This window comes from Capricornis sumatraensis, chromosome 16 (genome assembly GCF_032405125.1).
Source record: "Capricornis sumatraensis isolate serow.1 chromosome 16, serow.2, whole genome shotgun sequence".
NCBI classification, from domain to species: Eukaryota; Metazoa; Chordata; class Mammalia; order Artiodactyla; family Bovidae; genus Capricornis; species Capricornis sumatraensis.
Window position 1 is genome coordinate 81,444,257 of NC_091084.1, and position 72,089 is coordinate 81,516,345.

The 72,089-nt window shown below is 42.0% G+C and overlaps 2 protein-coding genes across 2 annotated transcripts; both read right to left on the reverse strand.

The window, feature by feature from the left end:
* Window positions 1-4,161: 4,161 nt before the first annotated feature.
* Window positions 4,162-29,165, reverse strand: LOC138092297 (olfactory receptor 10Q1-like). Its single transcript, XM_068988085.1, is given in 4 exon segments — window positions 4,162-4,395; window positions 4,398-4,820; window positions 28,855-28,931; window positions 28,934-29,165. Coding segments are annotated over 4 exon segments (966 nt in total).
* A 15,763-nt stretch (window positions 29,166-44,928) lies between these two features.
* LOC138092299 (olfactory receptor 10W1-like) lies at window positions 44,929-51,469 on the reverse strand. The gene is given in 3 exon segments (XM_068988086.1): window positions 44,929-44,936; window positions 50,535-51,426; window positions 51,428-51,469. Coding segments are annotated over 3 exon segments (921 nt in total). The 5' UTR covers window positions 51,449-51,469.
* Between the last annotated feature and the right edge of the window lie 20,620 nt (window positions 51,470-72,089).

Genomic DNA, 72,089 nt, shown 5'->3' on the forward strand with positions numbered 1-72,089 from the left:
TCATGTCAAAGTGGCCAGTTTAAGGACTTGTTTGTTTCTGTAATGTATTATTTCCTGGAACATCTCTCACAGGATTTGTATAAAGTATCTTATGCACATGAACTAACGACTACTTCCTTTACTTGCAAGAATAACTCCCTGTTAACAGCAAATGGGCCGTAAACACACATATGGGAACAGCTACCATCAAGACTGACTGATCCGATTGTGACAGTTTCTCCCAGTGCTTCTAGTTCTGGTCTCAGAAATGCAGACTCAACCTCTGACGCTGCACGTCACATTTCCTGGTTGGTCCCCACTTTCTTCCTGACATGAGTGGATCCCTCTGAACCAGTAACTGCTCTACATTGATGGTTATGCTTTGTTTATTTACTTTTAAATTAAATTATATTTTATTTATTTAAAAAATTAATCTGTAATTTATCTGCAGCATTATATTTGTTTTAGGCATACAACATAATGATTCAGTTATTGTAGATTGTATTCCATTTAAACTTATAGCATTTTGGCTATTTTCCCTATGCTGTACAATAGATCCTCATATCTGATTTATTTTATACATAAAAGTACATATTTTATACCTCTTACTCCTCTTTCCCTGTCTTGCCTTTCCTCTCTTCCCTCTCCCTACTGCTAACCACTAGTCTCTTCTCTGTAGAATTTTTGTCGACTTTTTGATGATAGCCATTCTGACAGTTGTAAGGTGCTATCTCATTGTAGGTTTTCATTTGCATTTCCCTGATAATTAGTGATGTTGAGTGATTATTATGCTTTAATTCCTGCAGCACAATTATAATAACTTCCTCAATTTTCCTGATTTTGCAATTACTTTTTTTCAAACTTTGGATTTAAAAATAAATACTTTGTTGGGGGGTGGGGGTGGGGCGGGTGGGGAGAAACGCCGGGAAGGATTTCCCACACAGAAGCAGCACTCCTGCTGCCATAACTAACCCTTTTTCTCACCCACCAGTAAAACTGCATGAAAAGAGCTGGAGGAACCCGTTGTATCAACACACTATTGATATTTTTGTCGTGTGTTCTGGCCACAGTGTGCTTATTGATTCACAGTGGAATCACATGGTTACTCGATTATATTCTGTGATAAACTGCATTTTAATAAAGTTCTAATGAGACAGGCATAGTTAGAGAGTGCCAGCAGAAGGGGAGTGTACCTCCTGGGCAAGTGCTTCTCTGTAAGTCATTTGATACCAAGAACAGACTCACAAACCCAAAAGGATGAACGTGAAAAGGATGAGCAGGGCTTTGAAAGAAGTAGAAATTTGAAAGGAGCAGTGAAGATGCAGGAGATGCGAAGTGGAGGAAACCTAAAATAATTTTGTAAGTTCTGCCTTCCGCTTATGCTACCATGAGTCTACCTTGTTACCAGGGGCTGGGGGATGGGGGCGGGGTGTGTGGGGGAGGGGCACCATCATTTTCTCAAAGAAACATCATTGATTGACATGTCAGTCCCATGATATGACTCATGATGCACTGATATTCCACTCAGTGTTCTAATTCCAGAATCTGGTATCTTCATGCAAAGACTCTTATTTTAAGGAAATAAATTATTAATGAGAAGAAGGAGCTCATTACATTCAGCTAAAATATACTCAGGAAGGCAACTGGGGGCTCTGTAATTCAGTGGAAAGGACTGATCAGCACTTCAGAGCCTTCTTCCCAACAGGGTAACGCTTCAACACTCTTCCCTTTGCGCAGCGCTCAGTCGTGTCTGACTCTTTCACAACCCCATGGACTGCAGCCCACCAGGCTCCTCTGTTCATGGGATTCTCCAGGCAAGGATACTGGAGTGGGTTGCCATTTCCTCCTCCAGGGGATCTTCCTGGCTCAGGGATCAAACCCTCGTCTCTTGTGTCCCCTGCCTTGACATGCGGATTCTTTACCACTGAGCCACCAGGGTAGCCCCTTCCTTTGGAATTCCAGGTTAGTCTTCTCTATAATTTGTGACAATGAGTACAAATGAAAGGAAGCAAGAAAATGCAGCTGCAAACTTTTGTTCGCATTCTCAGCAATGCCAAGTTCAGTATATACATTTAATTGATACATTATGTTCTGATGTGACTTGACCTGGGTTTGTTCATAAGCAACCTGCCCACCAGAGAGCTTTCTTTGTCTTCTTCAATGTTTAGTTGAAAGCAAAGGCATTTTTAATATTGTTAAATCTATAGCTGTTCCTGGAATAAGTAACACGTGTTTAGTTCTCCTTATTACCGTGTGAAATTATATAAAACATTTTAAAGTATTAAATCTAGTTTTGAAGAGAGGACGTAACCAAAGCAAAAAGTGTTAATCTAGGAAAAACATTAAAAATTTAGGAAAAACACGAAAACATCATCACTGTGATGATGGAAAGTTTACTTGTCAAATAAATTTATAAGAGCCTCAGATTCCTCTTATAAATGACTATTTTCCCAATTATAAAAGTAGCAGAATCTTATATTAAAAATCATGAAAAATGCCTAAATGGGTATAGAAGAAAAACATTATCCATAATTCTACAAATCACATATAACAACTGTTAACTGTTTGGTGTATTTCTATTCATCATTATGCATATGCATTTTAAAAAAATTGGGTTCCTATTGTAAATAAAGATTTGTACCTTGCTTTTTATCACTTATATGTGCCTTTATTATGAAATATTAAATGTAATTCAAAGTACACTCTATTTTTGTATCCAATATTTGAAATTACATTTTAATAGCTTTTTAAAAATAAATTAAGAAACAGTTTTGTATTTTCATTTTTGTTTGACTCAGTTATCTGAGGTTGTACTTTCAGAATAAGAATTATTGAATCAAAGAATAGAAAGTTTTCTAGGCCTTTGGTGTACTTGGTCACACAGCATTCAGAAGGTGTAGCTGACTACAGAGTTAAAAATCTAATAACTAACCTTCTCTCTTAACTCATGTGTTAAATCTAATAATGTACACATGCTGCTTTTTCTGCTAACTATGCTGATAACTTCTTTCCTGTTTTTCTAGTTGTTCTTATCTTGAGTCACAGGTGCTTAGGACAAAGTGGTTGGCAGAAAAACTGTTGGAACGTCTTGATCAAAGGCAGACGACCACAATGGCCATGAATCGTGGGAAAGTGAAAACCAGTGGCACCTGCTCAGTGAAGCCTTGGCCACATAGTCCTACCATCCCGACCGACCCTCATCATCCTCTTTAAATTGACCTACCCTCTTTCAGAGAGCAGGAGGGCCGTTTTCAAGATGCTAGTCTGCCACCCTCCTCGTTTTCCAGCAAATTAATAAAATTTCTCTTTCTTTGTCCTCACAACCTTGACCTCATTACTCTTTCTTTGTTATTTTTTAAATTACGAAAGTATTGATAGTACATTTACAGGAGACTTGGAAAATACAGAACAAACTTACATTTAGTTCCACTATATGTTACAATTATCTTTTTAAGAAGATAAATTAAGATTTTTTAGTTGGAGTTTCAATATCAAACAATCAAAAATTAATAGAATGGACACACAGAAAAGTAGAAGGGTATTGTTGATGTTTAGTTGGTCAGTTGCGTCTGACTCTTTGTGACCCCTTGGACTGTAGCCTGCCAGGCCTCTCTGTCCAAGGAATTCTCCAGGGAAGTGTACTGGAGTGGGTTGCCATTTCAGTAGAAGGATATAGTAGACATAAAAAGTGCTGTGAACCAATTCAACATAATAAAGATTTATAAGATGTTCACACACAGTAGGATACAAATTCTATTTAAGTTCCCATAGACCATAAACTAGGAGACACTGGAACATAGCCAGGTTGCCCTCATTACTCACTCAGCACTTGGGGCAGGGACCTAATTTTCAGTTACAAAAGGTTATACCAATTTATTTTTTAAAATTAATTTTTAATTGGAGGGTGATGTCACATGTGCAATCTCATTATCAGACCAGCCCCCCACTGCCACTTTTGAAGAGCCACGAGCAAGCATTGCACTGCAAGCAAGGGCCCCATGCCTCATTATCAGGCAGGAAGAGGAAGCCTTCCATCTTGGACTCTGCTTTTATGAGTACAGGTTGTGGACCTGGGCCAAATAGGGCAAAACGTCAAATCAATGGCACAGGGTGGGAAAGCATGAAAGTGCTCTCTTTGTCATGATGGCAAGTGACAAACACCCACCCCAGCCCCCTAAGCCTTCAACTGTTGTCTGAGGCTGCTTTACTGACGAAGGCATTCTTCAGAGCGCCTTTGACATCCTTGTTGCGCAGAGTGTAAATCAGGGGGTTGAGTAAGGGGGTGACGAAGGTGTAGATCAGGGCGATTTGGCGGTCCTCGTCCTCCGAGGTGCGGGACCGCGGGCGCAGGTAGACCAGGCTGCAGCAGCCGTACTGCAGCAGGACCACGGCGAGGTGGGAGGAGCAGGTGGAGGAGGTCCGGCGGCGGCCCGCCGGCGGCCCGCCGCAGAGCGGATGCGCAGGATGGCCGAGCCGATGAGCACGCAGGAGACGGAGATGAGCAGGAAGGGCACAGTCAGCGCGAGGCTGCCCACGGCATAGAGCACGGCCTGGTGCACGCGGATGTCCGCGCAGGCCAGCCGCAGGACCGGGGGCACGCCACACAGGAGGCGGTTGATTTCGCGGCGGTGCCCGCAGAAGGGCAGGGTGAGGGTTAGGATGGTGAGCTGCAGGGAGAGGAGGGAGCCCAGGCCCGCGGCACAGCCCACCATCTGGACGCAGAGCCTCTGGCTCACGAGGAGCGTGTAGTGCAGCGGGTGGCGGATGGCCACGTAGCGGTCATAGGCCATGACCACCAAGAGGAAGCAGTCAGTGCTGCCCAGGGTGACGAAGAAGAACATCTGGGCCCCACAGCCAGCCAGTGGGATGGGCGTCTGGGCCCCCAAAATGTGGGAGAGCATCAAGAGTGCCACCACGGTGGTGTGGCAGATTTCCAAGCAGGGCAGAGTGCTGAGGAAGAAGTACATGGGGGTGTGGAGTGAGCTGTGTGTGCACACCGCCCAGATGATGGCCGTGTTGCCGCAAAGGATCGCCAAGTAGAGGACGAGGAAGAGGACGAAGAGGAGGACCTGGAGTTCCGGGACGGTGGTGAAGACCCGAAACACAAACTCCGTGGGGCCAGACTGGTTGAGGACAGGGCTCCTCGCACACATGTCTCCTGCGGAAGAGGACCAAAGATGCTGAGACTGCCTTTCCTGAATTACTCAATTGTGTGAGTAGAATCAAGGACTTAAAATTTTGCTTTTGATTTGGAATTGCCTATTTAGTATCCAGTTTCCAATCTCAGTGTTTGGAAATGAATTCACAATAGAGGGCACGGCACATTCTCCCTTGGGAGTCTTCATGGATGGGATAGATTCTAATCTGCAGAAGTTTCTGATGACAGAGATGTCTTTTTTCTGTTACTTAAAATCCAATTGACAAGGGCTAATTCTTTGCTTGTATTTAGTTCGAGTTGCGTACAGTTGTACTTTGTTATCTGTGGGAGATTGATGCCAAAGTCCAGGAAGGCTTAAGTCCCTTTCATAAAACAGGATAGTGTTTGCCTATAACCTACACACATCCTCCCATATCCTTTATATCCTCTCTGCTGCTGCTAAGTCACTTCAGTCATGTCTGACTCTGTGCGACCCCAGAGACAGCAGCCTACCAGGCTCCTCTGTCCCTGGGATTCTCCAGGCAAGAACACTAGAGTGGGTTGCCATTTCCTTCTGATTGCTTATAATACCTAATACAATGCAAATGCTTTGTAAATAGTTGCTGGTGCCCTGCAAATTCAGGTTTTGCTTTGGGTAATTTTCTGGAAATCAAAAAAATTCTCTATTGCTGATTGGTCAAACCCATGGGTGCAGATCCAGCATCCGCTGGATCATTGTAAAAGCAAGGGGGTACCACAAAGACGCCTACTTCTGCTTCTCTGAGTGTGCCAGAGCCTTCAACTGTGTGCATTGCAGCAAACTGCAGAAAATCCTTAACGAAATGGGACTACCGGACCACCTGACCTGCCTCCTGAGAAATTTGTTTGCAGGTCAAGAAGCAACAGTTAGAACTGGACATGAAACAACAGACTGATTGCAAATCAGGAAAGAAGTACGTTAAGGCTTTATACTATCACCCTGCTTATTTAACTTATATGCAGAGTTTAGTTCAGTTCAGTTGCTCAGTTGTGTCCGACTCTTTGCAACCCCATGAATCGCAGCACGCCCGGCCTCCCTGTCCATCACCAACTCCCAGAGTTCACTCAGACTCATGTCCATCGAGTCAGTGATGCCATCCAGCCATCTCATCCTCTGTCGTCCCCTTCTCCTCCTGCCCCCAATCCCTCCCATCATCAAAGTCTTTTCCAATGAGTCAACTCTTTGCATGAGGTGGCCAAAGTACTGGAGTTTCAGCTTTAGCATCATTCCTTCCAAAGAAATCCCAGGGCTGATCTCCTTCAGAATGGCCTGGTTGGATCTCCTTGCAGTCCAAGGGACTCTCAAGAGTCTTCTCCAACACCACAGTTCAAAAGCATCAATTCTTCATCATGAAAAATGCTGGGCTGGATGAAGCACAAACTGGAATCAAGATTGCCGGGAGAAATATCAATAACCTCAGATATGGAGATGACACCATCTTTATGGCAGAAAGCGAAGAAGAACTAAAGAGGCTCCTGATGAAAGTGAAAAAAGGAGAATGAAAAAGTTGGCTTAAAACTCAGCATTCAGAAAACTAAGATCATGGCATCTGGTCCCATCACTTCATGGCAAATAGAAGGGGAAACAGTGGAAACTGTGACAGACTTTATTATTTTGGGCTCCAAAATCACTGGAGATGGTGATTGCAGCCATGAAATTAAAAGATGCTTGCTCCCTGGAAGAAAAGTTATGACCAACTTAAGACAGCATATTTAAAAGCAGAGACATCACTTTGCTGACAAATATCTGTCTGGTCAAGGCTATGGTTTTTCCAGTAGTCATGTATGAATGTGAGAGTTAGATTATAAAGAAAGCTGAGCGCCGAAGAATTGATGCTTTTGAACTGTGGTGTTGGAGAAGACTCTTGAGAGTCCCTTGGACTGCAAGGAGATCCAACCAGTCCATTCTAAAGGAGATCAGTCCTGAATATTCATTGGAAGGACTGATGCTGAAGCTGAAACTCCAATACTTTGTCCACCTGATGCAAAGAACTGACTCATTTGAAAAGACCCTGTTGCTGGGAAAGATTGAAAACAGGAGGAGAAGGGAATGACAGAGGATGAGATGGTTGGATGGCATCACTGACTCGATGGACATCGAGTAGGCTCTGAGAGTGAGTTGGTGATGAACAGGGAAGCCTGGTGAGCTGCGGTCCATGGGATCACAGAGAGTCGGACATGACTGAGTGACGGAACTGAACTGAACTGATGGGTACAGACCATGTGGATAGGGAGGACTGACTCTATTAATAATTGTAGACATTTTCAAAATCAGGTAAATCAATGCATTGTTTACATTTTTGGTAAACATTCTTTTTGAAATATAGCATACACAAGAAAGAACTTCACACATTCTAAATGTATAGTTTGATCTGTTTTTTACACAGTAAATGTACCAGCATAAACTCTATCCAGATTAATATATAGAAAAATTCTAGTAACCTACAAACATTCTTTATATCTTCTCTCAGTCTTTATGCTTCACAAATATAACCACTCTTTTGGCCTTATCACTGAAGATTAGTTAAACTGTGCTTCAATTTACATATGTAATAATAAAGTGTGTACTTTATTGTACCTGGCTTCAACATTATGTCTGCAAAGTTAGTCTTGCTGTTTTGTATAGCAAGACTTGGTTCTTTCCACTGTGTTATAGTATCCCATTTTTTTATGGCTACGCTATAATTTATTCATGAGTTTTTCACTTTTCATCCAATTTTGACTCTATATGAAACTAGGCAAACATCTTTTATTACAACCCTTTCTGATATATACTCTTTGTGTATTTCCTTTCATTTGAATATTTAAAAAAAATTTTCGACCATGAACCTAAACTTTTAAGACTTGGACAAATTCAGATGAAAGGAACATGTAAAGGGAATCAGGTAATAAGGAAGTGGAGCTGCCTGAGGTAAGAAAAGAAAATAAGAAAACTAAAGATGCAATAGCAGAATTCAAATAGGCATTAAAACCATCAGGTGAATAAGTTTTATGAGGGAAGGGGAAAATACCTGTCAACTAAGCACTTTTATATTAGAGTGGGCTACACTTTTATTTTCAATATAAAACCCCAAGAGACAATAGAGCAATGTCTACAGAGTTTAAAGAAAAACAATTTTTGTGAAAGAATGCTATACCCAGGCTTTAGAGCTTTATGTTCAAAAGCAACAGAAAGACTTTCTCAAATTTACCAGGGCTTAGGAAACATGGGCATACCTCGGGGGTACTGTGAGTTCAGTTCAAGACCATAGAAATAAAGCAATTATCACGATAAAGCAAGTCACAATTTTTTTTGGTTTCCCATTTCCCAGTGCATTTAAAAGTTTTGTTTACACCATACTATAGTCTATTAAATGTGCAATAATAGCATTATGTCTAAAAATATCAAAGTGAAACTGAAAGTCTTAGTCACTCAGTTGTGTCTGACTCTTGGTGACCCCATTGACTATAAAAATATAGAGACCTTAATTAAAAAGTGGTTTATTGCTAAAAAATGCTAATGATCATTTGAGCTTCTGCCAGTCATCTTTTTGCAAGAATAATACAAAGATCACAGAAAACAAATCACCATAAAAAGTAGAACAATAATGACAATGTTTGAAATATTGCAAGAAATTACCAAAATGTGACACAGAAAGAACAAGTGAGCCGATCTATTGGAAAATGGCATCAATAGACTGGCTCGATGCAGGGCAAACCTTCAACTTGTCAAACAATGAAATATCTGTGAGGCACAGTAAAGTGAAGCGCGATAAAATGAGGTATGCTTGTGAGAAATGGAATATTTCCTGTGTTACCAGTAAATAAGGATGTCACAGTCATCAGCGTTTCCAGCCCTCCAGTGTGAGCTGGTGAGCCCTGAAGGTCACAGGAAGGAGACTATCTGCCTTCTAGCAGCCAGCAGACCTATGGTTACTCCCTAAGGTGAGCCTCGAGGAAAGGAAGCTCAGGATGTGAAAACACAGGAAACTGGTCCCAGATAGCTGAGGTGCATGTCAAAGGAATGATTTCAGTGAACCCAGACTCTTGCATTTCCCCCTACATAGACAGGAGCTAAATTCCTTAGCTTGGATTACCTGGTTTTCTTTAATTAATAATAACCTTTAATTTTTGACATTCAGACTACCTGCCCTTTGCTGTAAAACTCCTATATGGCCTGGCTCCTCCCCTTGCCTCCTCGGAGTAGTTCTCAGGGTCACTTGAGATGCTGTCTTGAAGTCCTAAATATTCCCACCAAATAAAACATAACTCTCAACTTTTATGTTGTGAATATTTTTTAAGTTGACTCTTGCATGCCATTCAATTTAAATACAATTAAAATAATTCCTCAACAAAAAATCTGGGTTGCTGTGTGATTAATATTACTCCAAGATAGCGGAGTAGAAGGACGTGTGCTCATCGTCTCTTGCCAGAACTCCAAAATTAGAACTCACTGCTGAACAACCATCAACAGGAGAATGTTGGATCCTGCCAAAAAACAATACTCCACATCCAAAGGAGAAGCTCCAGCAGGACAGTAGGAGGGGTGAAAGTGCATTTAAAACCAAACCCCATACTGGCCAGAGACAAACATTGTGTGCACCAGGACCGAGAGATGCCACAGAGACTGAGCCAGACCTGTGTTTCTGTGTCTCCAGTGGAGGGCCGGGTCAGCAGTGGCCTGCCGCAGGGGCAGGGGCTCTGGGTGCAGCAGACCTGGGTGTAGCACAAGCCCTCTTGGAGGAGGTCACCAGTAACCCCACTGTAGAGCTGCCAGAACTTACAGACTGCCAAAAATAGACTCTGGGAGGGCACACACAGAACCTTGTGTGCACCAGGATCCAGGAGAAAGGAGCAGTGACCCCACAAGAGACTGACCCAGACTGGCCTGTGAGTGTCCAGGAGTCTCTGGCGGAGGCAGCAGTGGGTCGGCGGTGGCCTGCTGCAGGGTTGGGGGCATTGAGCGTAGCAGTGCGTGCATAGGCCCTTTTGAAGGAGGTGCCATTATCTTCATTACCTCCACCGAAATTTGGCCTCAGGTCAAATAATAGGGAGGGAACACAGCCCCGCCCATCAACAGAAATTGGATTAAAGATTTACTGAGCATGGCCCCACCCATCAGAACAAGACCTAGTCTCTCCCTCAATCAGTCTCTCCCATCATGAAGCTTCCATCAGCCTCTTATCCTTCTTTATCAGAGGGAAGACAGAATGGAAACCACAATCACAGAAAACTAACCAAACTGATCACATGGACCACAGCCTTGTCTAACTTAATGAAACTATGAGCCATGCCGTGTAGGGCCACCCAAGACAGATAGGTCATGGTGGAGAGTTCTGACAAAATGTGGTCCACTGGAGAAGGGAATGGCAAACCATTTAAGTATTCTTGCCTGGAGAACCCCATGAACTGTATGAAAAGGCAAAAAGATAGGACACTGAAAGATAAACTCCTCAGGTTGGTAGGTGCCCAATATGCTACTGGAGATCAGTGGAGAAATACCTCCAGAAAGAGTGAAGAGATGGAGTCAAAGCAAAAACAACACCCAGTTGTGGATGTGAGTGGTGACGGAAGTAAAATTTGATGCTGTAAAAAGCAATATTGCATAGGAACCTGGAATGTTAGGTCCATTAATCAAGGCAAATTGGAAGTGATCCAGGAAGAGGAACCAGAGATCAAATTGCTAACATCCATTGGATCATTGAAAAAGCAAGAGAGTTCCATAAAAATATCTATTTTTGTTTTGTTGACTATACCAAAGCCTTTGAGTGTATGGATCACAATAAACTGTGGAAAATTCTTAAAGAGATGGGAATAACCAGACCACCTGACCTGCCTCCTGAGAAACCTGTTTGCAGGTCAGGAAGCAACAGTTAGAACTGGACATGGAACAACAGACTGGTTCCAAATAGGAAAAAGAGTACATCAAGGCTATATATCCTCACCTGCTTATTTAACTTCTATGCAGAGTACATCATGAGAAACGCTGGCCTGGAAGAAGCACAAGCTGAAATCAAGATTGCCGGGGGAAATATCAATAACCTCAGATATGCAGATCACACTACCCTTATGGGAGAAAGTGAAGAAGAACTAAAAAGCTTCTTGATGAAAATGAAAGAAGAGAGTGAAAAAGTTGGCTTAAAGCTTAACATTCAGAAATCTAAGATTATGGCATCTGGTCCCATCACTTCATGGCAAAATAAGTGGGGAAACATTGGAAACAGTGATAACCTTTATTTTCTTGGGCTCCAAAATCACTGCAGATGGTGACTGCAGTGATGAAATTAAAAGACGCTTGCTCCTTGGAAGGAAAGTTATGACCAAACTAGACAGTATATCGAAAAGTAGAGACATTATTTTGTTAACAAAGGTCCGTCTAGTCAAGGCTATGGTTTTTCCACTGGTCATGTATGGATGTGAGAGCTGGACTATAAAGAAAGCTGAATGCCGAAGAATTGATGCTTTTGAACTGTGGTGTTGGAGAAAACTCTTGAGGGTCGCTTTGACTGCAAGGAGATCCAACCAGTCCATCCTAAAGGAGATCAGTCCTGGGTGTTCATTGGAAGGACTGATGTTGATGCTGAAACTCCAATACTTTGGCCACTGGATGTGAAGAGCTGACTCATTGGAAAGGACCCTGTTGCTGGGAAAGATTGAAGGTAGGAGGAGAAGGGGATGACAGAGGATGAGGTTGTTGGATGGCATTGACAACTCAATGGATGTGAGTTTGGGTAAACTCCAGCAGTTGGTGATGGACAGGAGTGTTGGTGATGGATGGTGTTCTGTGGTTCATGGGGTTGCAAAGAGTCGGACATGACTGAGCGACTGAATTGAACTGAAACAGGAGATGGCAAGAGTGAACGTCAACATTTTAGGAATCAGTCAACTAAAATGGACTGGAATGAATGAATTTAACTCAGATGAACATTGTATCTACTACTGTGGGCAGGAATCCCTTAAAAGAAAGGAAGTACCCATCATAGTCAGCAAAAGAGTCCAAAATGCAGTACTTGGATGCAATCTCAAAAACGACAGAATGATCTCTGTTCGTTTCCAAGGCAAATCATTCACTATCATGGTAATACAAGTCTATGCCCCAACCAGTAATGCTGAAGAAGCTGAAGTTGAATGGTTCTATGAAGACCTACAAGACCTTCTAGAACTAATACCCCAAAAGATATCCTTTTCATTATAGGGGACAGGAATGCTAAGTAGGAAGTCAAGAGATCCCTGGAGTAACAGGCAGATTGGCCTTGGAGTACAAAATGAAGCAGTTCAAAGGCTAACAGAGTTTTGCCAAGAGAATGCACTGGTCATCACAAACACCCTCTTCCAACAACACAAGAGAAGACTCTACACATGAACATCACCAGATAGTCAACAATGAAACCAGGTTGATTATATTCTTTGCAGCTATAGATGGATAAACTCTATGCAGTCAGCAAAAACAAGACAGGAGGCTGACTGTGGCTCAGATCATGAACTCCTTGTTGCCAAATTCAGAGTTAAATTGGAGAAACTAGTCCATGCAAGACAATGGGGTTGCAAAGAGTCGGACATGAATGAGAGACTGAGCTGATTGAACTGGGTAATTAACCAAATTCAAGATTGAGGGAGTTGCAATGTAAAAACTTGGTTTGAAAAATCAAAGAATAAGATATGTAGTTAACACTAAATGGTTAATGCAAATACTGTTAAGAGCAAAAAAATCTAAAGATAATTATTGAAAGAATGCATAATATAAAATGCAAAAAGTTAGAATAGCTCTGCATATTTAAAACCACAAAGTGCACAATTGGGAAATTGGTAGTGAAGGATGGGAGAAATGTAAGTATACTAATTTTTTCAATCAATGGAAGCAAGAATTCAAGAGCTATTTCATGTAGTTATGACTAATTAGAGGAATACCTATTCAAACATAACTTTTTGAATAATAATCTTCAGTAGAATAAACACACAGCATATCCACTCCAAACAATCTGATTTTAAAAGTAAATAAAGTGCAGAGAGGCAAAGGAAACAAAGGGAAATGTGAGCAAGCATATAAGATAAAAATAGCTTAATGTAAGCTGAGAAAATTATTTTGCTTCTGGAAATAAGTTTAAGAGAGGTTTATGTCTTATTAAAGAGTATCTCACACTTACATGAGGAAAAAATTCAACCAAGTTTACATATAGTGACATTAAAAGGCTAGCATCACTTTTATTTAGCATTGTGTTTTAGGATGTAGCCTGTGAAAGAAGACAGAAAAAGGATGTAGAATATTTGATTGTTTAATTTAAGACACAACAGAACAAATTGAAAAACTGAGATGAATAAGACATTCATCACGGTGGCTGGTTCCAAATGAAATATAATAAGGAATCTGCTAACTAAGCTTAACTGACGTGTCAGATTAACCAATGTGCCTTCTTCCCTCTGTACAGGTACTATATGAAGCCCGTGATACACTGAACACAAGAGACCTGCGGCTTATTCTCCGACATGTTTGAGCATTCCTACAACCACACTGAACTGTACATTTAAAACTCAGCTGGGTTTCACCCAAACCTACTTCGGCCATTTGGATTCATTTTTGTAATGATGTAATTTTATTAAATTAAGATTCAAATTTTTAAAAAGTGGAAGAAAGCTAGAAGATAGTGTAGATAAATATTTTTCAGATCTCAGAGTACAACCAAGTGACTCACAACCAAATAAGCAGAGTACATAAAAATATTGACACTTGGACAGAATAAACATTTAAAAGTTGTGTGTCAAAAATACAATCAGCAAACTGAATAGAAAATCAAAATTTACCTCCCAGAAAAAAGTTCATCAGAACAACAAGCAATTCAAAAAAGAAAACTTCAAAGACATATAAACATTCAATTTCATTATCATTCAAATAAATATAAATGTAAATAAAATTGGATATTATTTTCTGCTTAGAAACTGATTGTTTTGGAAAAAATAATAATATCTAGTGTTGTGAAAGTTGCAAAGAGGGATATATTCCCAAACATTGCTGAAAGTGATAGTCCCTTAATTATGTCTGACTCTTTGTGACTCCATGGACTATACAATCCATGGAATTCTCCAGGCCAGAATACTGCAGTGGGTAGCCCTTCCCTTCTCCAGGGGATCTTCCTGATCCAGGGACTGAACCTGGGTCTCCTGCATTGCAGGCAGATTCTTTACCATCCGAGCTATTTGGGAATCTCTAGTTACTGGGAGTATAACAGTGCTATAAAGCTGTGTGGAGTGCAATCTGGTAATATGTCATAAAAGACTTGAAGAAATGCATTCACTTTGATTCAGCAATAATGTATTAAGGAATTTATTCTTATAAATTAACCATGTGTATGTGCACAAAATTGTTGACAGGAATATTCATCACAGTTTCTGATATAACAGTGAAAATTGTACCAACCTAAATATCATTAATGAGAAAATGCTTAAATTTATTGGGGTCTAGCCATGCTATGGAAAAATGCAATCATTGGAAAATGATGTTGCAGAAAAATGCTTTATGAGATCAGGAGACCCATGAAAAAACAGATCATAAAAAAGTGTTAAATCAGGATTCCATTTAAGAGATAGTGATTTCTATTCATAAAAAAAGAATATATCTTAAAATATTAACAATGAGTACTGCCAGGTTGGTGGGATTTTAGTTTATGCTTTCTATATTTACACATTTGACAGTAAATGTACCCAGTTTTGCAATCATTTAATAAATTTTAAAAATTTCCTTTATCTTTTGGTATTTTAACATAATGTTGAGAAGGAAGAATGTTAGAGTGTTGATCATATGAATTTTTGTAGTCAGATCTGAGTACAGGGACTTGTCTGGTGGTCCAGTAGCTAAGACTCCAAGCTCCCGATGCAAGGGGCTTGAGTTCAATCCCTGCTCAAAGAACTAGATCCCATATGCTGCAACTAAGACTCAGCACAGCCAAACAAATAAATATTTAAAAAATTAGATCTGACTGTGAAAACTGCCCTGATTTACTAATTGAATTTTCACATTGATCACATTACTTGATGAGCCTTGACTCTCTAATGCGTGATTGGAGATGTGAACGTGTGAAATTCATGAAGACTGAATGTTTCAGATATATAATGTGGCTGGGACATGACGAGTGTCGAGCGAACGTCACTGATGCCTTTCTCTTTTCTCATGATGGTGAGTTTCCCTTGACTAGTTACCCTTCAGTTCTTATCTTTTCCCCAGTGGACAGTGAGGTTCCTCTAGAGCTGTGTTTTCCCAGGTCTTGAGTTCCTCTACTGAGCACGGAAAATAAAAAGAAGAGTAGAAGAGAAAAGGAAGAAGAATAAAATGGAAGAGAGACTTCAGTAAAATAATGTGATTACATATGGCCAAAGGCAAATAAGGTAGATCTTAACTCAGGAAAACATTTAAAAACAAATCTATCTTATTGAGACTTGTGTGTGTGTGTGTGTGTGTGTGTGTGTGTGTGTGTGTGTGTGTGTGTGTGTGTGTTTTCAGTTGCTCAGTCATATTCAACTCTTTGCAACCCCATGGACTGTAGTTCAACAGGCTCTTCTGTCCAGGGAATTTTCCATGGCAAGAATAGTGATGTGGGCTGCCATTTCCTACTCCAGGGGATCTTCCCAAACCAGGGATCAAACCCATGTCTCTCATGTCTCTGGCATTGGCAGGTGGGTTCTTTACCACCAGCACCTCCTGAAAGTGAACGTTGCTCAGTCCTGTCCGACTCTTTGTGACCCCATGGACTGTATAATCTCCAGGCCAGAATGCTGGAGTGGGTAGCCTTTCCCTTCTGCAGATCTTCCCAACCCAGGGATCAAATCCAGGTCTCCCGCACTGGAGGCAGATTCTTTACCAGCTAAGCCACCAGGGAAGCCCAAGAATACTGGAGTGGGTAGCCTATCCCTTCTCCAGCAGATCTTCCCAACCCAGGAGATCAAACCCAGGTCTCCCACATTGCAGGTGGATTCTTTACCAGCTGAAGCACCAGGGAAGCCCCTATTAAGACATGAAAATCAAATAAGCAGCTTTTAACTTGGATGGGAACTGTCAAGATTTGGTGCAAAACATACTTAATGTATGGATAAAGCAAGACATATAGTGTTGGAGCTTGATGTCTGCTAGGACAAGTTATGTCAGGGCAATTTCAAGGAAAAAACTACCACATATATCCACAGTGAGTCTATAAAATATTAAAAAATATCAAACTTTGTACTTATGAATCAAGCATTTTCCCTTTCAATGGCTGCTTTCAAAGGATTTGTGCTTACTTTAATGGTGTTTCTTTCAAACCGTTTTTGGAGTGTCACTGAGGGTTATTTTAAAAGAATGCACATTTTCTCTTATCTCATCAGTTGTGACATATGTTCACACTTGGAGCATACATTTGCTCATTTTCTTAATAGCAAGTCATTTGAGGTACAGCGAAATAAAATAGAGTAAGTTAGGTGACCCCAATTTGCTATATAGAGTTTGAGCAACACAGGAGTTGGTGAAGCTGATATTGTTGTATAGTAGAAACATACATTTTTCTTCAATTATTTAAGAAATGTAAGAATAAATATTATAATTGCTATTAAGTGTACCATCTGAGATGTGTGGCACAATCTTTGTGAACATTTTCCTCACGTTTTCAACTCAAGTTTTCAACTCTGAGCAATGGATTTTGTCATTCAACTTCATCTCTTTTGGCCACTGACCATGAAGTCATCTCTCCACTGACACAAATGAAAACTCTGACCACATCAACGTTTTCATCTGGCTAATGCAGGAGAGCTGGTGATGATGGCAAAGAACCTGCTGCCCAGTGCAGGAGATGTAAGAGACACGGGTTCATTCCTGCGGTCAAGAAGATCCCCTGGAGGAGGGCACTGCAATCCACTCCAGTATTCTTGCCTGGAGAATCCCACAGACAGAGGAGCCTGGCAGATTAGAGTCCATAGCATCACAAAGAGGTGGACACGACTGAAGCAATTTAGCATGCACGCACACAGTGTATGAGAGGCTGACTGTATCTAAAAAAGTTCTTAACAGACATTCTCCTTGTGCTAGCTCTCTATTTTTTCATGTCCAAAAGAGTGCTGTGCAAATAGCAACTCAGTTCTGTGTTCTAAGTCTTTATCATCCTATCGTATTTCATGAGGCATTTCAGGAGGCGTTCAAAACTTCATCTCTTGATTACATGACAGTCCATGCCAATCCATAAGGCGGCATTTATTATTCTGTCTTCTACTACGCTTTCAAAAACCATTCAGAGTATCTCCCAGGCCTGTTACCATTGCTGCTCGCAGAATTCACTCTCTTTCCAGATGCCCACATTCCTTCCTGGGGAACACTCCACTCCTGGCAATGCCATTTTGGTAAACATTTCAATCAGGGCTATATTTAAGCTCCACAAAGACAAGAATGTCTGTCTTGTTCATCAGAGTATCTCATCACAATAAATTTGATTTGAACTAGATTGAATTATTTTGTATTGTAAAATAGTTTATAGTTAAATTATAGTTAAATCTCATGTCCTTTAAACTTCTTTCAAAGCCCCTATCCAATGGCACCTCTATAGCCCACATGTCGCAACTTCTTTAGCCCCACGTAGACGGGCCTTTCCTAGGCCAAAGGTCATTTTGTGTATATTTGTCTGCTGCATGCAAAAAGGAAGGTTTGGGTGGGATGGATTCACTTGATTAGTGGCTAGTGGGAAGCACAGCAATTAAGCCATTGATGTGCTTATTGAATAAGTTTGATAATGTTTGAAGCTCATCTAGTTAGCAGTTATTCCTAATGACTGATGAAGCAGTATTTCACGGTGTAATATATGCTTCCTGCTAATCCGTAAACGCTGTGCATATAAAACCTAAACACTTGTGGAAATATCAGTGAGCCAGGAAACCATAGCAAAGCCCGCAGGTCAAATGTGTGCTTATTTATAAAGCGTATTTAAAGTTGGATCTCTGTGTCTGATAACTATAAGGGAACTTAAGAGGTACCTGGTCCCACATATATCCTTCATGCAAAACTCAAGGTCTGCTGAGATTAAGCCTTGTTCAGAGGCATAACGCTAGTGTTAAGCATATATGGGGGCTGAATCTATTTTCTATGTGATTAGTTACCAGAGTGTAAAGTGTATATATAGGCCTTGAGTATATTTCACGTTTTATGTACAACAAAGGTGATGTGAAAGCTGAGAGAGTGCAAATACCCAGCAGAAAGGACACAGGATGGGCCTGGCAGAGCTGCTGGGAGACAGGCCCACACTCTGCTGCTATGCACACAGCTAAGCGGAGCAGCATCTTTCGTAGAACACTCTGAAAGCTCTTTAAAACTTCTCCTGTTCCAAACAGTTTCCCCTAATGATGACCACTAAGCCATTCTCAAGTTAATTGTACCTTTTTTCAGTCCATTCCACCACCAGTTTTATTGAGGAAACACTGACAAATGTAATTGTATATACGATGATTCGATATATATATAAATGATTACCAAGACCACGATAATTAAGAGACATTTGATCTCTCAACAAGAGTGTGGGTTCTGGATCTGCCGTTTCATAGTTTCAGAATCGGACAAAGTTACCGAATCTCCACGAATCTCAGATTTTTAGCTACACAGGGTATATATGGTTACCCTATAGAGTGGTTGTGAGAATTAGCTCTCACAGTAAGTTAACAGAGTTAGCAGTAAGGTGAGTCAGCAGTAAGGTAAATCAAGCGCTCTGCCTGACTTTGTTGCTGTTCTTTAGTCGCTCCGTCTTGTCTGACTGTGACCCCATGGACTGTGGCCGCCAGGCTCCTCTGTCCATGGGATCCCAGGCAGGAATACTGGAGTGGGTTGCCATTTCCTTCTCTGGGGGAGATCCTGGCCCGGGGATTGAACCCGGGTCTCTGGCTTGGCAGGCGGCTTGTTTCCCACTGCGCCACCTGGGAAGACCTGCCTGACTTCTAGGAGGTGTGCTTCCCACCCTCCACCTTGTGCTTTATGCCCCAGCTCTACTGGACGACCTTCAGCCCCTTCCCACGGCCCCTCTTGCTCTGGGGGTTTGGCATCATCTGCTGCTTCCACCTTGGACACTCCTCTTCCACTCCCTAGCTGCACCTTCTCCTTCAGAGCTGCGTTCAGGAGCCACTTCTCCTGTACAGCTTTCCTTCACTCTCTTCTTTCCCCAACTCTAATGACAGGTACTTCTCTGGGCTTCCCCCAAAGCCTCGACACCTCAGCTCTGAGGCCACTGTAACTGATCCGTATAGAAATCAAGCAGACCAGCATGTATGGAGTATGTAAAGAACTCAAGTCCTGGGCTCAGCTATGTGGAGATGTGTAAGAAAATTATAAGACATAATCGCTAGCTTCAGCCATATAATAGAACATGACACGGGAAAGAACGTGAACACCCTCTGAGGAACTAGTTCCTAAACTGTGTTCCTCAGAATAGACTTCTTGACACCTCGGAAATGAAAATGTTCATGGTCAACTTGGGAAGCATTTTTCTCAAGAGTTACAGTGAAGTTATGGGAGGCCCTGTTGTAAAGCAAACAGTTTCATTTTACCTCAAGCATTTTCCAAATCTGTTTTACCACAGAATATATATATATATATATATATATTCACATAGCACCAATAAGAATTTGTGATTTAATTCTACTTAAAGAAAAGTGAGGTCCATGCCATGCCTTTGAAAAAAGTCCTGTGGACAGTATATTAAAAGGAGAGACAAAAGATCCAAGTTTCAGCCTAGCCTCACGGCTCTTAGGGATAGGATGTGAGGTAACGCTTTTTGTGTCTGTGAAAGTGCACAGTAGCGCCTACTCTGGTAACTTATTCGTTTTGCACAATTTTATGTATATGGATATTCTTCCCCAATTGCAAAGCACTATAGATACTTGTGTTTTATTACTATTTTTAGAAATAAAGTCAAAATCAAATAAAAGAAATTGTCTCTTGAGATGCTCCCTTACCGCTTTGAAATTTGCTTCAATCCATCAGGTTGACTTTTCTTGCCGAGATGTTAAAAGCTCTCGGCATGGAGGGTAGAGGAGCTCTTCCAGGGAAGCCATCGACCCTATTTGTCCTCTTCTGAAAGCATGACTTGGAATGGGGATCCATGAACCTCATGCTGCGCAGCGTCTCTTAGGGAGGACAGGTGGACATTGTGTGATCCCTCCATAATGTCTAGGTGAGAATGGAGAAGAGTACCCTTTGCATGCTGATATTCATAAGAGACACCTCTCAGAGATTTGCGGCAAGGACAGAGCAGGATAAGAGGAACGTCCCTTGGAAGGATGATCCTATGGAATCATCCCAAGTCCTGAGTGGGAAGACCTGCAGCTCCTCCTTAATGCAGGGTCCAGTCTAGCCTGATTCAGCCAGGGTACTTGCTGTCCTCTGTGACACCTGTTTAAAGTTAATGAGTCCCCACGGAAGAGGAATGTCCCCTGTGGTTCCCCTTAACTGAAGCCAGCCAGAGAAAATATCTGAGAAAAAATTCCTGAGTTGATCAACTAAACAAGACTCATGGGCAGCTCCTCTGCGCGGTCGCCATCGACAGCCATTATCCAGGAATTCCAGACGGTGTTGTCATTCTTTTTCTATACCCAGCAGGGAACTTACATTGTATTCCAGACAATATCTCGGTGAGCCTTGCTGAAGACACGCATTCCTTTCAGCTTGAGCTCACGGAACATGTATAATGCACTAATTCAGCCCTCGCCTAGGCATCTGGAGACCTGGAATCTAATTATGGACCTGCCATATAGCCATTGACCTCAGGCAAACAGTGGAGCTCTTATGTGGGCAGGTTTCCATACCTGTGATCTGAGGTGTCAGGTTAAACAGACTCCAAGGAATTCTCCAGCTCTAAAATTCTATGAACTGTGTTTTTTTTCTTGATAAGCAAAATTATGAAAGATTTTCCCATAATGATTCCTTTTGATTGCTGGTTTCATTTTTTCTTATCTTACTTATTTCTATTTCTTGATCAAGTTTTCCCTATGATGATACTTTTCTAGTCTTTCAAGCTGTTTATATATCTGTATCTATTTTTTTTGGTAATTATAGCTGTATTCCCACCTCTTTTTCAATTGGAGTATAGTTGCTTTATAATGTTGTGTCAGTTTCTGCTGTAGAGCGAAGTGGATCAGCCACATGGACATACATACCCCCTCTTCCTCGAGTTTTCTTCCCGTTTACGTTACTCCAGAGCGTGGAGTAGAGTTCCCTGTATATTCCCACCGCTTAACCTACTCATTTACAAATTTGTTTCTCCTTTCCCGCCTCCGTCCAACCTCATGGAATTAAAAACATATACTTTATCCTCACTATTGCCTTTAATTTTCAATCAAGTTCCACATCCCTGTCTGATGTGAAAAGTAGTTGCTCAGTTGTGTCCGACTCTTTGCTACCCCATGGACTGCAGCCTGCCAGGCTCCTCTGTCCATGAAACTCTCCAGGCAAGAATCCTGGAGTGGGTAGCTATTCACTTCTCCAGAAGATTTTCCTGAGGGATTGAACCTGGGTCTCCTGCATTGCAGGTGGATTCTTTACTGTCTGAGCTACCAGGGAACTTGAACCTCCAGGGAAGCCCTCCCTGTCTTATACCCATTATTAATAATGTATCTTTATTTAATATGAAACAAATATTTATTGAATTCTTACTATGAGCCAGGTTCTATTTCCAACGTTTGGGATATATCAGTGTGCAAAATAGATGAGAATTTTGCCCTCATAGAGGCTGTGTTCTTGGAGGGAGGAAGAAAGGCAATGAGCAGAAAGTAAGGATAAGAGCATGTGAGGGAATCTAAACAGACGGTACTGATGATCCTCTATGCAGGACTGCACTGGAGACGCAGACATAGAGAACAGACCAGCGGGCACAGTGGGGAAGGAGAGGGCGGGACGAGCTGAGAAGTGGCCCTGAGACACATACATTGCTGTGTGTGCAGCAGCTAGCCAGTGGGAATTCAGAGTATGCGGCAGGGACGTACAGACATCATACAGCACACGCCGGTGCTTTGTGACTAACCAGAGGGCTGAGATGCGGTGGGAGATGGGAGGGAGGCTCAGGCGGGAAGGGACACGTGTATACCCAGAGCTGATTCATGCTGATGCATGGCAGAAGCCAGCCCAACCTTGTAAAAGAAATTATCCTCTAATTGAAAATAAATAAATTTAAAAAAAGAACATGAAATAATGTGTCAGAAGGGGTGAGTGCTACAGACAAAAAGCAAACCAGGGCGAGGATGCTGGGGACTGAGCTTGAGAGTGATGTGGCGTGTGAGAGGTGCAGAGGCTACCTGAGCTCTGGGAAGGGCTCTCTTAGGCTCTAGGTAGGTGGTAATCTGAGCAGACAGGCCCGCCGGGAAAAGAGAAGGGAAAGAGTCTTAGGGCAGAAGCCACAGTAGGCGGCATGGCCTTTTCTGAAGCCCAGATAAGCATATCAAACTTGTCCATAAAGTCCAAAACATCCACAAATCCATGCGAGGAAAGACAGCTTGCTTTTATATTCATGGCAATCATGAATTAAATAGCTCTGTGCTGGTTCTTAAAACTGGAGGATAGTTACATGCATGCAGAGACTGTACTCAGATTATTTTCCTTTTTTTCTCACCCAGACATGTTTATTTGTTCAGATGACCTCATTCCTGCAAACATATTTTACGCTCGTGCAATGACAGCATGTAGTACTTCCATCAAAAAGTAGGTTGTGTTTTCAAATACAGTGTTCACAGTCACGTTTTTTGTGACAACTTAATATGACTAGTATTGATGTCCCACAATTTATTAAATGAATCCCTAATATTGAACAGTTAGGATGTTTTTTTAATTTTCTTATGAGTTTAGATGAACATACAGTAATATAGATGATTTGATTCAGTTAGTCATCCAAAATCGTGTTTTTGAAAATGTTCACTTTCTTATTGTTCTTTGTTAATTTACTTGGATATTTATGCATGATTTAGAATGCAATTAGTATGTATTGTTTACTTAAAATTTGTTAAGAGGATAGATCTTATGTTAACTGTTCTTACCACAATAAAGTTTTAAAAAGAGCAACAAGAGTATTTTTAAAACATAAAGAAAAATTCTAAAGAAATCAACTTTAAAAAGTTTAGATTATATACTTGCCAACTATAGTATCTAATTAAGTCAGCTGATATACAGTATAAATGATCTTTACAAATTTATTTTTTATGGGGCCTCCTTGATAAGATATCCTTAATCCCATGTTTGTTACAAGATTATTCACAACAGCCTAGATATGGAAATGACCTAAGTGTCCATTGGGGAATGAGTGGATACAGAAAACGTGCAATATACATATAACGGAATATCGATCAATCTTTAAGTTTGAATCTTTAAGTGAAATCTTATTATATGTGAGAACATTGATGAACTTTGAGGATACTATGCTAAGTAAAAAAAGCAAGTTACAGAAGAGTAAATACTGCATGATTTCACTTATCTGAAGTATCTAAAATAGTCAGATTCATAGCAACAGAGAGTGGAATCATGGTTTCTGGGGGGCTGGGTACAGGGAGAAATGGGAATTGCCATTCAATCAGTATAGATTTCAGTTATGCAGGAAGAATGAGTTCTAAAGAACTGATTTACATTATGGCTGTAGTTAACAAAACTGTATTACGTACTTTAAGGTTTGTTAAAAGGGTATACCTCACGTGGCCTTACCACAATTAAACCAGAGGAAAATGAGAGGGGCAAAGCAATATGCAAGTCATCAGCGTGGCTGGTATGGGTCATAGTTTAGGGGCAAGATTTTATAGCCAGCCTCTTCTGGGTTTTGTGGATTTCTGATTCTGGCAGCAGCTGTGAAATGCTGGGACCGGAAATTGTCCCCAGGAGCTTCACATAACATACCTTTCTATCCATACCAGCAATTTTGGAAAACACAGAACATATAATAATGGTTAACACTTTTTGCTTAAACCAAAAAAACTAACCAGCCAGTCAAATAGAATCATTAAATGTAGCTTAAAATGAAAGAAAAGAAAGAAAAGGAGATTATACACCCCAAGTTCTGCAAGTAGGGAACAGTCTGAGAAAACCGTTCAACTGCAGACACGTGCTGTGTGTGACGCTCAGTCACGTCTGCCTTGTGACCCCAGGGACTGCAGTCCGCCAGGCTCCTCTGTCCATGGGATTTTCCAGGCAAGAGTACTGGAGTGGGCTGTCATCTCCTCCTCCAGGGGTTCTTCCCCACCCAGGGATGGAACCCATGTCTCCTCCATTTTAAGGCATATTCTTTGCCGCTGAGCCACCTGGGAAACATGTGCTACCCTTCATGAGAAAGAAAGGATGACTCTGGCGACAGCAGTGAGACCTTGGGCCACAGAGAGGGATTCCGCAGGCCCAGAGCTTGGAGTTGTGAGCCACAGAGGATTATTCCTGGGCCATGAAAACCACTGGAATCTGCCTTGTTTGATTTCAGAATTGGTTGGAACCAAGAAATCCATTTTTTCCTTCCAGTCTCTCTCATTTTGAATGGAAATGTTTGTAACTGTTATGTTATGCCTGCCCCACTGTGTGTGTTGGGAACAGATACCTTGTTTTCTAGTTCTAGGTCTGGAGAAGGGGAAGAGTTTTATCCTAGCATGTTTGTACTCTAAGTCTCATCTAGATCTTTATTTAGAGTTTGGATGATGAGATTTGAGACTTTTGAACTAATGATATTTAGATAAGATTTTTGGATCTGAGTTAATGCTATAATCAGATGAGGGTTTGGGGGATTTGGAAGAGGGTGAACTTATTTTACATTTTAGATGTGTTTTAAATACAATTGTCAAAAGAAAATTTAGAGAGCTTTACTTGATATGAATATTTTATCGAGCAAGAAATTCTAAGCAGAAAGGGAGACTTCAAACTGAAAGTGATTTGAAGCTCAGAGGCATGTTGTTATTAATGCAAGATGGCTTATAAAGTGAGAATGGAGAAGTTGTTTAACTTATACAATGATTGGTTATTACAATGGGAATTTCCAGATGAAAGAGGACTTAGATAAAAGGTGTTATACCACTTTAGGAAGATGACTTCAATTTTATTTATGATTATCAGAGACAGAAGGAATATCTAAGTAGAGTTTCACTTATATTCATGAAATAAGCTAGATTATGTTTTGCTTACGTGGCCTAACTGATTTTGTCTGCTCAGGGGATTTTCAAGTGTAGTCTCCATTTTATCTTATTTTAACATGATGAATTCCTTACTTTCCCCCCATCCACCAGTCCTACCTGAACTTTAGATTCATTGTATTTTTGTGGCTGGGAATCAAAGATAAAGAGAAAAAAATGTACCTTTAAGTGGTAACCCCTGCCCTTCTCCACAAAACCACAAATGATTTTTCATCAGAGAAATGGGAGCCAAAGGGCAATGGGATGGCATCTTTAAAGAGATGGAAGAAAAATGGTCATTTCTAGAATTCTATATTCAGTGAAAATATTCTTAAAATTAAAATAAAAATGTAGAAGACTACTGTCAGAATACCTTTAAAAATGTTGACTATTTAAAACAAAAAGAAAATGTATGATGGAATTTATAAGTAAGATGCTACAATAAGAGCACAAATATGGGGGCATAAAATGGAATTAAACTGTTCAAAGTTTCTTACACATTTACTTCAAATGCATTATAACAATTCTTGGCAGGCCATGATAAGAATGCAACTACAAAATATGAAACAAAAGACATATCTAAAAAGCTGTTGGGAAAAAATGTTTACAAATCCAAAAAGAGGCTGATAAGGAGAAACTAGAAATCAAGAGAACAGATGAATAAAATACACATGGAAATATGGGACTCTAGATTGTCCAAGCAGGATTAAGAAGAAAAAGCATAAACTATATGCTCTTGATAAGAGCCATACCTTATATATGAGGACGTACAGGTAGAAGGCAAAAGGAAGAACAATATTTACCATGAAAATGTTAATCATAAAAAAGATGGTGTGGACAAATTAAGATTAGATGTAGATTTCTGGACCAGGGATATTACCAGCAATAGAAATGAACATTGCTTAGTGATAAGATGGTTAAGCCATCAACAAGATAAAATCATGCTGAATATATATACATCGAATAACAGAGCTTCAGAAAAAAGGGAAATAAAAGAACTAGAACAAGACAAAAATTGCCAGAACTAAAGGGAGAGACTGACAATTGACAATCATAGATGCAAATTTTACCACCTCTGATAGGGACGGATAGCACAAGCAGACGAAGATATATAACGATAGAGATGAGAACCACATTATTAACTAACTTAAGTCAATTGCCTGCACTCAGCAGCTACAGGATACACATTCTTTTCAAAGGCACCTGAGACATAATAAAACATGTGTCATAAGACAGTCAGTGACAAAAATTATAACCCAGACTCAAAATCCTGAATCTTATAACTAGCATCCATTCCCAGTTGGATTTAAGGGTCTAGATCTGATAGATAGAGTGCCTGATGAACTATGGAATGAGGTTCGTGACATTGTACAGGAGACAGGGATCAAGAACATCCCCATGGAAAAGACATGCAAAAAAGCACAATGGCTGTCTGGGGAGGCCTTACAAATAGCTGTGAAAAGAAGAGAGGCAAAAAGCAAAGGAGGAAAGAAAAGATTTAAGCACCTGAATGCAGAGTTCCAAAGAACAGCAAGAAGAGATAAGAAAGCCTTCTTCAGCAATCAATGCAAAGAAACAGAGGAAAACAACAGAATGGGAAAGACTAGAGATCTCTTCAAGAAAATTAGAGATACCAAGGGAACATTTCATGCAAAGATGGGCTCGATAAAGGACAGAAATGGTCTGGACCTAACAGAAGCAGAAAGTATTAAGAAGAGGTGGCAAGAATACACAGAAGAACTGTACAAAAAAGATCTTTATCACCCATATAATCATGATGATGTGATCACTAATCTAGAGCCAGACATCTTGGAATGTGAAGTCAAGTGGGCCTTAGAAAGCATCACTACAAACAAAGCTAGTGGAGGTGATGGAATTCCAGTTGAGCTGTTTCAAATCCTGAAAGATGATGCTGTGAAAGTGCTGCACTCAATATGCCATCAAATTTGGAAAACTCAGCAGTGGCCACAGGACTGGAAAAGGTCAGTTTTCATTCCAATCCCAAAGGAAGGCAATGCCAAAGAATGCTCAAACTACTGCACAATTGCACTCATCTCACGTGCTAGTAAAGTAATGCTCAAAATTCTCCAAGCCAGGCTTCAGCAATACGTGAACCGTGAACTCCCTGATGTTCCAGCTGGTTTTAGAAAAGGCAGAGGAACCAGAGATCAAATTGCCAACATCTGCTGGATCATGGAAAAAGCAAGAGAGTTCCAGAAAAACATCTATTTCTGCTTTATTGACTATGTCGAAGCCTTTGACTGTGTGGATCACAATAAACTGTGGAAAATTCTGAAAGAGATAGGAATACCAGACCACCTGACCTGCCTCTTGAGAAATCTGTATACAGGTCAGGAAGCAACAGTTAAAACTGGACGTGGAACAACAGACTGGTTCCAAATAGGAAAAGGAGTACATCAAGGCTGTATATTGTCACCCTGCTTATTTAACTTCTATGCAGAGTACATCATGAGAAACGCTGGACTGGAAGAAACACAAGGTGGAATCAAGATTGCCGGGAGAAATATCAATCACCTCAGATATGCAGATGACACCACCCTTATGGCAGAAAGTGAAGAGGAACTAAAGAGCCTCTTGATGAAAGTGAAAGAGGAGAGTGAAAAAATTGGCTTAAAGCTCAACATTCAGAAAAGTAAGATCATGGCATCTGGTCCCATCACTTCATGGGAAATAGATGGGGAAACAGTGGAAACAGTGTCAGACTTGGGCTCCAAAATCACTGCAGATGGTGATTGCAGCCATGAAATTAAAAGACGCGTACTCTTTGGAAGAAAACTTATGACCAACCTAGATAGTATATTCAAAAGCAGAGACATTACTTTGCCGCCTAAGGTCCATCTAGTCAAGGCTATGGTTTTTCCTGTGGTCATGTATGGATGTGAGAGTTGGACTGTGAAGAAGGCTGAGCGCTGAAGAATTGATGCATTTGAACTGTGGTGTTGGAGAAGACTCTTGAGGGTCCCTGGGACTGCAAGGAGATCCAACCAGTCCATTCTGAAGGAGATCAGCCCTGGGATTACTTTGGAAAGAATGATGCTAAAGCTGAAGCTCCAGTACTTTGAACACCTCATGCGAAGAGTTGACTCATTGGAAAAAACTCTGATGCTGGGAGAGATTGGGGGCAGGAGAAGAAGGGGATGACCCAGGATGAGACAGCTGGATGGCATCACGGACTCGATGGACGTGAGTCTGCATGAACTCCGGGAGGTGGTGATAGACAGGGAGGCCTGGCATGCTGCGATTCATGGGGTCGCAAAGAGTCGGACACGACTGAGCGACTGAACTGAACTGAACTGAGACACTTTTCATTCAAAAGGCATGGAAGAGGCACAGAGTAGTCACGTGGTCGATCGAGTCTGACCCTTTGCAGCCCCGTGGACTGCCAGGCTCCTCTGTCTATGGAATTTTCCAGGCAAGAATACTGGAGTGGATTACCATTCCCTACTTCAGGGGATCTTCCCAACTGAGGGATGGAACTCTTCTCTCTTGTGTCCCCTCCACTGGCTGGGAGATTCTTTCTAATGCCACCTGGCGGCAATCATAGACATGGAAGCCAAGAGGAAGCAGGCGGCTCTGCCCAGTTCCACGAAGAAGCCCGTCTGAGTGGCACAGCCCAGCAGGGTGGTGGTCTTCTCCGACTGTAGGATGTTGGCCAGGAGGTGGGCACCACCACAGCAGTGTAGCCGATTTCCACTCCCAAGAGGCTGCCCAGGAGATAGTATATGGGTGTGTGGAGGCGGGCTTCGGTCTGGATGGCCACCATGATGAAGACATTCCCGGTGATGACCCGTGTATAAACCAGGCTGATCCCAAGGAAGGACAAGACGTCCAGCTCTGACTGGGAGGGATAGGCCAGGAACACGAATTCCATCCACACTGAGCGGTTTCCCCAGGACATTGAGTTAACAGATTTCTCTGTTGAGAGTTATTAATACAAAGAAAGACGAGTCAGACTAACAATACATCAGTTCATACTCTGAGCCATGAGGCAATCTAATTAAGACTGGAGTTAGAAACTTGAAGAAATAAGACTTATTCTCTATTTCCTCCCTTTTTAACAAGTTTCTTCACATAAATAGCCACAACTTCACTTCTAACTTCACTTCTAACGATGTCACTTCCCTGGTGGCTCAGACAGTAAAGCGTCTGCCTACAATGAAGGAGACCTGGGCTCAATCCCTGGGTTGGGAAGATTCCCCTGGAGACGAAATGGCAACCCACTCCAGCATTCTTGCCTGGAAAATCCCGTGGACAGAGGAGTCTCGTAGGCTACAGTCCATAGCGTCGCAGAGAGTCAGACACGACTGAACGATTTCACTTTCTCACTTCTAACTGCCAAAAGTTGGGCTAAATTGTGTAAGAATTTTTTGAGGAAATGTGGCAGAGAATTTTATGGAATTCAAAGCTATCTTCAGTAGATGTGGAATGAAAATTCAATTGTTTTCATAAATTCACAAGAAAGTGTCAAGAAATTCTTGAGAGCCAGGGCTGTTGAGAACAGGAAGTATTTATTTATTCACAGATTTACACACAACGGCTCCTGAGGCATTGGCTTGGAGATACAAGAATATAACACTGAAAAACTAGTGATATGATAGAAAATGAAGGAAGAAAACCCAGTGCCCATGGGCAAAGGGCTGACATAGGCCTAATGTTGACAGTGTCAGGCATAACCCTCTGAAGCCAAAGTCCTCCCAACTCCTGGGTGTTCTAGCCATGTCCAATCAGGGAGTTTTATCACAGGGCTCCTCCTGGCTTGTGGTTCTATGGGAAAACATGTGATCATAAGCTGTCAGAGAACTGAGCACCCTTCCTGTGAGTTTAGGGATGAATAGGAAAGGCCAAGCCGTTTCCATTTGCGTTTCCTCTCTTCTAAGAAGCTAAAGTAAAATCTAAGACAAGCCATCTAGCTTCCTTGAAAACTTTCTAATGTAGAGTCCTAACTCTCAAAGGGCACCCGTTCCATTACTTTTCCAAAATCAACTCATTCAAGAAGGTGGAAAAGGACTTCTTTGGTGGTCCAGTGGTGAAGAGTCCACTTGCCAGTGCAGGGCACGCGGGTTGGTCCCGACTCTGGGGATGTCCCACGTGCTGCTCTGGGGGTGTCCCACGTGCTGCTCTGGGGGTGTCCCATGTGCTGCTCTGGGGATGTCCCACATGCTGCTCTGGGGATGTCCCACGTGCTGCTCTGGGGATGTCCCACATGCTGCGGGCCAGCTAACTCTGGGCACCACAGCTACTGAATCCACACACTGCAGCCCCGGAAGCCCATGCACCCTGGAGTCTGTGCTCTGCAACAGGAGAAGCCATCACAGTGAACAGCCTGTGCCCCAGCTAGAGAGGAGCCCTCACTCACCACAACTAGAGAAAGCCCACACCCAGCGACGACCCAGAGCAACCAAAATAAATAAATAAACAAATCTTAAAGAAAGACGATAGGAGGCAACATTCAACCTTAATTCAGATCTCCCTAGTTTAATATGTATTATTTACCATGAACTTTAAAGAGAAATCGTATCCAGAAGCACCACTCTGATAAGTGCTATTCACATAAACCAGCTTAGGGTGATTAGAGATTGTCAGGAATAAATGTCAAGAGCCCCTAGGGCATGAATGCCTCTGCTTTTCCAACAGTTAGCAAGCAGTGTCCATTTCATTCATTCTCTTTCTCTCTTCTGAACTTCATTAATGCTTTGAATGATTGCTAATGTTACATAGCATATCCAGCATCATATGTAACATGAGGAGGTGGAGGAGCAGTGTGTGAGTGTGAAATTAGTTTTGATTTTAAATGATGTGATTTGAGTGATTCCATCTCTGTAATATTAGGCTATGTATAATGTCTTTGAGTCTCAGTTTTTTTATTTGATAAATGGGGATAATAATTATGCTTAGTTCTTGAGATCTTAATGTAAAGTGTCTACCACCAAGATCAGTCAGTAATAATAACAACCTCATAACGGATAACCATGATTATTATTTGTAAGTTCCAGGGCAGCCATTCTCCCTTATTTATAGTTTTATCTCCCACATAAACCAAGCCTAATGTTGCACAAAGATTAGGCATTCAATATATCTATGTTGTATGGATGACCATACTATGAAAACATGTCATTTACCCTTTTTCCCATTTTATCTTTTACTTTTAAGATTATTTCATGATCAGAACCTTTGTATAAGAGCCTTTTATGGAAAACAACTTGGTATCCAACATTTGAGTTGCATTCTGGAGAAGATTATGTCACTCAGAAACATGTAAAAGACTTCAGCAAACATGTCTAAGGCTTGTCTACCATCTGTATTATGATACAGGGCTTTGGGATAATGATTTTACTATAGTCAGTTACACTCATGTCATCTTAATGGTGCTCTCCAGGATCTGTTACAAAATATTTATACGATAGAGTTCTCTACAGGTCATGAATTCTTAGTGCTGGAAAAGACCTCAGAATGTGTCTAGTTCAGTCGTTTGTTAGACATTTCAATCTCTTATCTGTATGTGAACATCAGGTCACCTTTAAAGTTTAGAAAATCTCATTACCTCCTGGCTTGTCTGTTCCACTGTTGGATGACATCGTTCTCAAGCAAAGCGTTTGGTCTTGAAATGGCTGAAATCAGTGCTTAGCTGCTCGCTTGTGTCCAATTCTCCGTGACACATTGGACTGTAGCCTGCCGGGCTCCTCCGTCCGTGGGATTCTCCAGGCAAGAATACTGGAGTGGGGTGCCATTTCCTTCTCCAGGGGATCTTCCCGACACACGGATCGAATCCGCATCTCCTCCGTCTCCTGCACGGAGGATTCTTCGCCTGCTGAGTCATCAGCGAAGCCCAGCTGCAGCCTCTCTGCCTCTGTGCAGCTTCTACACATTCATGCTCTTCTGGACAATGGGGCCATGTCCACATGAAGCTCTGGAGCCAGAGCTCCTACCGTGAAGTCCAGTAAGTTTCCTTCCTACTTTCCTTTTTTCTGTTCCTCACATGGGCATGGTTTTGGTGTGTCTCACAATTTTAGCCCTAGAATGCTCTCACTTTAAATACCTTGCTTAAAGGTGTACTGCGTGTGACAGATCACAGAAGTGGTCAACTATCAAAAGATCTGGCTGTCACCTATCTGTTCACTGGCAGTCTATTTCTTTACTTTAATCAAAATTAGATTAATTCCTGTGTTTGATTGTTTTCATGATATCATCAGACTTGGACTGATGTGTAGCTCTCTGGACACTAAAACTCTAAACATCCCCACCCCCCCCCCCCCCCCCCCCACCCCGGCCCTGTCCTGGGAAGCAGAGCATCCTCCGTTGTTCCTTAGCATTGGTCCATAGCTTTAATCTGTTGAGATCGAGATTAAAAAAAAAACAAAAACAACTTTGATCTGTGACTCCACATCTTAACTATCCTTCCTACAGTCAGTCTCTCACATTTAAAAAAATAAATTAATTGGCAAGCCCACATACAAGAATGATCAAAATGGCACAGTGGTTATATATCTTAATGAAAGAGACAGGCACTGTAAAGAACCTGGCATATACTTGTATAAACATAGTATATATTTATATATAGTATGACATACAGGCTTCCCAGGTGGCTCAGTGGTAAATGAATGTGCCTGCCAGTGCAGGAGACACAAGAGACTTGGGTCTGAACCTTGGCTTGGGAAGATCCCCTGGAGAAGGAAATGGCAACCCACTGCAGTACTCTTGCCTGGAGAATCCCATGGACAGAGGAGTCTGGTAGGCTGCAGTCCATGGGGTTGCAAAGAGTCGGACGTGACTGAGCAACTTCACTTTCACTTTGGGAAGATCCCCTGGAGAAAGGAACGGCAATCCACCCCAGTATTCTTACGTGGAAAATTCCATAGACGGAGGAGCCTGGTGGACTCTAGTCCATGAGGCTGGAAAGAGTCAGACAGGGCTGAGCAGACATGCACTGCATGACGTATGTGTGTATAGGAACTAAAACTGTGATTAGGTGTTGAAAAAAAAATAGTGTGTTAATAAGACTGTGAAACATGAGCCTCTGGCATAGCTGTGATTAAGAGTTTCTTCAAAGTCTTCCTAGAGGATGTAATATTTAATCTTAGATCCAAAAATATAGACATTAAGAGAGGCAGGTAAAGCAGTGAGGTTCATACTGTAGACTAATGAGATAGTGAATTCAATGGTTCAGAGAGAGTGAAATGTGTCATGTCGACATATTGTCAACTTGCTATTCCAGGTTGATACTAAATATATTGCATAAGACAGAGGCAAGATAAGAGCACCTGGCATCATCCCCAGAAATCTACCCCCGAGTGGCGTCTGTTCATTTAATCCACACCCATCTCAGTGCCTCCAAGGCACAACCCACGTTACACTCTTGTTTCCTTCTTACTCCTCCAGCAAGACCAGCCCTTGTTGGCAAAAGTGTCATGAAAATTCTTGTTCCTGTGCAGTCAGTAAATACAGGAACTGTATGCGGGAGTGGCTTTCCAATTCTCTAGTTAGCATCATGTGAAAGAAGTTGGTAGATTTAGCACAACTGAACTCATCTCACACACTAGTAAAGTAATGCTCAAAATTTTCCAAGCCAGGCTTCAGCAATATGTGAACTGTGAAATTCCAGATGTTCAAGCTGGTTTTAGAAAAGGCAGAGGAACCAGAGATCAAATTGCCAACATCTGCTGGATCATCAAAAATGCAAGAGAGTTCCAGAAAAACATCTATTTCTGCTTTATTGACTATGCCAAAGCCTTTGACTATGTGGATCACAATCAACTGGAAAATTCTGAAAGAGATAGGAATACCAGACCACCTGACCTGCCTCTTGAGAAACCTATATGCAGGTCAGGAAGCAACAGTTAGAACTGGACATGGAACAATAAACTGGTTCCAAATAGGAAAAGGAGTACATCAAGGCTGTATATTGTCCCCCTGCTTATTTAACTTCTATGCAGAGTACATCATGAGAAACGCTGGGCTGGAAGAAGCACAAGCTGGATCAAGATTGCTGGGAGAAATATCAGTAACCTCAGATATGCAGATGACACCACCCTTATGGCAAAAAGTGAAGAGGAACTCAAAAGCCTCTTGATGAAAGTGAAAGAAGAGAGTGAAAAAGTTGGCTTAAAGCTCAACATTCAGAAAACGAAGATCATGGCATCTGGTTCCATTACTTCATAAGAAATAGATAGGGAAACAGTGGAAGCAGTGTCAGACTTAATTTTTTGGGGCTCCAAAATCACTGCAGATGGTGATTGCAGTCATGAAATTAAAAGACTCTTACTCCTTGGAAGGAAAGTTATGACCAACCTAGATAGCATATTCAAAAGCAGAGACATTACTTTGCCAACAAAGGTCTGTGTAGTCAAGGCTATGGTTTTTCCTGTGGTCATGTATGGATGTGAGATTTGGACTGTGAAGAAAGCTGAGTGCTGAAGAATTGATGCATTTGAACTGTGGTGTTGGAGAAGACTCTTGAGAGTCCCTTGGACTGCAAGGAGATCCAACCAGTCCATTCTAAAGGAGATCAGTCCTGGGTGTTCCTTGGAAGGACTGATGCTAAAGCTGAAACTCTAATACTTTGGCCACCTCATGCGAAGAGTTGACTCATTGGAAAAGACTGATGCTGGGAGGGATAGGGGGCAGGAGGAGAAGGGCACGACCGAGGATGAGATGGCTAGATGGCATCACCGACTCAATGGACATGAGTTTGGGCGAACCCAGGAGTTGGTGATGGACAGGGAGGTCGGGCGTGCTGCGATTCATGGGGTCACAAAGAGTCGGACACGACTGAGCAACTGAACTGAACTGAACTGAGATTTAGCAAAACCAGACTCGTGGTAGAATCTCAATCTATTATTGTCACCTGGACAGATCATCTTCCATTAATTTCTCTTTCTGCCTATTTAAAAGATATAAATAATAATACTTACCTAATGGAGTTGTGATGAGATTATATGAGATAAAGTATTTAGAACACTTGGTTTGATGTATGAAACCTTTTAAATGGCATAATAAATGTTAATTCTTCTCTCTTTTGAATCTTTTAAGGGGATGATAATAATAACTTCATGATAGCAGAGGATTAAATGAGGTACCTTATGAGGAAATTTTTTTTCCTAAATCCTTAAACTTTATCCAGATTTATATTAGTCATTCCCTCAATATTTCTTGGACTGAGATTAGTAATTATCATTTTAACCAGAAGAATAAGCCTTCCAAGTGAATTCAGAGAGCACTGCTAAGTCATGGGCTGAAATAGTTCTGAAATACTTGCAGAGCCATTACGTGCTTTCCTAGGCAGCGTCAGCAAGCGCCAAGTCTGTTGCAAATATACAAGGAGGTAGAAAAAGTTTCCTTTTACCTTTAGCATGAGAAGGGAGTGAGCCAGTGTTCCCAGCCACATTCATAAAAGACAGGACCTCGCAGGTGATATCTCTATGTGATGGCTGGAGGAAGGAGTACCAAGAGCCCAGAGAGGCTGCCCAGTGGGACTGAGACTCCAGGAGCCTTCCTAAACTAGAAGCCACGGCAGCAGTGAATTACCTTTCTATCTAAGATCTTGTCTCATACATTCCATGTCCCAGAAGAAAGTGGTGTAGTGATTGCCTCGCTCCTCCCCTGTTACTGGATAAACAGTCCAATTAAAACAGTCTCTCCACTTGGGATACCCAGTCAACGGAAGATCTAGGGTATGTTTGTCATAGTAGGGACCACTGGTAAGCCCTTTATCAACATTCTCAGCGCTCCAGAAGAATTTTCTGAGAATTAGGAAGTTGCATACTCAAGGTCATTCGAAAGTCCTGTTCCAAGGAGTGTCCTCCCGCCAGATGATCACAGCTGGGTTCAGCCCAAGTGTCAAATTATTATCACCCTGGAGAATTGACCATATTTTGTATCTTATCTAGATTTCACAAGACCTAGCATACTGCTCTATATTTAATAGGTCCTCAGTGAGTATTTACCTCAATGAATACTTACCATGGTATCTTTCTTTAACTCCCAGTGAGCAGAGACACTCCCTTAGGTCTTAGCAAAGTAGCTTATTCCTTGAAAAAATGTTGCTTGGTCGTATGTATACAAATGTTTAAATATCTGTGTGTGCATGTATGATTCCATGTGCCCCATTTATTCAAGGGAAAGTGCTCTACATGGGTCTGGAGTGACTAATGTAGTTCTTTGATGTGTGTACATGTGTGTGCATGTGTGTTTGTGTGCATTTCTGTAGGACAGTCACATCTCAACAGCCATACAAGGCTGAGCTACCTGAGTCGCTGAGCTACCCAGCGATTTTTGAGGTATCTTTTGTGCCAAGGATTGCAATAATTACAATAGCTAAGTCTTATGTTGTACTTACTATTAGTAAATTTCACACAGTTTGCATGTATTAACTCACTTTATCCTCACAACAATTCTAAGGAGCAGGTACTATTGGTATCCATTTACATATTATGAAATGAAAGGACTCAATTGTGTCCGACTCTTTGTGACCCCATGGACTGTAGCCCACCAGGCTCCTCTGTCCATGGAATTCTCTAGGCAAGAATATTGGAGTGGATTGCCATTTCCTCCTCCAGGGGATCTTCCTGACACAGGGATCGAAGCTGGGTCTCCCACATTGCAGGTAGACTCTTTCCCAACTGAGCCACCAGGGAAGCCACTTACATATTATATTATTATACTATTTAATCCTTATAAGAACTCTGCAGAGTGAGTGCTATCCTTATTTAATAGGTGAAAGTCAAAGGTAAAAGACCGACAGAATTTGAATAATTTGTGAAAGGAGATGCAGCAAGCAGCTGAGGTGAAGTTTGCTTAACCCTAAAGCATATTTTTTTTCCTTTTCATTAAGCTTCATCCAACCACATTGCTCTGTTATCTCTTGGTGAAAGTAAAACCTGGCTCTTGGGTTCAGGATGGGGGATGCGTGTGCACCCGTGGCTGATTCGTCTTGATGTATGGCAAAAGCCACTACAATATTGTAAAGTAATTAGCCTCCAATTAAAATAAATTAATTAATTTTAAAAATACTGGGGTGTGTAGCCTTTCCTTTCTCCAGGGGATCTCCCCATCCCAGGGATAGAACCCAGGTCTCCCACATAGCAGGGGGATTCTTTGCCAGCTGAGCCAGAAGGGAAGCCCAAGAATACAGGAGTGGGTAGCCTATCCCTTCTCCAGGGGATCTTCCCATCCCAGGAATCGAACCTGGGTCTCCTCATGGCAGGCAGATTCTTTACCAACTGAGCTATGAGGGAAGCCCAGTGAGAGAGTTACATTGTATAAACTCTGAGGACATGTGCTGTTTGGAAGTCTTTGTGCTCGCTGTCTGCCCTGAGTGACTGTTATGTAACAACAGTCTTAGGTGCAGCTTTTTTCATGCATGGCATCTTCCCAAGTAAATCGTAGGTGCGTGAGGGGAGGGCCGAATGCATTGGGAACTGTATGTACGCAGTGATGACGTATTGTTTGGCATTGTGTTTTCTTGCTAGTTTACTTCCCACCTCTGCAAACACATTGCCTGAAAGCGTCCACCTGGACTGTTCTTTCTCTGACTTCTGTGGTATTGTGATCAAGTTTTCACTGTATATCACTGCCATTTGAATTGTCATTTTGTGATGGTAGTATATAAAATAAAATTAACTTTAAGACTTCTGAAAAAACAAACAAACAAACCCTGGCTCTTATGTCAAAGATGAGCCGTAATGTTGCTTACGTGGCCATATAATGGCTGCCCCTACTAACTGCTAGCTTCTTCCTGGTTCTTTGCTCCAGCGACCGTGTGTTTCTTGCAGTTCCTTCTCACCACACCTCTTCCCAGCCATGGGACCTCTGCACACGCTGTTCACTCTGCTGGGGCTCCCTCTTCTCTTTTCTCTGTAATAAGTGAGCTCCTCTTATCCTCTGTCCCAATTTCATGACAAGTTTCTCAGGGAAGGTTTCCCTGACCTTGGTAGTGTCAGGGTCAAGAGCACTTTTTGGAAGATTCCGTTTTGGAATCTCCAGTAGCCATCCATCACTGCAACTATCACTGCTACACATTTATGGATTAGCTTCTGTTTCCACTGGGTGTGTGTAAGCTCAATGAGGGCAAAGGCTGAGCCTCCTTTTCTCCAACTTGTGTGCAAACCGTGTCTATAATGAAAGGCGCTTACAGCCTCGGTGCTGCTGACAGCTTGGGCTGGACGCTTCTGCTGTGCGGGCTGTCTTGCTTGCTGTGGGATATTTCACGGTGTCCTGGATCCTTCTTGCTGGGTCACAGTGCAGTAGCTTCTGCTCTCTTTATGGTAACCAAACCTTTCTCCAGACATTATAAATGTTTCTCTGGGAGCCTCAGTTGCCCTCAGTTGAGACCCTTTGGGCTTGGCATATGGAAAGTTCTCAAAACTATTTGTTGTTGGTGCTTCCCTGGCAGTCTCATGGTTAATACACCACGCTTCCAACGCATGGGGCGTAAGTTCCATCCCTGGTCAGGGAACTAAGATCCCACAGGACACAGAGAGTGGCCCAAAACCCCCCAACTATTTGTTGAATATTTGAATAAATAGCTCAAGTCTCCCAGGACTGGGACTCTATGGGAATGGAATTTTTAATTCAAGATAAAGATTGAGAGGTTAGTATAGGAACCCAGAATTGTAGCTAATTGAGCCATATGTGGAATATGTCTTTCTATCCACCTAAGATTGATGCATTTTCCTCACTGTTGTAAAGATACTTCAGATAAAATCAGAGCATCTTCTTCTCCATGCATTTCTAAGAAAGCGTCAGTTCTTTCTTACAACTCTTCATTTTAAGTAACACAGATTAACTTCTGTCTGACAATTTTCTTCAGAAGGAAGGTAACGGACTCACAGACATAGGGAACAGATTTGAGGTTGCTGAGAGGGAGGAGAGGAGGAGAGGACTGGACCCGGGATCTGGGGCTGGTGGACGAAAGCGACTGCATGTAGAGCGGGTCAGCAACAAGGCCCTGATGTGTAGCACAGAGACTATTTTCAGCATCCTGTGATCAACCACAATGGAAAGGAATATTAAAAAGAGAATAGGCAAGAACAGAAGTAAGTTGTCTGTGTGGATCCTTGTTTGGGGGGAATGAGGGAACAAGTGAACGGTTCTACAGCTAAGAGTTCAAGACACATCTAGGGTAAGGGGAGCTTGGACAGGGGACTCATGACAGTGAACTCACACACACACACACACACACACACACACACACACTCGTTCACGCCACATAGCTGACCACAGAAAGCTAGAAAGCGCCGAGACTTTGGGATGGTCTTGACCCGGGTTTGCATCCTGATTCAAGCCCTTGGCTGCCTGTCAGAGCCTGGGTGCACTGTTGGAGCCATTGCCCCCAACCCCCAATCCCCATTCACTAACTCTCAGGGGAAAAACACCTGGAGTAGGTGAAGGAAACTCACATATTTGGTTACCTAAGAATGCGTTTCCCATGTCCCACATTTTATCAGGGAACTATCAGGAAACACTGTAATGATGGACCAAGCACTGCATGGAATGAGAAATTTGTTGCTGCAATAACTCTGCTTCTCTTCCCTGATTTTCAGGGACTGGATTTAATTAATCCCAAAGGGAATTTGGGTGAAGAAGTAAAGCTTACTGGTATACTTTCCTTCAAGAAACCTATTTTTAAAGAGCAACTTAAAAAAAATTAAAGAATGTGAGTGGGGATATAAATTATCAATGCAGAAAAATTCCTTGTGGAATTCCTACACATGCCATCTTTCAGGAACTTTCATGTCCTAGTTGAGACAAGCACAAAGCAAAAGTAAGGACTGCAGAGAAAGGCTTAGCAGAGGGTCACTGGGGATGCGACCTCAACAGCTGAACCCTCAGGACTATCAACAATAACTGAGGAACATCAGTAAGAATGAAGATAAATAGGCTCTGCTATCTCAGTGTGGGCCAATATGAAAAGAAGATTGGTTTGCACATCTTTGATATGTAAACTCGAGTTTACACAGGGTCACTGGATATTTGTTTCAAAAGCATATTTCTCATTCTTTATAGACGTCTGATTGGGTGGCATTGGGTAAGGGATGTTGGGAGCAACACTTTCCCCAATTACTGCTGCTGATTCCGATGCAGAAATTCAGCTGACAGCGCCCTTAGAGATACGTTGCTCTAGAGGAATTCAGGTTTGTACCAGAACCCTGGTCTGCTTATTTCATTATTCTGTATAAAGCATTTTTAAAGAGCTTTCTGATAGCCAAAATGCCTGTCGGTGTTCAAGGAATTCTCTGTCCAAGACGCCTGACACAATGGGCACTTTACTGGGACAAGGCGGGGCACATCCATCTTGGTACTCCAGGCTCATAAGGCTCAGCTTTGGGTGAGTCTGTGCTGACTAGACTGCCCGCTACCATCATTTTACTTCTCTTTTTAAAAAAGTTTTATTTTATATTGGCGAGACCTGGGTTCGACCCCTGGATTGGGAAGATCCCCTGGAGGAGGGCATGGCAACCCACTCCAGTATTCTTGCCTGGAGAACCCCCATGGACAGAGGAGCCTGGCGGGCGACAGTCCATGGGGTTTCAGAGTCAGACACAACCGCGTGACTAAGCACAGCGCAGCACACGGCTGACTAACAACATTGTGTTAGTTTCAGGTGCATAGCAAAGCGATTCAGGTTTACACATATACACACACACATATACACACACGTATACACACATGTATACACACACATATACACACACACGTATACACACACACGTATACACACACACGTATACACACACACAGGTATCTGTTCTTTGTCAAATTCTTTTCCCATTTGGGTTATTATAGAATCTTGAGCAGAATTCCTTGTTGTATACAGTAGGTGCTTGTTGGTTATCCATGTTAAATAAAGCAGTGTCTATATGTCAATCCCAAACTCCCAGTTTGTCCCTCACCACCACCTTTCCCCTCATGCTGGGAGGGATTGGGGGCAGGAGGAGAAGGGGACGACAGAAGATGAGATGGCTGGATGGCATCCCTGACTCAATGGACGTGAGTTTGAGTGAGCTCTGGGAGTTAGTGATGGACAGGGAGGCCTGGGGTGCTGCAGTCCATGGGGTCCCAAAGAGTCAGACACGACTGAGCGACTGAACTGAATATTCCATTGTGTATACGTGGCACATCTTCCTTATCCATTCCTCTGTTGACAGTCATTTAGGTTACTTTCCTGACTTGGTTACCGTTAACAGTGCTGAAATAAGCATCGGGGTGCTTGTATACTTCTGAACCATGGTTTTCTCCAGATATATGCCCAGGAGTGGAATCCTCACATTACTTCTATGTGCCATGCCAGGCACTGCCAGTGTATTTTAGATATGCTTTCAAAATGATTAAATTAAAAGCATTTGTTTTGAAAAACAAACTTCAGTTTCTTGGAAAGGATGCATGTGAATTACCAGGGGAAAAATACTTGCGTCATCATTCTGATTTTGCCTGACTTTTACTGCATTTTAACGTGCATCCAACATTTGTCAAGTTCATCTTGCGGGCAGGACACTGGGCAACGTGAAGAATGGATGCCAACGTGATTGTGGCGTGCCGTCAGATGATCGCCTCTTAGTGATAAATAATGTGCTTGAGGAGTGCCAAGGATGAAGACATCAGTCCTGACTCCAAGCTGGCATCTGAACACTGGGGGCTGAGGAATGTCCTGCAGCTAGCACTTCTTCAAGGAGGCATTCCTTTCTGGATTTCAGTATATTCATTTGTCTTGCTTTGCAATCATTTAAATTGATTTAAAAAAAGAGGTCTGTTGATTCTAGATTCTCTAATGTCTGGAGGAGAAGAATTTGTTATTTTGGGAACTAGATGTTAGAATATGTTCCTCCTTTTGACTTGATGAATACTCCCTATAAACTGGTAAATCTTTATTATTTAAAAGTTATGTATGCTTTAATATCAAACTCTAAACTGGCTTCAAAATTGCATGCAGATACATCTCCTTCCACTTCCCAACCTCCACTACTCATCCACCCAGAGATTTTAAAAAGTATAATTATGTGTTATTCTAGGATATCCTTGATTAAATCCTCCTTTATAGACCCAAGCCTTCCCTCCCTCTCATTGCCCGCCACATATTCCTGGATTTCCCCCCCTTTATCTCAGGAAATAATATACATGCACATTGTCAGTGTTTTCTGCTTCAGTATGTCTCATCAAATCTGCATTCACTTTTGTCAAAGTATTATTTGTAAGAAGTGTAATGCTTGCAGAAGTTCCGTGAGAAATCTGAACAGCAAATAGCTTATTAAATGTGGCCAAAATGAGCCAATGAGGTCATGATTGGGAGTTTTTTTAATCATCAATTGTATCTGATGCAGGTGTTTTTATACATGGAGTACAAAGCTTCCCCTCTGTAAAGCAGACACCCAGTTATTGGAAAAATCCTTTGTGTCTCCTTCCCCACAGAATGCATATCCAATTCTGCTTAAAAATATGAAAGGGGATCACCTCACAGTTGACAGGCTGCAACTATAAAGTTTTATCAGACTCTTCAAATAGAGAATAAAGCGTTAAGAAAACACTTTTTAAATCTGATATCCAAGTCCCTTGAAGGTTGGAAATTTCTGTTTCACTGATTAGTTTTAAAGAAAATGAAGTAGCTCAGTTGTGTCTGACTCTTTGCAATCCCATGGACTGTAGCCTACCACGTTCCTCCATCCATGGGATTTTCCAGGCAAGCGTACTGGAGTGGGTTGCCATTTCCTTCTCCAGGGAATCTTCCTGATCTACGGATAGAACCTGGGTCTCCCGCATTGTAGGCAGACGCTTTCCCGTCTGAGCCGCCACGGAAGTCCTTATGAGTAGATGAGTAGATTAGTTTTAAGGAAGCAAAAATAATTTTAGCTTGGAGGAGGAGTCATTTTTGATTTAGGCAAGCACTTAAATCAGTAGCTAAAAAATTTCAGATGTAGTTTCTCTTGAGATATCAGTTGATCTAGCAATGAAGGATGGAGGGGATTTCTAGTTAAAGAGTCTGAATGGGATGCTCTGACGTATTTCTGCTTTCAGGCAACCTGCTTTCCTATTGCGAGCCTGGGATTTTGATAATTGTGCCTTTTCATACAAGTGTAGCATGTCTGTGTGACCAGCCCCAGATAAAACACCAGGGCTCTGAGTCTCTAGTGGGCTTCCCGGGCAGAAGCATTGCACACATGTTGCTGCCTTTAGCTTCTGTAGAAGGACGTGTTCTCTGTGTGACTCCGTCAGGAAGAACACAGGAGGCCCGCACTGTTATGCCCTTTCTGCTTCTATTGTGTATGCTGTTGACTCGAATGGATGTTAGCCACGAGTACAGTTATAAGCTAAACCTTATGAGTCCTTCTAGCAAAGCATCAAACAGCTGGCTAATCACTGGACCACTGACACATATGACCTCTAAGCAGTCAGTCTTTTTCTTTCTTGATTTTGGAGAACAGGAATGTTTTTTTCTCACATTCAAATTTAGAATTATAAAGGTTCTACCTCAGCCTTCTATCTGTATTTCCTTTCCAAGATTCCATGACACAAACGTAATCACTTCTTTGCTTTATTCCACAATGTACTTAATAGTCTCTGTAACAATACAGATTTTCAACTACTTTTCTTCCTTTTAGTCCCTCCCTGATTTTTGAAGCAACTGAGGGTTCCAATTACTGTGTTCATCCAGATTTTCTGCAATCAAGATTTCTTTTTATTGGGTTCTTTCCTTTCAAGCTGATAGGTATTAATACTTTCTCTCTTCTACTAACTTGTTTACGAATTACCTGTTTGTCTTACATTTTCCAAAAAGCATATTTATTTGCTGCCTGCCCTCATCTGTGCTCATTATCCCAAGGGCTTATGCCTGTTTTGTCCGTTTAATGTCTTTCTGTAGGGTTTCTGGGAGAAAGGATAGATAACCTTTTACCTGCTTACACAATGCAACACTGTTCAGCAAAACAAACCAGACGCAAAAGAGTCTGTGCTACATGGAGCAGCTGAGCCAGACTAACACCGGGAACAGGGAAAACTTAACATACAAGGAATTTCTAGTCCGGTAATAGGGGGTTATCTAGTAAAAAGGGCAAAGTGAAAGTGAAGTCGCTCAGTCATGTCCGACTCTTTGCGACCCGTGGACGGTAGCCCACCAAGCTCCTCCGTCCATGGGATTCTCCAGGCAAGAATACTGGAGTGGCTTGCCATTTCCTTCTCCAAAAAGGGCAAAGGGAACTTTAATACAGGAATTGAAGATAAAAGGAGTATCCTCGACTTCTAGAGTTGAGGCTAAAGAATCAAGAAATATATGCTTTTGTTATTGTTTCGTTGCTAAGTCATGTCCGACTCTTTTGCGACCCTATGAGCTGTCGTCCATCAGGCTCCTCTGCCCATGGGATTCTCCAGGCAAGAATTCTGGAGTGGGTTGTCATTTCCTTCTCCTGGGGACCTTCCTGGCCCAGGAATTGAACCTGCATCTCCTGTATTGCAGGTAGATTCTTTACCAACTGAGCCACCAGGGAAGCCCCAAGGAAGAGATAGACATGTAAATATTTATACATATATGTGTGTGTGTGCATATATATATATAAATGATGTTCTATATATAGTAAAATGATGTTTACTTTGGTGCAGACTGGACAGAGGGTGACAGGGGTCACTGTGTACATGGACATGTACTGCCTATTTACAGACGGAAAAGAGAAAAGAAATCCCTACTTGTCTGGTGAAAAGAAAGGCACGTGAAGACTTAGAAATCCCCCTGGGAATCACCTGGCTAAGTGGCTGAGGGGTCTGTATAGCTGATTCACTTTGCTGTCCAGCAGAAACTAGCACAACATTGTGCAGGAACTATACTCCAGTAAAAATTTAAAAACTCCACACATTATGCTACTGCTAAGTCGCTTCAGTCGTGTCTGACTCTGTGTGACCCCATAGACGGCAGCCCACCAGGCTCCCCCCGTCCCTGGGATTCTCCAAGCAAGAACGATGGAGTGGGTTGCCATTTCCTTCTCCAATGCATGAAAGTGAAAAGTGAAAGTGAAGTTGCTAAGTCCTGTGCAACCCACCCAATTAAAATTCCCTTTATGTGGATACCAAAAGGCCCGCACCACTGGAACAAAAAGAATCAAAGAAGAAACAGCTTTTAGGAAGGCATCCCCCTACCCCCAAGGCTGGGATTCTGACCTACCTGGAGAGTATGTGATTGTAGCTTTCTAGAAAGTTTGAGAAGTTTGCTGAAGTCACAGAAACATACTCCTTGAAATGCAGGTGAAACTCTTTGGGAAGCTGTCCACTGAGGCACTGGTGATACTTGCTAGGAAACCAGCTGGGATGTTGGAAAAAAACTCAGGGCAAAACCATCCTTTAGAATTCTAGCAAGAGCCACTGGATGTGTCTATGGCTGTCCCACACACCACTGGCCTTGACTTACAGGAGTAGAACAGAAGTGGCCTACCAGAGGGCTTCCCTGGTGGACTCCGTGGTAAAGAATCCACTTGCCGGTGCAGGAGACGCACCAGACACAGGTTCACTCCCTGGGTGGAGAAGATCCCCTGGAAGAGGATATGGCAACCCACTCCAGTATTCTTGCTGGGAAAATCTCACGGAAAGAGAAGCCTAGTGGGTTACAGTCCAGGGGGTCACTCAGAGTCAGACACGGCTGAGCATCAGCAGAGCAGAGCCTACCAGAACCAGGAAGGACGCTGCTCCCTCCTGATGTGTCCCTCTAATGAAACTCTCTACAGAGGACCCTCCGCATTCTGCCAGTTAGCAAAGTAGCCGTGGTGCGTCATGAAGCAGAATAGAAAAGAGTGAATTGGGAGCTGAGAGGCAAGAGATTGATAACCGTTGCATTGTTTACTCCAAATTATGAAGTTCAAGAATTGGCAAAACTATTCTATGAGAAGAATAATATAAATAGTGGTTGCCTCTGAAGAGGAGAATTGACTAGAAAGAGGTACAAAGCAACTTTCTGTGTTACCTTGGGCTGAGCCAAGTTTACACAGCTGGATATACTTATCACAGTTCATTGAGCTCTGAAGTTTTAAATGTGTGCATTCTATGGCAAAGATGCTATATCCCAGTAAAGGACCAGTAACTCAAAATAATAGAAATGCAAGACTTCTTTCTGCAAAAGTATGTAACTTCATTGAAAGATAGTGGTTAAAATCTGAGTAAATGAAAACGTATGCCATGGTCATGGATCACAGTATACTATTTTTAAAGATATGACTTCTGAAATTGACTTGTAGACACATCACAATCTGAATAAAAATCCTAGTAGGGGTGTGTGTAAGTGTGTGTGTATGTGGGTGTGTCCATGTGTGTGTGTGTAAGAGAGAGAGAGAGGCAGGTACTTGACAAGTTGATCTTAAAATCTTAAGGATTTCTGAAGGACCAAGAATAGCTCATACATTCTTGAAGATAAACATGATGAGTTGGCTTGCTTTACTTTATATCAGGCATTACTGTGAATCCACAGTGATTAAGAGAATGTAATTCTGATGCAGAGATAGATGAAAAGTTCATTCTTTAGTTACCTCAAGGCACTGGCTATACTTCTCATTGAGTATTCCCTTCCAGACTAATGGGATTTGGGTGATAAAACTGCTGCAATTTGAGAGTTGAAGCACAGAGGAAAGGAGGGACAGAACCACAGGTAAAGACCCACGGATAATCACTAAAGAGACAATTGAGGTAAAGTATCATCAAACCCAAGAGTAGTTTAGGAAGTCAATCCAAATAAGCTTCACATGCACGCACGCTAAATCACCTGTCTTGTCCCACTCTGTGAGACCCTGTGGACCAAGCCCACCAGGCTCCTCTGTCCGTGAGATTCTCCAGGCGAGAATCCTGGAGTGGGTTGCCAGGCCCTCCTCCAGGGGATCTTCCCGACCCAGGGATTGAACTCATGTCTCTTACGTCTCCTGCATTGGCAGGTGGGTTCCTTACCACTAGTGCCACCTGGAAGTTCCACAAGGTAGAGTAACTTAGGTGGGGGTCAATGATACACATCCCAGAGACTTGGGACAAGGAAAATAACAAGAAGCAGAATTCAGAGCCAGGAGACACTGATACACAGTCAGAGAGCCTGTTAGTTATGTGTTTATGGCCCCGTCTCTAGACAGAGGAAGTGCTTTTCAGGCATTTATGATCATAGGTGTCTTGTTTATCCAGTCAGAGAAAAAGAATCATAGGGCACTTATTATGACTGGTAAAATATAGGCTTTATGAGGACCTAGTAAAAAAAATTACCCCCAGGCAGAGATAGGCATGCTTTCTTCCATGATTCTATTGTACTATGTACTTTCGATGGCTACTCTTGTTAACTAGACGCTAGACACATGAGTTTGCCAAATGATTTTCTATAAGCAAGTAAACCTCATCCTTTATTATATGTCTGGATGATGGGGGACTGGAGCTACTCAGTAATTTGGAATCAATCCTTCGGTGACATTTCTCCACTGGCCTTAAGATTCATCCTTTCTTTCTTGACTTACCTGTTTTGAGTTATCAGTTAATGAGAAATATGATTCATGACGTCAAATGTCACATTGAAATGTAATTGAAAACCTTTCCTTCTCCCTCCGTCCCTGCTTCCCTCCCCCTGCCTTTTCACATTCTTCTCAATGCCCAGGAAAATGTTGCAGATAAAACTGATGCATGATGTCTTGAGAGGATAGGAGGAGAAGGCCTTACACTTAACGAAATGTAGAGTCCTTCTCACTGTTTCTATGTCAACCTATATTAAAACAAGTGTCCTCATTTTAAGAAATCATCAAGGGTTTGGAGAGAAAAAAGGAAACATTAAAGATAAAACTATCAATTCAGGGTTATATGAAAAGTAGAAGGGCGTTCTTGTAGGAATAGAAGATTCAAGCTAAATAAACGCACTAGCTTGCAACGTGTGAGATCACTGTCTTGTAGATCACAAGCGGTCAAATGGTGGTCATTTCACATGGTTCAAGCTAATGCATAAACATCAGATTCTTTATGAAAATGCTTTTCAACAGTTATTTTTTTTCTGAATTAGAAATAATAGGTTTGTAATATAGAAAGTGTGGAAAAAGATAAAGATGGAGAGTGAATAGAATGAAGATCATTCATTGTCCCTCAAACTGGAGATGACCATAGTTAACATCTTGGCACATTTGTGGCCACTTTTTCCTCAAATGTGCACACGGTGTATTTTCCAAATATCGGGACATGCTGTAGAAGTAGTTTTACAGCTTTCACCAGTTAAGTGTTAACATTGCCTCTGAAGTTGGAATCCGGGTTCAAATCCCAACTCTGCCACTCGTGAGCTGTCTGACATCTACCAGTTATTCAATCTCTTTGATTCAGTTTTATCCTCGGAAAATATGGAAAGACACTTAAATTCTACCCCAAATTAAGAGGGTTCTTGAGGACACGAGTCCTTCACCTCCTCCATCTGCTGACTTTTACGGACAGGTAGGTGGACTGAGATGGAGAGGGGCAGGGAGAGGGGAAGGGAAGGGGGAGAAAGCAAGTCCCCTAGCGCGGATTCTGGCAGACAGAAGGCACTCAGCCTCAGCATCACCAACAACTAGCGACTAGCAACCAACAACTAGCGACTAGCAACCAACAACTAGCGACTAGCAACCAACAACTAGCGTTTGAAACATATTTCAAGGCTGCGTAATATTGTCTCATAAGTAATTGTTTAACCAGTCCTTTATTATGGGGCAACAACTGTTAATGTATCTTCATTGTTAGATCTAATATGCTAACGACCAACTTCTGTTCTGATTATTATCTTCTTGCCCCAGTTCTCAAGGACCTTCTGTGCTCCAGTCTGTCCCCAAAGTCTCACTTCTGTGGGCTGAATCACTCAGTCTCTCTGTCCTCTTGCTTCCAGATGGACTCAGCCAATGGGAGAAAACGCAAGAGACGGGAGGACACAGGCAGAGAGTGGGTTAAGTATTTATCTCCCTGCTCTTTGCCTGCATGGCCCTTATTCTATAATAGGCTTTTCCCCCTGAGGCCAGAGTTCCACCAAGAGTCTCTTTTCGATAAATCTTGCTCTTATTGGTCTCAGATAATACTCTATCATCCTTTTGCCTTTTAGGTGTAGGGGTGATGATGGCTTCCCGCTATTGCTAGTACGTAAGTGCCTTGACTACGATTATTGGTTCCCTTACTCATATGTCTCCATATGATCAGAATATTTTTTTTCAGTTAAAATCTATTGAATGGGTCATCTGCTTCCAACCGAGACCTGGATATTGCTTTATAGGTACCACTCTATATTACTTTATGATGGTTTGCTTATGTATTTCATTCATAGAAATTGCTGAGTCAGGACTTCCCAAGTGGTCCAGGGGCTCGGACTCCTTGCTCCCAATGCAGGGGCCCCAGTTCCATCCCTGACCAGAGAACTAGATCACACATGCACAATGAAAACAAGGAAATTTTCTGCATGCTGCAAATAAAGATCCCGCATACCCCAACAAAGATCTAAGGTCCCATGCGCTGCAACTAAGACCCAGCACAGCATATAAGCCAAAAAAAAAAAGAAAAAGAAAAAGAAAAAGAAATCACTGAGCCAAATGGCAGAAACATTTTAAAGGTCTCTAAGGCAATGGCACCCCACTCCAGTACTCTTGCCTGGAAAATCCCACGGATGGAGGAGCCTGGTGGGCTGCAGTCCATGGGGTCACTGAGAGTTGGACATGACTCAGTGACTTCACTTTCACTTTTCACTTTCATGCATTGGAGAAGGAAACGGCAACCCACTCCAGTGTTCCTGCCTGGAGAATCCCAGGGATGGCAGAGCCTGGTGGGCTGCCATCTATGGGGTCGCACAGAGTCGGACACGACTGAAGTGACTTAGCAGCAGCAGCAGCAGTACACTTAGCTAAATAGTGTCCAGATAACTTGTACCCTTTTGAAAGATAGTTTTAACATCAACTGAGAGAAATATCTGTTGCATGGGAATTTGCATGAGCTGGAAACTAATCCTTGCCTGAGAGGTAAGACCCTCTCCTAGTTTTTCAGTTCAGTTAGTCGCTCAGTCATGTCTGACTTCTTGTGACCCTATGGACTGCAGCACACCAGGCCTCCCTGTCCATCACCAGCTCCCGCGGTTTACTCAAGCTCATGTCCATTGAGTCGGTGATGCCATCCAATCATCTCATCCTCTGTCGTCCCCTTCTCCTCCTGCCTTCAATTTTTCCCAATCAGAGTCTTTTCCAATGAGTCAGTTCTTTGCATCTGGTGGCCAAAGTGTTGGAGTTCAGCTTCAGCATCAGTCTTTCCAATGAACACTCAGGACTGAGCTCCTTTAGGATGGACTCGCTTTCCTGGGGGAGGCGATTCCTGGTAACAACTCTTGCTATGGCGCCTTTCATCTCACTGCTCCTCAGGGTGTAGACAAACGGGTTCAGCAATGGGGTCCCCAGTGTGTACACTAGGGAGACGAACTGATCCTGCCCGGGGTGGTAGCTGGAGCTGGGCCGCAGGTACATGAAGGCGCAGCAGCCGTACAGCAGCAGGACCACTGCGAGGTGGGAGGAGCAGGAGGAAAAAGCCCGGCGGAGGCCCGAGGCCGAGTGGGCCCGGAGCACGGCGGCCACGATGGAGGCGTAGGAGGCGGTGATCAGGAGGAAAGGCACCGCGATGGCCAGTGTGGCCGCCACCAGCACTGACTGTTCATGACTGTGGCTCTGGGCACAAACGAGACACCTCACTGGGGGCACGTCACAGTAAAAGTGCCGAACGCCCCGAGCTGGGCAGAAGGGCAGAGAGAAGACAAAGGCCGCCCACTGGGAGGACAGGCAGAAGCCGAGGGCCACGGAGGCTGCCACCAAGCAGGCGCAAAGCATCCGAGGCATGATGAGAGGGTACTGCAGGGGGTGGCAGACAGCAGCATGGCAGTCGTAGGCCATGGAAGCCAAGAGGAAGCAGTCGGCACTGCCCCATCCCACAAAGAAGCCCATCTGAGTGGCACAGCCCAGCAGGGTGATGGTCTTCTCTGACCATAGGATGTTGGCCAGGATGTGGGGCACCACCACAGCAGTGCAGCCGATTTCTACTCCCGAGAGGCTGCCCAGAGGATAGTACATGGGCCTGTGGAGGTGGGCTTCGGTCTGGATGGCCACCATGATGAGGACATTCCCGGTGATGACCCGTGTATAAACCAGGCTGACCCCAAGGAAGGACGAGACGCGCAGCTCTGACTGGGAGGGATAAGGCCAGGAACACGAATTCCATCCACACTGAGCGGTTTCCCCAGGACACTGAGTTAACAGATTTTCTCTGTCGAGAGTTATTAATACAAAGAAAGAATCAGACTAACAATACATCAGTTCACACTCCCGTGATGCATGACGTAATCCGCATCACGATGATGTAATCTAACAAGACTGAGTTAGAAACCACAAGAGTTAAGACTTACCCTCCTTTTCTTCCTCCTTTAACAAGCTTCTTCACACAAATATCTGCGATTATACTTCTAACTGCCAAAAGTTGGGCTAAACTGTGTAAGAATTTTTTGAGGAAAAGAGTCAGGGAAGTTTGTGGAATTTCCATCTATTTTCAGTAGAAGTGGAATGAACATTATTTCAGTTAACTCCCAAGAAACTGTCAACAACTTTTAAAGTTCAGAGATTATGAAGGGGAGGGTGGAAGCTATTCATCACTTAATTCATTTGTATGTATACTCAGTACCTCCTAGGATATTCAGTTGGAGATATATGGGTACAATATTCAAAAGTTCATGATATGGTGTGAAATATATGTAACAAGATTGTAACAGAAAGTAGATAGAGTCATGAGATGTATAAATTAGATAATTAAGTTTTATAGATAGAATGCATTTTCAGTTTTGGGAGTCAGTCAAGACTTCATGGGAGAGAAAGCATGTAAGGATGACTAAGGAAAGGAAATTTATGGAAAACACAATTTAAAATTGTAACAGTGGGAGGGTCATGAGAAGCTGATTCATTCTGGATGGAGTGTAAGATGCTACAAAGGAGAATGGAAAGAGGAGATTGCCACAAGCTTTTGCAAGGGTAAATACTTGGTGTAGTATGGTAGGAGGGTGTGTACCATTTGGTAAGAGGAGCAGTGATGGGATGACATCATCAGAGCCCTGCTTAAGAAGGAGCAGTGCCGTGTGCCGCAGAGAACAGCCAGCAGGAGTGAGACGCCAGCTGCTGGACTCAGGTAAGATATCTACACACTGTCTGTCTGATAAAGGCTTAACATTCAGAATATGCAGAAAGACTTACCTAACTCAGCAGCAAACGATGCAATTAAAAATGGGGAAAAGGCTTGAATACACAGTTCTTCAATGAAGACACATGCATGGCCAACAGGCATGTTAAAAGATGCTCAGCGTCACTAATCATCAGGTTTACAAAATCAGAATGAAATGTTACTTCACACCCATTAGGATGGCCATGATAAAAGAATAGAAAATGCAAGTTTTGGCAAGTATGTGGAGGAATTAGAAATCTTATGCATTTTTTGGTGGGAATGTAAATGGTGTAGCCACTATAGTAAACAGTATGGACGTTCCTCAGAAAAATTAAACACAAAATTACCATATGATCCAGCAATTTCACTTAGTATATTTCTAAAACAAATGAATATTGGTTCTTGAAGAAATATTTGCACACCTGTATTCATCGCAACACTGTTCATGATAGCCAGGAAGTGGAGGCAATGTAATTGTCTACCAACAAATGAATGGATAAAGCTAATGTGATATAAACATACAAAGGAATATTATTCAACCTTAAAAAAGTGAAATCTTGTCATATGTTGCAACATGCTTAAACTTTGAGGACATTGTGCTAAGTGAAACCAGCCAGTCACAAAAAGAAAATTGCAGCATGACTCCACCTACAGATAGTATCCGAAGTAGTCGAGCCCTTAGAAACTATAAATGGAATGTGTTTACTGGGGTAGGGGTGATGGGAAAAAGCAATGGATAGAAATATCAAACCATTCTATCAATGGATAGAACTTCAATCCTGTAACGTGAAAATTTTGTGGAGATCTTTTGCACAACAATGAGTATGTGGTTAATTGCAGTATACTGTACGCTTGAGGATAATAAACTTTATGTTTTGTGTTTTTGACGACCCCAAAATGTAAAGATCCAACATTGGACCTCCAGTAGAATTTCCATTCATTGCGTCCTGGTTCTCTTGCTCCACGGTTGGGTCAGTGCTCTGAAAGTCCCTCCTAATAATGAGCAGACACACTCTTCTATGCAGCCTCTACATATTCATTCATTCTGTTCTGTGCAATGGGGCCATTTCTACAGGAAACACTTCAGATACTGAGTAGCCATTATCATACAGCCCTCCATTTTAATTCTGGTTTGTTTAGCTATTCATCATGTGACATAGTTTTGATGTGTTTCACAATTTTAGCTCTGGAAATCCCCTTATTTCAAATATCATCCTTAAAAGTGTGCTGGAAGGGGCAGGTCACAGAAATGACCATCATTAAAAAGATACAGTAAGACAGATAACTGAAGGGAGCCTACTCTATAGCCCAGGGAGCTCTGCTCAGTGCTCCGTGGTGGCCTAGGGGAAGGAAATCCGAAAGAAAGGATGCATACAAGCATATAGCCGATTCATTCTGCTGTACAGCAGAGACTGACATAATGTCATAAAGCAGCTATACTCCAGTAAAATTAATTCAAAAATAGATAATAATCTAATAAAAATCAGGTTAATTTATAGCTTTGTGTTTGATGGTTTTGGTGGTCTGCTCACACTTTGACTGATACTAACTTCTTGGTGTTAAAATTCCTAATTATTTTTCTCATTTTCAGAGGATCAGGACGTCCTCTACCATTCCTGTAGCACTAGCCCATTGTTCTAGCCTGCCAATATTGAGACTTTAAAAAATCCACTTCACATCTTAGCTACCTTTTTATGCAAAGGAGTGTATCAGTGCTTCACTAACAGACATTTTTCTAAATAAGATGTTCAAATGGCCAAGAAGTACATGAAAACAAACTCAGCATCGCTAATCACTGCTGCTGCTGCTGCTAAGTTGCTACGGTCATGACCGACTCTGTGCGACCCCATAGACGGTAGCCCACCAGGCTCCCTATCCCTGGGATTCTCCAGGCAAGAACGCTGGAGTGGGTTGCCATTTCCTTCTCCAGTGCATGAAAGTGAAAAGTGAAGGTGAAATAGCTCAGTCGTGTCCAACTCTTAGCGACCCCACGGACTGCAGCCCACAAGGATCCTGTCCGTGGGATTTTCCGGGCAAGAGCACTGGAGTGGGTGCCACTGCCTTCCCCACCGCTCATCACTAGGGAGATGCAAATCAACCGCAATGAGATATCACCCCACAGCAGTCAGAATGGCCGCTGTCAGGAAAAGCACACCAAAGCCAAAACAAGAGAAAAGCAAATGCTGGCAAAAATGTGGAGAAAAGAGAACCCCCGTGCACTGCTAGTGGGAATGTAAAACGGCACAGCCACTGTCGAAAATTTCTGCAGAGTTTCCACAGAAACTTAAAACTATAACTACCATATCATCTGGCAATTCCACTTTGGGTGTATATCCAAAATTAGCAAAATCACTGTCCCAAAGATGTCTGCACTGCCACATTCATAGCAGTATTATTTAGAACAGCCAAGATACGGAGACAACCTGAGTCCACCGATGAAACAGTGAACAAGAAACTGTGAATACTCTCCATTCACAAAAGGTAAGATGTTCTGCCATTTGTGAGAACACGGATGGACCTTGAGAACATTATGCTATTAAGTGAAACAAATCAGACAGAGAGACAAAACATAGAAAATAAAAGAATTAATGTGATAAAAAAAGTGTCAAGCACCACATACAGTGGTGATCAAAATGGGATGATTGCTTCTCAGCTGATAGTCTATCCTGATGAGAGGCAGACACTGTTGATAAATCAATCTGGCTTATCTATATATGTATGTATATGTATCATTACCTGCTATCCAGAAAAAATAGGGACTTCCTTGGTGGTCCAGTGGCTAAGACTCATGCTCCCAAGGCAGGGGGCTTGGGATTCACTTCAGGGCACTAGGTCCCACATCCTGCATGTGTGCCATGACAAAGACTGAGGATCCCAAGTGCCACCACTGCGACCTGACTCAGTCAAGTAAATATTTAAAAAAGTAGTGTGTTATAAGACTGTGCAACATGGGGCTCTGACATAATTTTTGATTAAGCAATTCTGAAAAGTCTTCCTAGAGGGAATCATATTTAAGCTTAGATCTGAAAAATAGATATTAACCAGGAGCAGAGGGACAGGATGAGTCATGGGGTCCATATGAAATAGGGTGACAGATGAAATAGGGGTAGTTATGGTTCCCAGAAGTAAAACCTATTATATCAACATATCATCAACTTGTTCATCCAAGTTGCTTTCAAATATGTTGCATACAACCAAGGCAAGGTAAGAGCACTTTAGCACCATCTCCAGAAATCTGCCCAGAGTGACACCTGTTCATGGTTCTGCCCCCATATCAGCAACTCCAAGTCACAGCCCACATCATACCCTCCTTCCTTCTTACTTCTCCAGCCAGCCCAGCCCCAGTTGGTAGGATGTTAGGAGAAAAGTTACCCTGTCCTTCGCTATCTCCCAGAGTTTGCTCAAATTCATGTCCCTTGAGTCGGTGATGCCATCCAACCATCTCATCCTCTGCCACCCCCTTCTCCTCCTGCTTCAATCTTGCCCAGCATCAGGGTCTTTTCCAATGAGCTGGCTCCTCATATCAGGTGGCCAAAGGATTGGAGCTTCAGCATCAGTCCTTCCAATGAATATTCAGGATTGATTTTGTTTAGGATTTACTGGTTTGATCTCCTTGCAGTCTAATTAGCATTATTTTAAAAGAGAGTTAGAGAATGTGGCAATAAACAGATCGGTGCTAAAATCTCAGTTTCCTATTAATAGCATATTATCCTCTGGGGGATCACTTTGCATTACTTTGTTTTCCCTGTTTAAAAGATGCAAATAATAAATCTTACCACATCCAGAATTTGATGAGATTAAATGAGATAAAGCTTTTAGAACACTTGGCTTGATGTGTGTGTGTGTGTGTGTGTGCTCTTCATCTCTGACTCTTTGTGACCCCATGGACTGTAACCTATCAAGCTCCTCTGTCCATGGGATTCTCCAGGCAAGAATACTGGAGTGGGTTGCCATTTCCTTCTCCAGGGGACTTTCCTGACCCAGGGATCAAAGTGGAGTCTCTTGAATCTCCTGCATTGGCAGGCGAACTATTTTACCACTGAGCAATCTGGAGAGTATGAAACCTATTAATTTGCATAAAAAGCTAATTCTTCCCTTATCTCTTTGAATCTATAGAAAAGTTAACATTAACTGATAATATCTGCTTTGTTTTCTGTCAAGATTAAATGACATACCATATCAGGAGAGGGTTTTTTATAATCTTAAGCTTTACCACAATTTATATTATTTATTCTCTTGCTGTTTCTTTGATTGAGATTAGCTATTGCCATTCTACTCAGATAAACTGGGCTTCCAAGTGCATTCAGAGACAATACCCCAAGTCATAGTCTGTACTAGTTCTGAAATACTGGAGTCTTGACTTGTAAAGGCATGACTCACTTTTCTAACTTAATGTCAGCTGGTGCCTGGAACTTTGTAAATCAAGAAGGAGGTTGCCAAAGGCTTTGAAGCTCTTGGCTGTACCATCAGAAGAGAAAGGAGCACACCGAACCGGTCTTCTTACTTGTATTCATGAAAGACAGGGCCTGGCAGGTGATATTTGGCTGCTCTGGTGGGTAAAGAAGGGAGAAGCGTGAGCCTGGAGAGATTGCCCAGTGAGACCAAGACTTCAGTGTTCTCCCCAGACAAAAGCAGTGGAAGCAGAAAGTTGCTTTGCTATTCAGGAGTTTGTCTCATAAATTCCATCTCCCAGAAGGTATTTTGGTGTTTGCTCATCTTCTCCCTTGTTACCAATAATCAGTCCAAATTAAATCTGTTCTCGTCAAAGTAAAGACCAATATTAAACCTTTTATCAGCGTTCTCAGTCAAAATAATCTCCCCCAAAATATAAAGTGGGAGCTAATGCCCACCGGATTTGCCATAGCCGGGTTCAGCCAGGTCTTACATGATTGTTGCTCAGGAGCACTGACACTGTGTCCCATGGTTTTTATGAAAAAGGGGCACCTGCAATCCTGGCCATGCATAACGGGACAAAGTGAGGGTGAGCTCAGGCAGAGAGTTAACTCTTCTCTGTTACTTAAAAAAATAAAAAAACAACTTTTATTATAGTCTTCCAGAATGTGAAGAAAATAGAGATATTCACTTAATGTACCAAATAGATTTCATAGGCTTGATCATGTTCCTTTTCAACTACTACTTTGCCATATTAAAATTGCTAATGAAAAGTTCTTTACCTGTCATTATCAAGTGATAAAACCCATCAGCTCTTCAGGGTCACCAAGGAAGTGGGTGGACAATAAGTATCTATTTTTAAGAGAATATCATATGACTTCCAATAACTCGTTAGACCAAGGATTTACCCTTTTTTTCTGACAAAACTAATTAGTGTACAAACTTGTTTGAAATTAAATATATTTCTAGGATGACTCAGCGGTAAAGGAATTCACCTGACAATGCCAGAGATGCAGGAGGTGCAAGTCCGATCCCTGATATTTGACAAAATAGTTGGGATTGCGGTCAGCCAAGTTAGCACAGAAAGCTGACCATCACAACCCAGGAAATAAGAAAAGATCTGATATAAAATATCGATCCCTGGGTTGGGACGATCCCCCGGAGGAGGGCAAGGCAAGCACTCCAGTATTCTTGCCTGAAAAATCCCATGAACAGAAGAGCCCGGATGGCTACGGTCCCTTGGGTTGCAGAGTCAGACATGACTGAGCATGCACGTACTTATTTCTAAGACTCAGAAGATGACTGCATGTTTTGAAGCAATACTTGTATGATGAGTATCTGACAGAATAAAATATTGTTAAAAGCATTTCATCACAGTTTTTCTGAGATAGAAACATTAACACAATTGAGATTTAAAGTTATATCAGATCTCTTCTTATTTCCTGGGTTGTGATGTGTTAACTTGCCTGGCCACAGTACCCAAATATTTTGTCAAATATCAGTCTACATGTTACTGTGAAAGTATTTTTAACAAAAGAGATTTACAATTACAAAAAAGTTAGACTTTAGTAAAGCAAATTACCCTCAGTGATGTAGGTGGGCCTTATCTAATCAGTTGAAAACTTTAAGGAGAAGAAGAAAGATTGAGGTTCCCTGAAGAAGAAGAAATTCTGCCTCCAGCTTGCCTTTGCACTCAAGCTGCAAAATCAGTTCTTCTCTGAGTCTCCAGCCTGCTGGCTTACCCTGCACATTTTGAACTTGGCAGATTCTTCAACTAAAAAAGGAAAATCCTTAACATCAAATGTTCTTTCTTTCTTTTTTTCTCTCTAAATAAATCCTCTTTGTTCTGTTTCCTGGAGAACCCTGACTGATACAGCTTTTGACAGCAACACATGAGTGCGTGCCATGTCACTTCAGTCGTGTCTGATTTCTTGTGATCCTGTGGAGTATAGCCCACCAGCCTCCTCTGTCCATTGGATTCTCCAGGCAAGAATACCGGAGTGGGTTGCCATTTCCTGCTCCAGGGGGCCTTCCCAACTCAGGGATCAAATCCTTGTCTCTTGCATCTCCTGTGTTGGCTGGTGGGTTCTTTACCACTACCACCACCTGGGAAGCCCTTTGATAGCAATAACTGTTTCTAAATGGAAGAAATCTTAAGAGTGAGTTTTCTGAATTGGTTTTGGGTTTTGTGGAAATGGCTGTCTCTTATGATTAGATTTAAAGATACTAATACCTTTATTTCCAGTAGCAGAGCCCTGAGAGGGCATGGTAGGTAATGGGAATAGAGAGATGCAGAATGTGACGCTGGGCACAACGATCAGATGCTTATAGCAGGAGAGAGGTGGGGTGAGCATGCATATGATACCTTCAAATGCTTTTGTCAAAGTGACAAACGTAATGAGATTGGTGGGTTGCTTCTAATTGCACAAGAGTAAGTAAGAAAGAAAAGGATGAGCTGGAGGATTCATGTTCTCAGCTCAACTACTGAGTAAATGACCTGGAAACTTCTATGTCTGCCCTGAAAGAGACTGGTACATAGTAAGCCCTTCATATTCATTGGCTTCACATCTGCAGATACAACAAGCCACTTATCAAAAATATTCCAGAAAGTTTCAAAAGACAAAACTTGAATTTGTTACATGATGGCAACAATTTGCATAGCATTTATAAGTAGTAAGTATTATAAGTAGCCTAGAGATGAAATAATATATAAAATATATATTAAAAAGCAGAGACATTACTTTGCCAACAAAGGTCCATCTAGTCAAGGCTATGGTTTTTCTAGTGGTCATGTATAGATGTGAGAGTTGGACTATAAACAAAGCTGAGCACAGAAGAATTGATGCTTTTGAACTGTGGTGTTGGAGAAGACTCTTGAGAGTCCCTTGGATTGCAAGGAGATCCAACCAGTCCATCCTAAAGGAGATCAGTCCTGGGTGTTCATTGGAAGGACTGATATTGAAGCTGAAACTCCAATACTTTGGCCACCTGATGTGGAGAGCTGACTCATTTGAAAAGACTCTAATGCTGGGAAAGATTGAGGGCAGGAAGAGAAGGGGACAACAGAGGATAAGATGGCTGGATGGCATCACTGACTCAATGGACATGAGTTTGGGTGGACTCCGGGAGTTGGTGATGGACAGGGAGGCCTGGTGTGCTGTGATCTATGGGGTCGCAGAGTCGGACACAGCTGAGTGACTAAACTGAACTGATGCCATTTTATATAAGGAACTTCAGCACCCATAAATCTTGCTATCTGTAGGGAGTCTTGGACCCAATCCCCTGTAGATTGCGGGATGACTTAACCATCCTATAGTTGCAGAGCTGAAAACCCAACCCAGAATTTCATCCCCTGAGTGGCTGATTTACAATGCAAATTCAATTCCTAAACTCATAGGGCTTCTACTGTTAACTAAGGGCATTAATTGTAAAAGAATGGGATCCTGAAAATCGCAAGGGGCACCAATGAGATAATCCAAAAACCAGGGACATAGAATTCCTGATTCGGATGAGTCTTCTTTGCTAGAAGCAGCAGCTGCTTCACTCCCATCTGAGATCATTCTTGGTGTTGTTCAGTCGCTAAATTATGTCTAACTCTTTGTGACCCCATAAACTGTAACCCGCCAAGCTCCTCTGTCCTCCACTCTCTCTAGGAGTTTGCAGAGATTCGTGTCTGTTGAGTCGGTAATGCTGTCTAACCATCGTATCCTCTGGTGCTCTCTTCTCCTCCTGCCTTCAATCTTTCCCTGAATCAGGGTCTTTTCCAATGAGTCAGCTCTTTGCATCAGGTGGCCAAAGTACTGGAGCTTCAGCTTCAACATCAGTCCTTCCAATGAATAGTCAGGGCTGATTTCCTTTGGGATGGACAGGTTTGATTTCCTTGCTGTTCAAGGGACTCAAATTTTCTCCAGTACCACCATTCAAAACCATCACAGGAGGGAGTGACCAAAACCATCCCGAATAAAAAGAAATGCAAGAAGGCAGAGTGGTGTCCAAGGAGACTTTACAAATAGATGAGGAATAGAAGGGGAAAGGGGAAAGATACACCCAGCTGAATGTAGAGTTCCAGAGAATTGCAAGGAGAGATAAGAAGGCCTTTTTGAAATGATCAATGCAAAGAAATAGAGGAAAACAATAGAATGGGAAAGACTAGAGAGCTCTTCAAGAAAACTGGAAATATCAAGGGAACAGTGCGAGAGAGATCAATCCTACTTTGCCTATAATAGCCTTTCTTGTGGTATTTGCCTTACAAAACCCCGGTAATTCTCCACGGAACCCACACCCTTTACCCTTTTTACTTCTGGACCTAAAACTAGACTCCAGTCCCCATAGGCCCTGAAAGGTGAAGTGCAAAGTCTGACTGAGGAGGAGTTGCACAAAATTACAAGAGAATCACAATGCCCCCCATCCCCACCATTTTGCAGAAACAAAAGTGAGGAATATGCACGGAAATGCATATTAAATATGTGGATTAATGATGAAAGAACACAAAGCTGAATTGGGCTGAATTTATTGAGATGAGCCCACTAAGAATCAAATTGTGATACTGCTCTGCTCAATTTATTTGTTTTCTATCATTTTTGGAATAAAGGGAAAGCATGGCACATGTATCTTTGCAATAACCTATTTAAGCCTACATTTCCGAGCTTATTTTGATCACTGTTTACTCCCGTGTTCAGTATATTCCAGTCATGCATGCTCAGTTGCTCACTTGTGTCTGACTTTCCGACCCCATGGACTGTATCCCAGGCTCCTCTGTCCATGGAATTTTTCAAGCAAGAATACTGGAGTGTATTGCCATTTTCTACTCCAGGGGATCTTCCTGACCCAGGGATAGAACCTGCGTCTCTTGTGTCTCCTGTATTGGCAGCCAGACTCTTTACCACCTAGCTGCCTGGGAAGCCCTGGTGTGCTGCAGTCCACGAGGTCTCGAAGAGCCGGACACAGGTCAGCAACTGGACAACAGCAACACTAGGCACAGATTTTGAAATTGATTTTGCAGCTTCGAGTGTTAAAAAGGACTTTAATCGTTTGCTTTTTTGGCTGGAACATGGACCACAGGGTGGCTTACACCAGAGAAGGTAGAAATACCAGAGTGCCTTGGTAGCACATTGAGAGAGCAATTCACACACGTTAGAACTTAGAGGATTTAAGACTTGCTCACCCACCCCAGGAGGGTCCAGAGGACACACTTTTCACTATAACCATGGGGAACAAATTCACAAGCAGAATTTCAGAGTCTCTGAAGAGTTCTGTGACTGCTCTTCTCAGAAATTACAGTGGGATCTTCTGCCACTGGCTTGAGAAGCTTAAATGTAATGGGGATAATTGGATTCCTGGTGCAAGGTCCAACTGCGGTATTTAATTGCCAAAGGTAAGGTGATATGGTCGTCCTAATGCACACGAAGTCAAAGCAGCAATCAGGATGTTATGACTCAGACTTCTGTGAATGACCTTGGCTAGTTGATCATAGTGCTCCTGAAAGTAAGACAGATGGGAAGTCTATTAAGTGGAAGAGCTTTAGGTCAAATGATCAAAAGTCTTAACTTAAATCATAAAACAGAGAATCAATTCTCAGACTTGAGCTAGTTTATAGGCCCAGAACTCCTTGAATTAAGGGCAGGCTGGGTCCTCATAAAGAAGGAAATGTAAATGAGAGTCGCTCAGTCGTGTCCAACTCTTTGCAACCCCATGGAATACAGTCCATGGAATTCTCCAGGCCAGAATGCTGGAGTGGGTAGCCTTTCCCTTCAGGGGATTTCCCAATGCAGAGATTGAACCCAAGTTTCCCGCATTGCAGCGGATTCTTTACCAGCTGAGCCACCAGGGAAGACCAAGAATACTGGAGTGGGTCGCCTATCCCTTCTCCAGCGGATCTTCCAGACTCAGGAATGGAACCAGGGTCTCCTACATTGCAGGCAGACTCTTTACCAACTGAGCTATCAGGGAAGCCCCCGATACTGCCAAGCTCCCCCCTCCAACACTGCCAAATATTGTGGCACTTTCTGAGGACAAAGGGAATATGGATGGGTATTGGAAGAAGTGCTTTATAGATATCAATTTTGAGTACATGACCAGTTACAGAAATGAGGGCTGTAATTATCATGCGTATCTCTTCTTTATTTCTTACTCCATACGTTGGTGTGTTTGTCCTTCCATCTCTTCACCCTTTGCCGTGTAACAAAACGTCTTGGCTTTGCACCATGGTGTGGAGTGTCGCTAACTTTACAGCATAGTATTTCACACACAGACTACCAAGGAGAAGGATGACCATCACCCAAAGACTTTGCATTCCCTCATGTGGAGACCGTTTGTGTATTTTCAGTTATATGCAGCATAATTGGATCAGATTAGGCAGAAGTATGCTTTTTACTATCTTTACTTGGAGATCAGGTGTGGTTTAAGGAGATGAGTAGGGGTGCTGAGTTGACAAGGGATGGATCGTGATGGTCATTTTACATGTGAACTTGGCTAGGCCACGGTGCCCAGCAGTTTGGTCAAACGCCAGTGGAGTTGCTGCACTAAGGTGTTTTTTTTTATGTGTGTGTGTTTGTTTTAAGATAAAATTCACATTTAAATCAGTAGGCCATCAGAGAGGCTGACATCGGCCATCTATGGAAGAAGGGATACAGCGCCTGGAGCAGGGCTGTCCATGATGGGGTAAATGACACAACCACCCTGGGAAAAAGTCTGACAGCTTCTTCTAGAATGAAACATACACCCACTCTATGACCAGCAGCTCCACCCAGAGATGTTTACCCAATATAAACAAAAAATATGCTCACAAAAAAGACTCAAGATGTTTACAATGGCTTTCCTCATATAGCCAATAACTAGAAAGAGCCATAGTGTCTGTCAAGAGAAACACAGATAAGTACGTGATGGTGAACCACGGGTCCAGCAACACAAAAGGGCAAGTGACTGACACGTGAGAGGCCGCGGACAGAGCTCGCAGATATTATGAGGTTTGCACAAAAGAGTACATATCATGTCATTTCACTGACACGATGCCAAAATATATAAAGCTAATCTACTGCGCAAAAAAATTAGAACAGGGGTTACCAGTGGGACTTGGAGGAGGGACTCACTAGAAAGGGGAGTCAGGGAACTGCCTGTATTCTGTGTCTTGGTGGCTTATACTTGTATATGTTTGTCAAATGCAGCGAACGTACTTTTAAGATGGTGCATTTCATTGCAAATTTTACATCAAAAGAAAAATGTCAGCAAATATTAAACTCTAATATTAATGATATGCCTCAGAAGGATTTGGGGGAAGTGTACTGACGTCTCTGATTTACTTTGAAGCACATCACAAATAATAAGATATGTTAATGGATTTGTAGTTATGTAATAAGGCAAGTATAATCAAATGTTAATAGCAGAATCTAGGTGCTGAGAATGTGGGTGTCCACGGTAAAATTCTAACAATGTTGCTACTTGTTTGAAAATTTTCATGACAAAATGTTAAAATACAAGGAAAAAAAATGAAGTACAATAAAACTAAATCAGTAGACTATATGTAAAGCAACCTACTCTTCTTAATGTGGGTGGGCCTCATCCAACTGACTAAAGATACTTAGAGGAAAGAAGGGGAATCTTGAGAAAGCAGCATTGACATATACACAGTACCATGTGTGAAATTCATAGTTGGTGGGAAGTTGCTGTGTGACACAGGGAGCCCAGCCTGGCGCTCCGTGATGATCTAGAGGGGTGGGATGGGGGGAGGCTCAAGAGGGAGGGGGTAGATGTATAATTATGACTGAGTCATGTGTGTGTGGCAGAAACCAACACGACATTGTAAAATTAAAATTACAAAGTAAAAAAGAAATTAAAAATTAGAAGAAAGGGATTCTGCTTTCAAAATGCTTTCAGATTTTTTCTGTTCAGTCTCAGTTGTGTTTGGCCCTTTTGAGACCCCATGGACTGGAGCCCACCAGGCTCCTCTGTACAAGGGTTTTTCAGGCAAGAATACTGGAGTAGGTTGCCATTTCCTTCTCTAAGGGATCCTCCCGATTCAGGAATCGAACCCACGTCTCCTGCGTATCCTGCATTGACAGGCAGATTCTTTACCACTGGGTCTTCCGGGAAGCCCTCATTATTCTTGCATATAAAATCAAAAAGAATTTTTCTCAGATTTGCAAATGCTGTGGAATTCTATTGTTTACATCTATGCTGGAAACAGTAACTCAGTAACTCAAAAAAATCTAGTTTGATAAATAATTAAAAATTAATTATGGGGAATTAAAAAATATGTCAAGAGAATTAAGACAGTAAAACACACTTGTGTCTAAATAATTGTTTCAAATATTCTATAAAAAATTCATCAAGAAAAACAATTTTAATTGCAATCTAGATCTAAAATTTCAAGTGATAAAAATATAAAAAATGGGTAAAAGAAAAGAGAAACAGGCAAAATTATATTAATTTCCTCAAACTGTATAAAGAGTGATTCAGTAAAAATCATGTTATTATTTAGATGTGGATAACTGGAGGAAAGTTCATTCTTTTCATATTCTTCAGTTCAGTTCAGTTCAGTCACTCAGTCAGGTCCGACTCTTTGTGATACCATGAACCGCAGCACGCCAGGCCTGCCTGTCCATCATCAACTCCCAGAGTCCATTCAAACCCGTGTCCATTGAGTCAGTGATGACACCCAGCCATCTCATCTGTCGTCCCCTTATCCTCCCACCTTCAATCTTTCCCAGCATCAGGGTCTTTTCAAATGAATCAGCTCTTCGCAATCAGGTGGTCAAAGTATTGGAGTTTCAGCTTCAGCATCATTCCTTCCAATGAACACCCAGGACTGATCTCCTTTAGGATGGACTGGTTGGATCTCCTTGCAGTCCAAGTGACTCTCAAGAGTCTTCTCCAACACCACAGTTCAAAAACATCAATTCTTCTGTGCTCAGCTTTCCTTATAGTCCAACTCTCACATCCATACATGACTACTGAAAAAACCATAGCTGTTTTTTTTCATATTCTTAATAGTACTTAATACAAGCAAAATGTATTTTTCCAATTGTTTGAAAAATGTTTTTCCAAAATTAAAGAAAAATCAATCACTAAAGCTTTTATTAGAGTTTTATGGGAAAACTCTATGCTTTAAAATATCTATCTTCAAAGTAATGTATATAGTTGGTGTGAATCTGATAGAACCTCAAGAGAAGTAGGATGTATTTATGTGTTTTTGTGTGTGGGCATGTACATGTGCTTCATGATGTGATTTTAAAATTTATTTGGAAGTAAAACCAAGTGAAAATAAATAGACGTCCAAAGAAAGAACAAGAGTGAGGTTTACATTAAATACTAAATTGTAGTATATTATTATCATATGTCAGAAATATATAATACTTTAAATTATATCAATTCAAAAATAAGTGTGGGATAGGGAGATATTTCAATAAAACAGAAAATACTCATGAACATATGAGTCTTCAAAATGTGATAAAGGCAAGGCGGCATAGCAGAGGGGTGAAGAGCCTGCTTTCTGCCAGTAGACTTCTTGGATTCAAAGTAATATTGGACACAGATAAAAACCTCTACCCCTCGATTTCCTCATTTACGTTTAAATGGATGTGATCACAAGTGTACTTGCCCAGTAGGGTTTCTGTGATGATAAAGTGAAAATAAATGAAAGGTACTTAATACAGTGCCAGTCCCTATAAGCATTCAGTAAATGTTCACTCAATTGTTTTTGAAATGACCACGGTATGGAATAATGGAGTAATACTCATTTTGCCATGAACTCCCTAAGTTACCATATACTGAAATTTATTTCAGACCACCCAGAATTTACATTCTTAGGGAGCAAAATCACAAAGGAATTAGAAGATGTCTTGTGTGCATGCCCAGTCATGTCTGACTCTGTGCGGCCCCAGGGACTGCAGCCCTCCAGGCTCCTCTGTCCTTGGGGTTCTCCAGGCAAGAACACTGGAGTGGGTTGCCATGCCCTCCTCCAGGGGGTCTTCCCCACCCAGGGATCGAGCCTGCATGTCTTGTGTCTCCTGCACTGGCAGGCGGGTTCTTTACCACTAGTGCCTCCTGGGAAGCCCAGAAGATGACATAGTTAAATGCAAAAGTGAGACCTCAGTCCAACAAGATTGGTTATTAGAAGACAGAGTCTACTCATACTCTTTGGTTCTTTAATTTCATTTCTTATTCTATACCAATTGCTTTGCAACTTATTCAAGACAGACCTGCACAGAAAAGACAGATTAACTGGTCTGAGATTAAACAGCCAGCCCACAGTGGAATCAAGATTCAAGTTTATGCATTTTGGGTCCAGAAAACACAGACCTGAGTCTGAACCTTGGTTTCACTACTTCCAGTTATATGGGGTTGGACAAGTCACAATCTAAGCCTTGTTTTCCGCATCTGGGAAGTATGGGTATTTATCCAATCCATTACATCATTTGACTGCTTCAGCTCTTCTTGCATGTACTAGCAAATTATCTTTACTCTCTAAAGGAAATTGGCAAACATTTATATAAAGGACCGGATAGTAGACAGTTTAGGCACTGCAGGTCACAGTGGGTTTTTTTTTTTTTTTAAATTTTAAAATTCTTTTCTTCCTCCCTCTTCATTCCTCACTTCTTTCCTCTCAGTCTTTATTTTGATGCCTATCTCTCTCATCTCTTTCATTTCTTTTTTACATTCTTTTCTCTTTAAGGATAATACGCATGCTTAGCTCAAGGGCCACACCAAATAAAAAAAAATAAGACTAAATGTGACCTGCACATCTAGTTTGTCTGCCCTTGCTCTAAATTATTATACACAGTAAATTAAGATCAATTAGGAAAAAGGATAGCTAATTACTCTTTAAAAGTTTCTGAAGATGTTTCCTTAGCTTTTTGAAATTCACTTAATTTCATCAGCCATCAAAATGTTCATACAAGCAAACTTTTTTTTTTTTTTTTCTGAAATGCTAAGAGTTTCTGCCATAGATGATTAAGAGAGCTCTCTTGGAACGCTTTCTGACCCTATGTATCCTGTCTTCAATCATGAAGTAAGATAGGAATGCACGGGCTCCAGATGTATGCGATTCCCTAGAAATGGAAAGTGACCTATAGGTGATGTCCTAGAAATACTTAGGTATAGATGGGAAGGCGTCTGATGGTGTTCAGGAGGAGCATCAGGTTTTGGAAAGCCATCTTTGGAACAGGGCAAGATAAAGAAGAATGGCACAAAAGTAGGGGTACTAAGCGGTTATCTGAAGCCAGTCCTGCACAGGAAGACCAATGTCCTGCACTCTCATCTTTACTAAGACGCCATTCTCACCTGATTCAACCAGAGAACTTAGTGCCCTAATGGATGAGGGAAAATCATGGGTCCCAAAGAGGAGAAATTTCCCCAGTGGCCTTTCATACAACAAATCCAACTAAATAATATTTGGGAACCTTTTCTTGGGTTGATCAACGGTGACAAAGGGGGTGGGCAGCTTTTCGCCTGATAATCACAGGTGACTGCTGTCTGGGGCCCACAGGAAGGGGTCCCCCTTCCTGCCCGTACCCGGCAGGGACCTATGGGGTTGTTCTTTGGTAAATCCACACAGTGGGGAATGCTCATGTCAGGCACAGAGCATTAAAATGACACTTGCAGAGAATGCTGGAGGTGCGAATTCTAGGAATGGCTTTGCCGCTCAGATGCTGAATTATCTCAGGGAAACGGTGAAACTGTAAAATTTGAGTTTTCTCATCTATGTTGTGAATGGCTGGGCTGGATGGCATTCACGGTCCTTTTGATTTCTAGAAAATATATTCACTTATTTATTTGGCTGTGCCAGGATTCAGCTGTGGCACGCAGGGTCTTTAGTTGCTGCATGTGGGATCCTGTTCCCTGATGAGGATCAGACCCAGGCTCCCTGCATTGCAAGTGTGCAGTCTTAGCCACTGGACCTCAAGAGAAGTCCTCTAACCTCAAAATTCTAGTTTCTACTTCTCTCAAAAGACACTGAACACATCGAAGAATTGCTGTCCATCCGTCACTTTTGGCTTTCTCATTTCCCCTGTCAGTCAGGTTCATATTTCTCTCTGCTGAACCCTGCCCCATTCCTACCCATTTCTGTGATGATAACTATCATTTTAATTCTCATTCAACCAAATTGCGCCATGGCTTCTCCTTAGAGACCTCTCTTTAATTTCATGTACCATTTCCACCCTGATTCTGCTAATAGAATTTCCACTTTTCAACCTCTCCATCTAATTCTGTAACTCTTTGCAAACCTTCCATTTAAGTCAGGATTATCAGAGATTTTTCTGTGTTAGATACATATTTTTAAAAACCAACATATGGACTTGAATGCTGTTTGTTATGATGGTCAGTCAAGAGAGTCTTCCTTTGAGGAATAACATAGATGACTCATACATGAATCAAGGGCTTAGAGAGGTTAAATTAAAAACTCTTCTTATTACTCATAAAATCACACTTTTTTCAATATGCTAGATGTATTACAATATCCATAATACTTTAAAAACAACTTAATTATGCTCTTAAAAATTGATTATGTTTCATAAAAGCAATTAGTTATGTTCAAAGTGACTATTATAAGGTTCAAATTGTCTTGTTTGGTACTGTGGAACCTGTCTGTGATCAGTGATTCATATAAAGATTGCCCAGAATGTGTAGTATTTACAAATCAGACATTCACTGGAAGGCCTCTGGATGCATTGTGAGTCATGAACCTGGGTGAAATCTAGGTGACAGAGCAGAGGAGAGAGGTCCAAGCATTGAGCTGTGGGCCCCACCGACATTAAGGTTCGGGAAGATACTGAGGGTGAGGCAAGCAGACTGGGAGGAGCCAGCGCCCTTCAGGAAGGACGAAAAGCAAGAGTGTTGATGTGAACGCTGGTGCGTGCTGACAGTTCACAGAATCGCGGCTTTGTCTCAAACCTGCCTCGCGAACTTTGGAAAGCGCATACGTTGTCTCTTCTCTACGTCAAACTTTAACTTGACGTCTCTAAGTTAGCCCCTGATTTTTCTCACTAACCTGCTCCTCTTCCACTGCTGCCTTTGTGAGGGAAGCGACAATTCTTTCCAAGAGTCATTTCTTCCTTTCGCCCCTGCGTGTCCGACCTGCTCCACGTTTTAGCTCCAGACGCCCCGTGATTCAAAATGTGACTGCTTCTCCTACATCCTCTCTGCAGGTTGGCTCCAACGTATCATCATCTATCGCTTGACTTTCGGCATCGTTTTTTATAGTTGGTCTCCTGGCTTCCACCCTTTGATCTTAGAGTATATTTTCCTTCTTTTAAAAAAATGCACATAATTAAAATTAAATTGAGATATAATTAATTTGAAAAATGTACATATTTTATTATTTAAATTTATAAGGGTAAACTCACTGGCAACCCACTCCAGTGTTCTTGCCTGGAGAATCCCAGGGATGGGGGAGCCTGGTGGGCTGCCATCTATGGGGTTGCACACAGTCAGACACGACTGAAGCAACTTACAGCAAACTCACTTTATTCATTTATATTGTGGTGGAATACACATAATACTTACTATCTCTACCATTCTAAGTGTTCGGCTCTGCAGTGTTAATTAAGTACATGCATATTGTGTAACCATACCTCCACCCATCTTCAGAACTCTTTCTATTTTGCAAAACTGAAACTGTGTATCCGCTAAACAATAAGCTTTCCCTGGTCCCCTCCCCCTACCTACTGGCAACCCCAATTCTACACTCTTTCTTCTTTTAAAAAATTGTTTCTTTTCCCCCACTATTCAGTCTCTGGTGATCAACACTCTGTTATCTGGAGTTTGGATTTTTAAAAAATGCTTCCAATGCAAGTGTGATCATATGATATTTGTCTTTGTATGGGTTATTTGACTTAGCATAATATCCTCCTGGATTATCTATGTTGTCACAGATGAAAGGATTTCCTCTTTTTTTAAAAGACTGAATAATATACTATTGTGTGTACATCAACAGACACTTTGATTGTTCCCATTTTTGGCTGTTGAGATTAATGCAACAATAAGCATTGGAGCGCAGACATCTCGTCAATATACTGACTTCATTTCCTTTGGATTTATACCCAGAAATGAGATTGCTGGATCACATGGCAGTTCTAATTTTAATTTTTTGAGGAAACTTCCATCCTGTTCTTGATAATGTTGCATCAATTTATATTCCCACCAACAATGTACATTCAGTTCAGGTCAGTTCAGTTCACTTGCTCGGTCGTGTCTGACTCTGCGACACCATGGACTGCAGCACGCCAGGCCTCCCTGTCCATCACCAATTTCCAGAGCTTACTCTAACTCATGTCCATTGAGTCACTGATGCCATCCAACCAACTCATCCTCTGCCACCCCCTTCTCCTTCCGCCTTCAATCTTTCCCAGCATCTGGGTCTTTTCAAATGAGTCAGTTCTTCACATCAGGTGGCCAAAGTATTGGAGTTTCAGCTTCAAGATCAGTCCTTCCAATGAATATTCAGGGCTGATCTCCTTTAGGATGGACTGGTTGGATCTCCTTGCAGTCCAAGGGACGCTCAAGAGTCTTCTCTAACACCACAGTTCAAAAGCATCAATTCTTTGGCACTCAGCTTTCTTTATGGTCCAACTCTCACAGCCATACATGACCACTGGAAAACCATAGCTTTAACTAGATGGATCTTTGTTGGCAAAGTAATGTCTCTGCTTTTTAATATGCTATCTAGGTTGGTCATAACTTTTCTTCCAAGGAGTTCAAGGATTCCAACAGTGAACAAGTGTTTTCTTATCTCCACATCTTTGCCAACACTTGTTGTCTTATGTTTTTGATGATAGCCATTTTGAGTAGTGACAGTTAACATTTACTGTGGTTTTGATTTGCACTTCCCTGATGATTAGTGATGTTGCACGTCTTTTCATGCCAAAATGCCTATTGGCCATTTGTATGACAAGCCTATGGCTATCTTCATATTCAGTGGTGGCAATGTTTTCCTTTAAGATCAGGAATAAGACAAGGATGCTCATTCTCACCACTACAGTTTTACATAGTAATGGAGTCCTAGACAGAACAATTGGGAAAGAAAAAGAAATAAAAAGCAATTCATATTGGGAAGGAATACAGTTGTCTCTGCAGATTACATGATCTTATATAGTACTCTCACGGGAAAGCTGCTGATAAAATGTACACACGCTATTGCAAAGCACATCTGACTCTCTCTCACCAGGACATTGGAGAGAGCCAAGTTTGTGAAGTAACTTACAGAGCCTTGAGAATGTGCATATGTTTTGGGTACGTGTGACACAAGAATATCACTAATCTCATCGTT